The sequence below is a fragment of the Accipiter gentilis genome, chromosome 28 (genome assembly GCF_929443795.1).
Source record: "Accipiter gentilis chromosome 28, bAccGen1.1, whole genome shotgun sequence".
NCBI lineage: Eukaryota > Metazoa > Chordata > Aves > Accipitriformes > Accipitridae > Astur > Astur gentilis.
The window spans coordinates 2,513,726-2,572,718 of NC_064907.1; the positions used below are offsets into that span (position 1 = coordinate 2,513,726).

Consider the following 58,993-nt stretch of genomic DNA (forward strand, 5'->3'; position numbering starts at 1 on the left):
TAGTGTGTCATACATGAAAACACCACCAACAATTACAAAATCTCACAGTAATATCTAGGGCTGAGCAAGAGAGACAGAAGGAGCCTACGTACCAGAATTTCTATGCCAAAGGGAGGATGATCTGAATATTTTTCCCCTACCTCATGACAAGAGACCATTTGGATACTAGCAATAGTTATGAGATCTCATTTGTGCAGTCTGGCACTAATCCATTCAATACAAAACACATTGAAAAAGGCCCCTGTAGAGGTAGTGGAAGAACCAGGTCCTATCAGCAAGCCCACGCTACCTGCCTGCTGTGTACCTTCACAAAAAGTGAAGAGGCAGCACTAGGATGATATGGCCTATCTTGTGGAGATACGACATCTGGCCCTGCTTTTGGCACACCCATCAGCTTTTTGCATTACAAAAAAATGTAAAAATATAGTGTTTCTAAAGAGAAAGCATTGGGAACGGGTAGTCCTTTGCTTCGTCAAGGTGAGTGGGACCACCCTTGTAAGACTGTCTCAGACGGAGAGCGTTCAAAGCTGCTGTTTCCCAGGAAAGCATCCTTGTCACCAGAATATCAGTCAGGACAACAGCCTTCTCACACCTCTGCTGCTAAAACTCATCCAATGTAAAAGCAAATCCAAGGTTGTGGGGAGCAGCAAGGTTATGTGGAGGAGTAATTTGACTTCAGGGTTGTCTATGCTGTTTGTGCTGTAATTCATTCTTGCTAAGCAAAAAGCATAAAACCCCATCATCCCCCTTCAGCATATCTATCCTTGCTGACTGTCTCAAGCACCTGAGCTCTTTGCTCTTCCCTGACCAGCAGCGTGGGCTTGGCAGGCAGAGGACCCCATCTGTGGAGGCAGCCACAGGGGCCAGCCTTGGCCAAGCACATGTGGGACCAGACGCAAGGGAAGGAAATGCAGGAAACAGGCAAAGTGTTTTACAAATTGATTTGTGTTGATTCACACGTTTGAGATGCTGAAGCGCATTCCCTTACCTGCACTGTAGCGGTAATGGATTCTGGACCCTTTTTCTGCATTCAGCCACTTGCTGGTGTCTTGGGTACAGCTACAGGGCACTGGTGCTTTAGGGCTGGATGCTTTTTAACCTGATTAACTTCAGTGATGACGTCCTCCTGCTGTGACTGGATCTGGAGCACAGGTTGGTTTCTGCAGAGGCATCCATCCTATTTTTCCCTGTGTAACCTGCAGACCCAGATATTTTGCTCTACAGTTATGCAGGCCCAAGGTATGACCGTGTATCCACAAAGTACTGTAGCCATAGGCCTTGCAGGAGGGAGGTCTGCTGCGGTCCCGTCAAGGCTTTTTCTGTGTTGGCTCTTTCTAGTTGTCTTTCAGCAGGTATGCATCCTTTGGCTCCTGGCCCCCTGTTATCTGGTTCTCCCCCTCTTATATTTTTACTCTCCTCCTATTCTGGCTCATTTTTACTACTTGCACCTCTTCCCCCAGTCTAACCTCACTGTACATGCTCAACGGCATACAACTAGTAGAGATTTCAGCTGGAGTTTGGGGGCTCTCTTGGAAATGGCCTTGTTGCTCTGCCTTCCCCCTGGGCCTTTTCACATCTTTCTATGTCAGAGCATGAATCCTGCAGATTAACAGCATTGCTACAACACAGCAGGGTGAGAATTTTCCCCAGTTATCCATAAATTAGCAGAAATACAGATTAAAAGCTAGCCTGGCATCTATTGCCATGGAGGCTCTATGGGCAGGTGTCTGGCTGCAGGTACCTCCAAGAACTGCGTCCGATGGGGAAGCATGGCACTCCTCTTTCTTTGGAGGAAAACCCAAGCGCTTTCAGCAGTGAGAAGGTCCAGTCTCAGCAGGGTTACCAAGGTGGATTTTGTGCCACACTTAGAAGCTGTCAAAACTGCATGCTAGCTTTGGCTAGCCCAGCCTGACTTCATCCAGCTGTGACAGGATTTTGCCCTAAATGATTTCATCTGTTTCTGAAGCTACAGCATGCACTTTTATCTGGAAGCAAGCTGTTTACTTATTTGCTTTTAATTATTTATGGTAATGAAATAGCACCCATATCTCAAAATTTTCCACAAAAATGAATACTCTTGTAGTTCAGATCTGTAGCCATGGAAGAAAACACAGTTCCCCACTGTTGCTTATAATGTTTATTTGTTTTTAACTTCAAAACACAGGTGATTTTTCTCAAAACAAATAAAGTAATGGGGGAAATGAAGGCAGGCTCTCTTTGTAACTTTCCCAAGAAACACATCTGAAAAAGCATACTTTTGCAAAACAACTACATTTTAGCAAACCCAGACAGTGAGATTCCAAAAAGTCATAAATAGCAGGGAGGCTAGCAACCAATGTTGTTGTTTGTTTGGGTTTTTTCCTTTTTTTTCCCCCTTGTTTAACTTGCAGACGGCACTAAATGAACCCATAATTTCCACAGCTAATATAGAGATATATTTACAGAAGTCTCTGAGTATGCAGTTAATTTCCAAGGTCAGGAATTATGAAGATATACCTCCTCACTTTGATTCTGTAAAATAAGCTTGGTGGAATCATTGGATATTATAACATCTGATAGTCTTGCTACTGATTTAAGCCTACAGTTTAGCTATTAAATCACTATCCTTAATTGCTACTTAGTTACATTTACCTAAAAGTCATTTTTTACCCACAGGCAGGTACAAAAACTTTCTTTAGAAGCAGCAGTGAAGCGTTGGATTATATTCTGTAAATAGCTCTGATGCCACACTTCATCAGTACTCTTAAAACCTTAGTGTCATTTCTGGTTTCAGTGCCTGTGCAACAGCTCTTGCTCCACCAATAGTCAGGTAGAAAAACAAGCAGTTTGGAGACAGATCGGTAAAATTGAAGGCCAGCTTTCCTGAATCTGAATGCTGCAGCCAGGCCCTGCTCACTGGGAAGGTCAAGGAGGGTGGAAATAATTCTGCAGACCGAGGAAAAGTACGAAGCCACTGTTCAGACTACAGTGACTAGAAAATGCCAAGACCTACAACATCTAGCACTTGCACAGACACACACAGAGTCAGGCACAGGAGACCAGACGTGCACCCATGCACACACAGGGCCTGGGAGACCCACGGTGAGTGTGCCTCTGTGCCCCCGATTGCTCCACACCAATCTCAGCAGGGCCCATCTTTTCCTACAGCATGGGCTGTGCAGCACCGCAGAGCTGAAATGATCCTCTATGGCTGGGGCTGTTGAAGAGCAAAAGACATATTTGGAAATGTAATGTCCTAATTAATAAAATCTGGATAGGAACATATTAGTTATTTTAGCTAGCTAATGCCTGCTCTTCACAAGTCAGTCTTCCTTTTCCTGCATGGATGTGAAAATCAAATGTTTCTCACGCTGGGTGTGCTGCCCACATTGTAACGTGCTTTGTACCTACATAGAAGGAAAATATCACTTCACCATCTGATTTGCTTGAGTTGTATAATCATCAGTGCTATAGCAAGAAACAGATGGATTGGGAATGAGGAAATCACTCAAGCGCTGATCTGAAGAGGGTCTTCCTGAACACAAAATGGGTGCATGTGTTAAGTGGCTGCAAAAATTACAGTCTATCACATTCAATATCAGGATTATTAGACGGTGTATCGAGAATACCAAAATACACTTCCCTGTTTGCTGGAGGTGGGGTGTTGGTTGGACTTCCCACCCCAGAATCAGGGCTTGGTGCAGGGTGCATTTCTCCTGCGTACTTCTCTTCTTTCTGAGACGGCTCTTGCTGTTTTTGCTTGAGGTTTTTGAAACGTTTGAGCTTCACAGGGTCTTTGACTTCCTTGGCACAATGGAACAAGATGAAAATGTCCCTCCGAAATTTGGAGCTCATTCCAAAGTAGATAATGGGATTGTAGAAGCTGGCAGACTTTGCAAACAAACTGGCAAGGATGCTGGTAAGGTTGGGCACAGGGTGACCATAGGCAGACCATATAGAGATGACAGCATACGGTGACCATGCAATAATGAAGGCTGTGCAGATGACAATAGAAACCTAAAAGACAAAAGGAGAATAGTCTTAAATCTACTCTGGAAGACTACTTCAGGGAAGCAATACACTGGGAATAGTAGCTTGGGCACTTGGCTGGAAGGGGAACATTCAGATTGTCCTGAGGGTATGTCTCACAGGAGAATACAGGCAAGCAAAAGATTTGCTTTGATGGAGCCAAGCAGACCTAGAAGCTATATATTGAATTTTGGCATGGTAGTATGCTTGAGCAATGCCTTATCTAGTGGAATGAAAATAGCTACAGTCCCCTATATGTTTATATGAAATCAGAAGGTTTTGGGTAGACTTAAGTCAACCATAGGTAAATTGAAAGTTCCACTGTAACTTCTGTGTATGCTCAGAAGTAGTGTAACTTCTGAAAGAAAAGAGCGTATGCCAAACCAAACTTTTGTTTTTGTGCTGTATAACCCACTCCAACTATATTTAGATTATTTTGCACATGTGATGTAGCACCAGTATTAGCCAACTGACAGGGTACAAGTTTTAAACAAACCTCATTTTCTTCACTGAGTTCAGACTCTGTCACTAGAGATTATAGAGAAATGAAATGTGACTGATTGGTTTTGTTCTCTTCTGTTCTAGTTTAAACCGGTTTTTGGAAAGACAGATTTCACTGAGATAAATACCACCCAACATGAAACCCAAACTCACCCTGGTGACATCCCGCTCTATTCTCCTCTGTCTGTCTGTGGGATCACCCAGTCCTGTTAATGCATGGCTTAGCTTGACAGTATTAATAATTGACACATATGAGAAGACCATGACTGTGACAGGTAGGAAGAAACAGCAGATAAAAATGGAGACAATGTAGGACTTGTAGATTGTAGAGAAGTTGGCTTTTGCCCAGTCTATCTCACATGTACCATACATGCGATCTGGAAAGCAAAAAATAAGTTGGTTAGCAGTTTTAGAACACTTATCTGCTTTTGAGTGATTAATTTATCAGTTCAAATGCTGTATTTTTCTTCTTTTAAGCACTAAAAAATGGATTGATCTTTCTAATTTAATGAGCCGTGATGTAATTTCCTACATAAACAATTTTTCAAGACCAGCTAGACCATAACAAGTTTTTAATGTGTATTATCATTCTGTCCAGTTTAGATTTCCAGTGTAAATCCATAATGCACAAACTGTTGTTTCAGGATAGGAAATTGTGATACGTTATTAGAAAAAAAAAAAGATAGTAATCATTCAGTAGGTTTGATATTCCTGAGTGTTATCTACTCTTATTTGTCATAATTTTCCACATAGTAACTTCCTAAGATGAGCACTTTAACAGCATAACAACCAATTGTAAAGAGACAATATGCCAAATGTAAAAAGTCACTACTGATATAGCAAAGCAGGAATTAAAAATATTGAGAGGTTTTTCAATAGAAACAAGAAAGTCAATGAAATTTTTACTGTTGCAAGAGCCATGAAGGCAAATTGATAGAGCTAATGATAAAGATTATGGGAAGATGAAACACATAAATACTCAGAAAGGTATGAGACCTTTTGCTAAACGGAAAGCATACAGTTCTGCAACTACAAAGGAGCTGCAGGCTCTTAAAAATGAAGTCAGGCAGATTGCAGGATCTGCAGCTAGTGGGATCTACAAAAGGACACTAGCTGATTAGGTACTTAAGGGAAAGGCAGTGGGAATAAGGTGCATTCTCTGCTTAAATACTTTTATGAATAACAGTTGACTTCTGTAGACCTCTGGTATGTTTGCAAAGGTGTCCTGATAGAAAACCTGAGTTTGGTAGCATTAGAGTTTTTCTGTAGATTGTGAATTGTTGATTTTTCTTTTTAAGTGGAAAAAGCTGTTTTTTCCAACAGGTATGGAAGCAAATTTAATTACAAATAAATGAAGCATGAACCAAAATTATGTAAGTCAAGTATCAACAGGTCCTGGAGATACAATACAGGTGAAGCCTGCATGATTTAGCAACAGATCCCTCCCTGACATACAGTGATAATTCTGAAGGGAAAAAAAAAAATCCCTTAATTCCTCACAGATGATAGGAGGTTTAGACAGGATAAATTAAAGGAGCAGAAGATTAAAATCTCTTTTATGATTCTTATCAAAAAGAGCTCAGTATTTTTATCACCAAAAGCTCTAGGTGTTGCTGTCTGGATGTGTTCAGTGATAGAAGTAGATTTTAGTCTCCTTTACCTTTTTCATCAGTAGACCTCAAGATTCAGAAAGATAACCGTAAAATCTGGCTTAATTCCAGGTTTCTGGTTTGTGAAAACTTTTGACTGAAAACTGAAAGCAGCCTCCAGATGACATGAAAAGAAAACCCTGCAGATTTGCTGCAACTCAGAATTCAGAGCTGTGTTTCCCCTCTCCACCAGGACACTGGCAAGTGGCATTTCCAAAAATCAGCAGGGTCCTGGGGACCCCTGCAGCTGCTGTGTAGAAATGAGAGGTCCAAGGCAGCCAAGTGTAATGTGCTGCTGTCTGCCAGCACCCACTGCCTGCTGCTGGACTTGCCATTGCTGGGGTCCCACATGTCCATGGGTGCCCTCAATGGAAACGTGTTTAGAGACAGATAGCCCAGGAACCTGAAACTGCTGTGATTCTCAGAAGGGAACAGTGCTCCTAGAAGTGGTCTTGAAGACCACTGTCAAGGAATTGAATCCGCAGTATGAACAGGCTCCATGGGGGCTTTCACTGATCCTGTGAGAGGGAGCGCCTGGGGTGAGTGTGGTGATGTAAAGAGGCATAAAGGGAAAGGGGTAGATGATGGCACGCTTATATAGACTTGCTGATGAGGGCTTCACAGGGCAGGAAATGTGTAAAGGATTTCAGACCAGATTTGTACAGTGGGACACTCATAGGCCTTTACAGAGGCATTTATACCAGAGGTTAATAAAAAAGTGAAATTAAAAAAACCCTGGATGCCCTGACAAGGCCAAAAAGGGTCATCAGAAATCCTTCTGCAAATGAAGAGCTATTAAGATTAATGTAAAAATAAAAGAGATCGCCAGAAGATACACAGAAAATGACCAGTCCCAATCCCCCAAGTTTATGACATATCCAGAGTGCAAAAACATGACATAAAATTAGAACAGTCTACTAAACAGTTTGGTTTTGTCTCAAACAAAAGATCTATTGAGCCTAATATCCTGGTAACATTTTGGTTTGGGAAGATTTAACCAATCATAGAAATGGATGCTTTTTTTCACACCCATACTTCAAGGGTCCAGAGATACCTCAAAGCTTATGCATTTAATAAGTAAGAGGATATATTCACATAGCTGCTTTAATAAGTCTTCACAGATTTCATGACTTTTCAAAGGATGCAGATGCCTGCAGGATCCAGGCAGATAACTGCTGGACAGTTTCAGTCACATGGTTTCAGTTGTTAGGACTCCTGTATCATTACCATTTGTTCCTAGAGATTTGTTGTGTTGAATTTTTAGAGACTTAATTTGAGACAATTCCTCCAACTTTTCCCCACGAAGAAGTTTTGTGGGTGGGAATATCCCCTAGCCATTGAATCACCGCAGCATTCACTATTCAAAATTTTTCCTTTTCTCCCCCTCCGTTTTTCCTATGGCATTATCTTGCACCCTAATCGCTTCTTGGACTGACAAACTTTCTGACATCTTTTTCTTCTTCTGTTATGTTAGTTTTCATATTTTCGACAAACTGTTTGACCAGATCTTTCTGGCTTGTCTTATTATAGTTTCAAGTTTAACTTCCTGGAACGTGTTCTTTTCTAGCTTCTCAATCTTGACAGTTTTTGAAGGATGTCTTTTGATAGTTTCCTTTATCTCATTGCTTAACCATGCCAAATATTTCTGGCCCCTCTTTTTTCATAGGTAATATGCACTAGGTCCAAGTCTTTCCTGTGATATCTTCAAAAAATCTCTTTATAGCTGATACTAAAGCAGGCAACGCTCTGTGCATACATCATGCACGATGAGTGATTTTCTCAGTTCTACTGATAATCGGTCTGGTTTATCACAAACAGCAAGAAAGAAAGGGAAGTATCTTTGTTCAGTTAAGCGGAGAGGTGCCAAATAAGTACAACTGAAAGATACCTGTTACCTGTATAACTGCCCCAGCCAAGTAATGGAGCTGCTGACCAGAAGAAAGCTGCTATCCAAATGAGAACCAGAGCCACCGTCATACTGCTGTTGCTGATGCAGTGACCTGCAATGGCATGGTTTAATCAGAAAATAATATCTAGAAAGGCAAACATATCTCTGAAATCTAAATGTGCTCCTATACCAACAGCTAATAAGGAAAATACAACTATTTAAAAAAATTAAGACAAAAAAGCATATTTATAAGAAAAGCTTAAATTTGTCAGCTTTGTGTTCAAGACCATTTGTGAACAGTGGAAATGAATGGCTTTTAAGCAGGAGACAATATGTTTGTTGAGCACTGCAGAATTAGAAAATTTTATGTTAGACTTATGTCTTGCAATTTTGTAAAAAGCAGGAAACAGTTAGTTGTATGTTAAGTTTTCCACAGAAACAAACAAGGTAAGTTGAAATTCAGAGGATTTTCTTATTCAGTTCAAGGTTTTCCCTGTTAGAAAGGAGAAAATACATTAGATGCTCAAACTAAATTAGCCATTGAATACAAATTATTTAATCTGTCCTGCTGTTGTTGTACATTGTGGTTATTTCTTCGTTTACATGGGAAATATTTATGCATCCACCAATCTCTGTTCCTCAACATTTCTGTAAAGCTACACTGGGTACTTGCTCAGATTTCCTCAGGAGGCAAACATAAATTGTGCACACCCTCAGATGAACATGTGATAGAGCTCTGCAAAAGAGAAACGTGGGTTTTAAATACAATTTCATAATATGTAGTGAATATAAGATGTAGAATACATCACAAATTCTAGCAGCTCTAACAGCCATTTGTTTTGAAAATTAACTTCAACAAGTCTATCATTACAACAAACTGCAGAAGAACTTCCTGTGAAAAAAAGACCTTCCTTCAGAAGTTCTTTTCACAACTAATACTACTCAAGATATTATAAAGAAGACCTCATAGGATACATCCAGTGAATTTACACATGCTTTAGCTGTGGACATTAATAGGTTCCTGCCTGAAAGATGGTGCAAGCCAGTCATAACAAAGGCATGAAAATTGATGATACATTATCTAAGGATGGGTGAAAGGAAGACTAGGGAGAATTTATGGAAGGTGTGGGTATAATGAAGAGAGCTTACATAAGGCTCTCAGTGGAAGTCAAACTTTTCAGCAGGCAGGAGGTCCAGGATGAATGGTAAGGAAATGTTTCTACTGATCCTGTGAAAGGAAGTGCCTGGGGTGAGTGTGGTGATGTAAAGAGGCATAAAGGGAAAGGGGTGGATGATGGCATGCTTATATAGACTTGCTGATGAGGGCTTCACAGGGCAGGAAATGTGTAAAGGATTTCAGACCAGATTTGTACAGTGGGACACTCATAGACCTTTACAGAGGCATTTATACCAGAGGTTAATAAAAAAGTGAAATTAAAAAAAAAAACAACAGAAAGAGAGTGGTTAGTAAAAGGTTTCTAGCACTGGAGACAGTAATGAACAGTGGTTGTCTGAGATATTCAGGTTACAGATCAACAGGGCACTAGACAAAAAGCATGGGTGCGAGGCTGTGTTGATGGTGCTTTGCAGATCTGGGAGACAGGGACCATCTGGGAAGAGTCAGATCATGGTCAGTTCTGGGGATGGTAGGTGTAATTTTCATCTCCCGTAGTGTGAAACTGTCCACTGAGGGGAGGCCGGAGAGGCACGTGGGGATGGCAGGCTGTGCAGTGCTACGAAAGCTGGAGGCAAGATGTGCAGACTGAATGTTCCTAGCACCATCTAAAGCAGTCCATGATGCCTGGTGTGTGCACACCCTGGCAAAACACCCTGAAAAATGAAAATGTTTGTATGTAGGGCAGGCTTCCGAACCAAAGATATTATCAGTCACTGGAAACTTCCCAAACATCATCTCATAGCAGATGAAATTCGTTGCTTACAGTGAGATCGAGACAACAAGGTATGCATCACTTAGTCGTCATTTAAGTTGCATTTTGAAGAATACAGAGGGTCAGCAGGACCTGTGGTATCTTTGGCACAAGGGTGAATTTAACCCATGGTAACCAAGGTGTACAAGTAATCCTTTGCCTCTTATTGGGGTTAACCCTGAACGATTCTATGCAAACGCATTTGTAATGTAAATGATTGCATTATGTTCTGGTTTCCAATGCATCTAATTTATATTTTATATAGCCTGTCACTGGAATAAATACAGATTTGCATAGGTTCAATGAAGGCAGAACTGGACTTGCCTTTATTCCTTACCTCTCTCAGGATGGCAGCCCTTGATGTAGCGAGTCACGCTGATTACTGTAAGGGTATTAATGCTAGCCAGGCCAAAGAGGAGTGTCAGGAAGCCATCAACCTGAAAAACAAAGCAGTGCAGGATGTTCTTTTACTGCAGAGAGCTGAAGGGGAAAACAACCACAGGGGTTGCTCCTGTCGTTTTCATGTTAATGCTCTTGAAAGTTTTTCCAGAAACCCAGCTATCAGGGAAATATAAAATGTCAGGTGCAGTTATCTTCTATAGGATCAGTGAGCAAGTAAATGTTCAAAAACTATGTAAGTGCTCTGTCATGCCTGACTGGGAGTGAGTGGCAAAAGCACCCCATTGTGATGGGCCCAGAAGCTCTGTACATCCTTGGCATAGACTACCTCAAGAGAGGGTATTGCAAGCACCCAAAAGCGTACCAGTGTGCTTCAGGTATAGCTGCCTTGAAGATGGAGGAAATTACACAGCTCTCTGCCCTGCCTGGTCTCTCAGAGGACCCTTCTGTTGTGGGGTTGCTGAGGGTTGAAGAACACCAGGTGCCAATCACTACCACAACAGTGCACTGGCAGCAATATTGCACTGAGACTCCCCGATTCCCATCCATAAGTTGATTTGTCAACCGCAGAACCAAGGAGTGATCAGCAAGACTCGCTCACCCTTTAACAGTCCCATGTGGCCAGTGCAAAAGTCTAATGGAGAGTAGAGGCTAACAGTAGGCTATCGTGGCCTCTATGAAGTCGCACCGCTGCTGAGTGCTGCTGTGCCAGACATGCTAGAAATTCAATACAAATTGGAGTCAAAGGCAGCCAAGTGGTACGCCACAATTGATATCGCTAATGCATTTATCTCAATCCTTTTGGCAGCAGACTGCAGGCCACAGTTTGCTTTCACTTGGAGGGCCATCCAGTACAGTCGCAATCGGCTGCCCCAGGGGTGGAAACACAGCCCCACCATTTGCCATGGACTGATCCAGGCTGCACTGGAGAAGGGTGGAACTCCAGAACACCTGCAGTTCATTGATGACATCATTGTACGGGGTGACACAGCAGAAGAATTTTTTGAGAAAGGGAAAAAAATAGTCCAAATCCTTCTGAAAGCTGGTTTTGCCATGAAACAAAGTAAGGTCAAGGGACCTGCGCAGGAGATCGAGTTTTTAGGAATAAAATGGCAAGATGGGCAACGCCAGACCCCAATGGTTGCGATCAACAAAATAACAGCTTTGTCTCCACCAAAGAGTAAAAAGGAAACACAGACTTGCTTAGGCATTGTGGGTTTTTGGAGAATGCATATTCCAAATTACAGTCCGATTGTAAGCCCTCTCTATCAAGTGACCTGGAAGAAGAACAATTTTAAATGGGGCCCTGAGCAACAACAAGCCTTTGAACAAATTAAATGGGAAATTGTTCATGCAGTAGCCCTTGGGCCAGTCCGGCCAGGACAAGATGTTAAAAATGTGCTGTATACCACAGCCAGGGAGAATGGCCCTACCTGGAGCCTCTGGCAGAAAGCACCTGGGGAGACCCGAGGCCGACCCCTGGGGTTTTGGAGTCGGGGATACAGAGGATCTGAGGCTCGCTATGCTCCAACTGAAAAAGAGATCTTGGCAGCATATGAAGGAGTTGGAGCTGCCTCAGAAGTGGTTGGTACTGAGACACAGCTCCTCTTAGCACCCCGACTGCCAGTGCTGGGCTGGATGTTCAAAGGGAGGGTGTCCTCTACACATCACGCGACTGACGGCACGTGGAGTAAGTGGATCGCACTGATCACACAGCGGGCTCGCAGAGGAAGCCCCAGTCGCCCAGGAATTTTAGAAGTGATCACGGAGTGGCCAGAAGGCAAAGATTTTGGAATACCGCCAGAGGAGGAGGTAATGCGTGCTGAAGAGGCCCCACTGTATAATAAACAACTGTCAGAAAATGAGAGACAAAATGTCCTGTTCCGTGAGGGGTCCTGGCATATAGTGGTATAGTGGTGTGTTTTAGATTTAGTATGAGAATAATGTTGATAACACACTGATTTTTTAGTTGTTGCTAAGTAATGTTTACACTCAGTCAAGGACTTTTCAGCTTCTCATGCCCAGCCAGCAAGAAGGCTGGAGGGGCACAAGAAGCTGGAGGGGGACACAGCCAGGGCAGCTGACCCAAACTGGCCAAAAGGAATATTCCATACCCTGGGACATCATGCTCATCATATAAACAGGGCGCAGTTGGCAGGGGGCTGGCAATCACTGCTGGGGGACAGCCTGGGCACCTTTCAGTGGATGGTGAGCAATTGCATCATGGATCACTTGTTTTGTATATTCTATTATTATTATTTTCTCTTCCTTTGCTGTCCTATTAAACTGTCTTTATCTCAACCCATGAGATTTACTTTTTCCCCCCCGCCCTGATTCTCTTCCCCATCCCATGGCAGGTGGGGAGGAGTGAGCAAGCAGCTGTGTGTTGCTTAGTTGCCAGCTGGGCTTAAACCATGACACTTGTACATAAAATAAACAAGCAAACACACCTTTACATCTATGCTTCCTGTCCTGGTTTCAGCTGGGATAGAGTTAACTGTCTTCCTAGTAGCTGGTACAGTGCTATGTTTTGAGTTCAGTATGCGAAGAATGTTGATAACACTGATGTTTTCAGTTGCTGCTCAGTAGGGTTTAGACTAAAGTCACGGATTTTTCAGCTTCTCATCCCCAGCCAGTGAGAAAGCTGGAGGGGCACAAGAAGTTGGCACAGGACACAGCCAGGGCACCTGACCCAAACTGGCCAAAGGGGTATTCCATACCATGGGACGTCCCATCCAGCATAGGAACTGGGAAGTGGGGTCAGGGAATTGCCGCTCGGGGACTAGGTGGGTGTTGGTCGGTGGGTGGTGAGCAATTGCACTGCGCATCATTTGTACATTCCAATCCTTTCATTATTGCTGTTGTCATTTTATTAGTGTTATCATTATTAGTTTCTTCTTTTCTGTTCTATTAAACTGTTCTTATCTCAACCCGCAGGTTTTGCTGCTTCTTTTTTCCCAATTTTCTCCCCCATCCCAATGGGTGGGGGGGGAGTGAGTGAGCGGGTGGCGTCGTGCTTAGTTGCTGGCTGGTGTTAAACCTCAACACTTCCCCAAAATGACTTGCCAAATGAAGGGGAAAAAGGTTGAACTGAAAAGAAGAAAGGCCATGACTAGGCAAAAATGCACTGGATGCAGCTGCCCTGCTTAGAACAAACATGCAAACTGAACTCATGAAATTTAGGCCAAAGAGCGAAGAACGTAGGATGTAATGGACTTGGCTGAGTGAGAAAAGCTTTTTGAAAAATTAAATAAAACCATCCATCATTCCAACAGGTTGAGTCTCAATGGTGGTGCTACTGATTGCCTGCTATTTTTTAAGCCCTGATCCTCACCACCTCTGACTGATGCACGCAGAGCTGTACGGTTGTGTAGGCTCCCACTGATGTCAATGTCTCAGCAATACACGCACAGGACGGTTACAACTCTGCTAAGCTTCACTTCTGCTAAGCTTCACTTATGAGTATAGGAAGGAAGTTGCTGCTGACTGTAGCGGAGATGGATGTAGCCATCTGCTAGGGAGCACTATATGTCTGGGAAATGATCCAGGCAAAATGCTGAAGGCAGTCCTTTTTTTGAAAGCTTGCAATGATATACCAAACTGGCCAGCGCAGAGGAGCTCTTGGAGGTGCCAGTTTTACACTGAGTGAAGCAGGAATATTAAGCAAGTGTCTCTGGACTGTAACTTGGCATTCAAGTGGTAGAATTATCGGCGGAAAGGCACGTCATTATTCTACGGGAACAAACTCTGTCTTTGTGTGAATGGGCACAACTCCCGTGGAATTCAGTTTATCCCAGAACTGAATCTGGGGCTTTAATCCAGGCTTAAAGCTGAGACCACAGCAGATTGTATAAATTAAATTGGGTGAAGGGTTAGGAAAGGGCTGCTTCGTCATTTCTTTCACTGGTGGCATTTCTTGCTACCAACATCCTTATATTGACTCTATCTACTTCTTAATGCCAACTTTTACAGACCCACCACATTTTAAATGCATGCAAGACTTGCTACTACAACATTCTACATCCACCTGTGCTCCACTTAAAATCAGCTCATGCTTGGTGTATAAATGCAACCATGTTTACACCAGAAAAGAGACTTCCTTGGATGTCTCAGCTACTTGCTAGAAGCTGCACTTGGCTGAATTTGTCCCATTGTATGCAGTGGAGATTGGTGAAGCACCAGGATACACAAATCTGCTCTGCATTTCATTAGCCTTACTGGTGCAAACAGCTGCCACTTCTCCATTTGCTCTAGCAATGCTTCATAGATGCAGAAAACAGCACGGCCAAGGACTATTGAGAAACCAGGCTGCATAAGCTTAAGCGATTGCATTAGTTATTAAATTACAAAGGAAGCAGTATTTCAGCAATGATGTAAATAAACACTTTGAAATTAAGTCTAAAGAGCTATGAGATTGAATACTGAAGTAGCAGGACAAGCTTTTTAGTGTGCATCACAGTTAGCCCTCCTATGCTGAAACTGGTTGAGTTTTTCTGAAATATATCATTCTATGTTTTATCATCTGCAGATGTGACCATTATTCTCCCCCCTTCCCTTCCCTGACATCAGACCAAAGAGAGACAATTGTATTAAGTGATCAGTTCAAACAGCCCTTGAGCACACTTACAAGGGAGGCAAATGGGTTTAAAAATACACTCTTGCCCTTTACTGTTTAAGATGAAACTCTGTCACCATAAGAAAGAACAAGCCAAAATGCTTTCTTTAGAGTGGTGCCTTGCTAAAAAAAATAAATAATAAAATAAAAATGAAGTTTTACCAAAATGAACGTAGCTCATAGGACCAAGCCATTGCCAGCACCATTCTCATTTTCATACTATTTATAAGAGCATTTCAGCAGATCAAAATACTGTTGCTTCTGCTGGTGTGTGGGCTATCATCAAAGATTTGACCAGGGCCATATGATTAGCAAGTGGCTAAAGTGGCAGCAGTCTCCTGGGGAGGCTGTACTAACTGCCCTCCTGCTAGTCACAGGTTCAGCAGTTTAGGAACAGATGACAGGGTGAAATGCCAAGGAGTGAGAGCTCTGGGGATGACAGGAGTGCTGGGATGAAAGGAATAAAGGATGTAAAAAATGAGGTGGCTCTGAAGCTGCAGAACTGCCCATACAGAGGCCACGGCATCTGGAACATTAAAACACAAGAGAGCATCCAGAGGCATTAGGGCTGCTTTGGGAGTAGGATCCTCAAACCAGTATTGTCCCTGCCAAACATCTATCAGAAATGAGTTAGCTCTTGAGCCTTGCTATGTATACGCCATTTCCCAGCAAGTCTATCAATTCTGCAATACTTTTATATTGGTGTCACTTAGACATACATCTTCAGAAGAAAAAGAGGGATCTTACTCTAGCTGTAGCCAACCTACTTCAAGCATACACCTACTGGATATGGAAGAAAGATCTCTGCTACTTTTTCAGTTCCTGAACAGGCAACTTTGCCTGTAGGTAGCAGCCAAAGAAACTGCTTGGAACCCAAAGTAGTTAGCAACAGAAAAACTGCTTTAGCATAGTCCCAATTTCTATAGGCAGAGAGATTAATGTATGTAGGTAACAAAAATATATTATATTCTCAGTTTTCTGCATCTTTAAAGATATACAGAATGACAGCCAAGGCAATACTAGAATAGTAGATAACATTTAAGTACTCTGGAAGACTGATGCTCTTACCCATCCCCAGTTCTGGTTTTTCTTTTCTTTTATCCTCCCCGCCCAGCCATCTCCTTCCTTCCACAGTCATAATATTTCCTCCATTTTTGCGTAATGCAAATCTGTCCTTCCTATCATTAATTATGATCAAATAGCACCAGTGTTAATAGGCAATAGTGAATTCAGCCATAAACACGAAGTTGATTGTATGGTAATTTTGATCCACCAGCATTTCCTTTTACCCATTAAGAAACAGGAGTAGATTAGTTGTTTTAAAAGCTTTTCTCTCAGTGTTATACCAGGATTACTCCCTTTGCTATATAGATACTCACAGAACTAGCTCATTATCTTTATGTTGCCTGGAAGCTAAGACACAACTGAAGAAAAGGCTGTGTTTTTTCTGCTTTGTACTTGTGCCTGATTTTAAATCTCACTAATGTTCTTGGTGTACTATTTACAACCCATAATACATAAAGCTCCTACTGCATGCAAATTCATTTCTTAAGCTTTGCTTCAACACAGAGAGAGTCAGGAATCCCCAGTGCACTATCCAATTTTTAGCTATGAGCTTGTCTGTGCCCTACTTTTACTACCTTTAATACTTATGCATCCCTACTGAATTCATAAGGGTTGTCTTCATTTAAAGCAGACAGAGTAAAATATAACCTATTGTTCTTATTATTGGATTAATCAAGGTTTAATGGCACAAAAGCAGATTGCCAAAATAGCTACTGCATTTCAATTTAGGCTGAAACATTATCTCACCAGCCAGAAAGGCTGCATCGCTCCCTCCTCTGGCCAGCTGGTGAATCTGTCGCAATTTCCCGAAGTCCATTTTTCTCCCTTCAGAACTCTTGTCTTTCTCTTCTATTAAATATGAGATAATGAGTATGTAAAGAAAAAGATAAACTTTAACAGGGGTTATTTTCTGTTGCATATGTTTAAAGACACCACAATATTTTTTTTTGAATACAGATCAGATTATTCCAAGATCATACTGTAAACAGATAATGGCAATAAACCTCCTTCAACCTCAAGAGACAAAAAAAGCACCTAAATCAATCTTTAAGAAATACATTTTTTTAAAAAAAATTGTAGGTACCTTTGACTATAGTACATTTTAAAATTTAACAAGTTCTTAAAGTTTGCAGTAAGTGAGAAAATATTCAATAGTATATGGTGTTGCATAGTGTTCCTAAAGCACTCAAAAGGTTTCTTTAAGATTTGCTACAATACAGGAAGTGAAAGAGACATCACAGTTTTCACAATGCCTTTTGCTCATGCAACATTGCTCTACTATGGTTGCATTCTGCCTTTTAAAATGTCTCAGCAGGCTTCAGGGGTAGCTCTTCTTACAGGTGACTGCATTAACCCAAGCCATTATAGGTCTCTGACACAAATGGCACTTCATTTACTAATAAACAATGAGAACTGATAAGCTACAGGATTAGATAGTTTAAACCATTAAGTGAGAGCATCAGACATTCAGTATTTTGCAATCACCAAGTGATGAAACCTTTCTGTTGATGGCATATATTTTAAAGATAGGAAAATTATGAATGCAATATTTAAGCTATACAATTATGTATACAGATATGTAATTATACTAACTATACTATATAGTTAAATGTTAAAGGTACATTTAGTGCCAAATATTAATATATGCAGTTCAGGTTTTGGCTTTGGTAATATTAGGGAATCCAAAATAAATCTACTCATTTGCTTGTAGTTATTTTAGGTTTATATACTGGGTTAGTTAAAGGAGATACAACATATACTTACTTTGGTCTGACTTTTAGCTATTGGAGTTGTAGCCCTCTCAGGTCACAACTTATATTCAAAGTAGTACATGTCTCTATCAATCAGCACAGTTATGAATTTAACAACCCACCAAGTGCACATCATTTAACAAATAGATAGATTTTCAGAATTTCCTTACACAACCTCGTCAGATTATAATCTTACTTCAAGTACCCCATCTCCACATGCTTGGGACCACCCGCTTTCTAGCTCTGGGTTGGTGCCGTGGGACCATGGCAAGTTTTATGTCTCCCATCCACCCATGAAGAATGAATGGGGAGGAAGCAACCAAGCACGTAGCTCATACCCTCAATGATCCAGATACAGTGGAAAGGTTCCCATCTTCAGGTTAAATGCTATATTGCCATTATCTTTCTGTGAATTACTGTACAGGGAAATTAAGAAGCACTGGATGGGAAACTCTATCATTGCCCTCTGAGAACATCCTTCTTACACTGTGTAAAACTCCTTTCAGTGGGCCTGAGCCAAAACTCCTCTCCACTTCAGTGATGTTAATTCAGAGCCTGCTTGTTTATTGCTAGCAGCACCATTAATATAAGCAAACAAATACACAGACAGATAAAAGAAGAAAACCACCTCATGAGTCACCTGTCTCATCTTTAAATTTCCACAGAAAGCAAGGCTTGGCTTTGTGACCTGTGGTGATCCTACCCCTAGAACTAAGATCCATTAACACCAGATTAAACTCATGCTTTTATTTTCTAAGTAAAGAAGTACTATCCTTGCCTTTTCAGAATATCATGGTAAATGTTTCTGGAGGCTTAGACATGTCTGAAGGGAAGCAGAGGTCCCACAGACTGTTCACGGGCTCTGCCGGGACAGCCCAGAGATTATAAGTGACCCTCCATGTTCTCCAAAGTACAATTGTGTGTGCTGTTTCCCAGCAAGAAGGAATCTGCTTACGTAGCCACCATCAGGTTAACACAAGGTCATCTCTGATTGCTGGCTGAACGCCCACCAGTGAACTTGTTCTTCTGCTCATAAAGCTCCTAGGCACAAGGCAGGACAGGTTAGTGATGGTACCAGCTCACCCATTAAGTGACCAAGACAAGAACATGCTACAACCCTGAAAGCCTGAAAAAGCTGCATGGCTACGAGGAAGGAGATCTCCTCTTAGCTGATACTCTTGCTCCTCTGGATCCTGTACTGGAATAACCAGAGAAACAGAAGATAACCAATTTACCCCCCCAAAATGCTTATGGTCCTAAAATGGGTATGGGCTGTAAGGGTCTTCACATCTGTTGTGGTTTAACCCCAGCCAGCAACTAAGCACCACGCACCCGCTCACTCACTCCCCCCCACCCATTGGGATGGGGAAAAAAGAAGCAGCAAAACCCGCGGGTTAAGAACGGTTTAACAGAACAGAAAAGAAGAAACTAATAATGATAACACTAATAAAATGACAACAGCAATAATGAAAGGATTGGAATGTACAAATGATACGCAGTGCAATTGCTTACCACCCACCGACCAACACCCACCTAGTCCCGGAGCAACGATTCCCAGCCCCCTTCCCAGTTCCCATACTAGATTGGGCGTCCCATGGTATGGAATACCCCTTTGGCCAGTTTGGGTCAGGTGCCCTGGTTGTGTCCCCTCCCAACTTCTTGTGCCCCTCCAGCTTTCTCGCTGGCTGGGGATGAGAAGCTGAAAAATCCTTGACTTAGTCTAAACATTACTTAGCAACAACTGAAAACATCAGTGTTATCAACATTCTTCTTATACTGAACTCAAAACATAGCACTGTACCAGCTACTAGGAAGACAATTAACTCTATCCCAGCTGAAACCAGGACAACTTCACAACTGTGAATGGTAAGCTGGACCTGACAGCTCCTAACAGGAGAGTCACAGGCATTGTCAAGGAGCCCTAGTAGCCCAAGGACAGCGTGGAAGGAAGTGTACAGGATACAGGTTATTCTTGGCCTTAAACAGCTATCTGGAAAGCCACCAGGTGCAATGTCATCCCTTCTGCAGGGACAGTGGTGTGGAAATACTGGGTATCGTGTCACATACAGCTCATTGCAAGCAATAGTCATGAAGGCATTGATTCAGTCAGTACAGGATCGGGGTCAGGACAAAAACTGCTTCCTACACACTAGTGCTGTACTGACAGTGGAATATACAGTTGTGAAATAGAAGGTGAATAAATGTGAGGTAGGACTATTTAAGATACTTACAGATATTATCAGAGTGATTTTTAAGTTTCATATGAAGTTTTCCTTAGAAGTCAGTAAGAGGATGTTGCACACAGGGAGGAGCCAGAAAAACACAAATTGTTCAGCCCTGTGGTGAGATCTTGAATGATGAAGGTAAGTGATGGACAGCATTTTTTTGAGAGAAGACATTTAACCTCTTAGAAACACACATCAGCACAGTAGAATGAGGAAGGCTACTGTTTTCCACATAAGGAAATAAGAAAAGGGTCTTTCAAAGCCCTCTGAGAGAAAAAGCTAGTGCAGGAATCGAAGTTTAGGCTTTGGAAATTCCTGCTTCAGTAGGAGCTTTATTAGGCAACGAATGCCCTTTCCAGGCAGCAGTGTGTGGTTTGATGCAGTGCCTGGGTGGCATGGGAGGGGCTGCGTCAGACTTGTTTAACAAGGAAACAGAGAGTTTGAGCATTCATAATTTTTCAAGTACCAAATATATAACTTCCCTAATTTGTTGCAATTGGCTGCAGAAATAATAATTTACAGGAAAATGAGGGAGAATTCATGGCTAATGAAAACTGGCGTAACTTCCCTGCAGTCACATTAGTTACACTGAAATGATCTTCTATGTTGCTAATGATTCTGTTTGAGCAAAGGCAGTTCCCCCCCCCCCCCCCCCCCTTCCCTGCAGACAAAGTTTTTTTCTCATTAAAATTTAGCTCACAGATGTCTACATGAGTTGGTTTTACCTCTTCGACTGCAACGTGCACACTTTTCAGATTATATCAAGGCAGACCAGAAATAAAGAAATAGGGAAGACTAATATCTCTGCAGCTTCCCCCCCCCCCCCCCAGTATTTAAATCTCAGTTATGCAAGGAAACAAGAATGAGGATTCACTCTAGTGTTTATATTTGAGATATACATTTTTTTCAGAAAACTATATCTGGGAGAGGAAGATTTTTATAGCACAGCCCAGGCAAAGTAAGGGCACTCTTTTTATGAATTTGCTTTATAGATCATTCCCCACATCCTACCTTTCACAGTGAATCAGCATGCTAAGGTGAGCTGAATATACAGAGTTAATGTTACACAAGTTTTCTTCAGCACCTTTAACACCTGTTTTATCTGTTAATGCTCTTAGTGCCAGTTCCATGATTTGACTTGGGGTTATTTTCATCTTACTGAAATGTCAGGAATAATAAGCTATATATAAGTAAAATCCCAGCAATATCACACCACAGTACTGTGCTAGGATAGTCAATAACTATTTTTCACTCCCTTTTCACATTTGGTTTAATTTCTTTTAACATCTTTTAAGTAGATAGCTCAACATTTTTCAGCTAAGCAGACAATCCTGTGCTATTGCAATTTGAGAAAAAAAATCTGGTTTCTTCTGGCCCAGCCTCAATCTTAGAGCTACATGCTTGGACACTGGGATATACAGTGATATTGCAAGATTTTTTACACCAAGCAAGGCTGAGCTAGCTAGGTATTTACAGTTGCATAAAATCACAAACTGAGTCAAGAGAGGCAATAGTCTAGCTAAGTCAACAATTGGTTGGTTTTATCAGTTATATTGAATGGACAGAAATCAATCTCCTTCAAACCTACTCTATTTACAAAAGAACATAAATGCCTTTAGGGTTTTTTGTTTATTAGCCAATTTACAGAACATTTTTTTTAAATAAGAAGGTATTAATCTTCCACTTCCTCCTCAGACAAGATTTAGTTATGCTTTACAATCTGTGTATAGGAAAAGAGATAAATGCATGTTCTGAATAGCAAACACCATCAATAAAATATAAAAGAATTTATTCAAGATTACAAGTCCTCTCCTCAGAACTTCTGAAAAGAGCCCATAAGAGCCCATATATTTTCATCTTACTGATCTCAAAATGTCCTAGCATTGCAATTTTCTTTTTGGTGTTTCAGATCCCCACCTCTAATTTTTTACAAAAGATGGACATTATTTGTTTTCAGAAATGTCAAACTAGACCTCTAAACATTAGTAGCACCAAAAATGCTGGATTTTTTAAGTGCTAGCAAGAGGCAGGGACTGGAAGCTGAATCTACAAAAGGGGGTAAGGGCCACCATGCTCAGCTTTGCAGGCTCTGGTCATTTGCCTGGTGCAAGGAGGGTCACGGCTCCAAGCTTGGCTCCTAGATTGGATGTGGCAAAAGGTGGTGAGCAAACGAGGCTCCTAAAGTAGCCAACAGAACAAGGTGAGTGGCATATCTCACCTCCCTTTTGATTTTTAATGACTTACTCCAGACCACAAAAGATTGGAATTTCTTAGTATTCACAGCCATATCCTCCCCTTAACTGCGGAAGGCCTTTCAAAAATTAAGCAGTGACACTGTGAAAAGAGGGATTGCAGATCCATCCTCCCTTTTCCCCCATGCAAGGTACAGGAGAGCGGGATTCGCTTTTCTCCATCCAAAGATGCTCAGATCTACATCCCTTACTAGGAGCATAAACCCCAAGACTATTCATCATATGGGGATGCTCCACTGTCCTTAGAGCAAACAAATACTGGGACCAGAGACAAGGAGAAACTCCTTACGTGAGTGGTCAGACACTCACGGGAAGGAGGGGAACTCTCCCTGTCCAACAGCAGCATTGTTAAAGCAGGGCTATTGCACATCTAATCTAGCTTTTTTTAGAGATCCCCATTTATCTGGGATTTCAGCTGGCAACTCAATCAGGTAAGTCACCCCAATTTGGAAAAGTCTGCTAAAATGCAAGAAATCCCAGACATTTACATGGGTCATGTACTCCTCAGTGCACGCACACTAAGTCTGGCAGTTCTAGAAAATTTTGGAACTCCCAGCCACACTGTGCCCTTTCAGAATGCACATATGCCACAGGTTTGGTGCTGTCAGGTACACTGTGCACAAATTAATTAGGGATAACAGACTCAAACAGTACACACATGCAATGCAGGGCTTACTGCTGCTCACTACATTCATTCCCAGTTGTTTCTGTCCAGGGTATGCCAGACAGAAATACAGAAACACTGTATAAAGAATCAAAGCATTAAGCAGTGCAGGATTCAGAACCAGGTTTCCTCACTGCTATGCAGTAAACCCAACCACAGGGTGAGACAGTCATTTCTCTCTCCCTCCTGCTCCCCTCAGTGGCTTTATTATCCTGCACAACACAAAGCAGCTTCAGCCAAACAGGGTGAAGGCAGGTCTTTCCAGGCTGGCCCTTGGTGGAACGAGGGCAGGCTGCAGGGACAGAGGCGGTGTGGGCTGAATCCTGTCAGGCAGGCTACTGTGGTGCTCACTAATACCTCAAAGCTGAACGTATTTTTTTTTGGTTCCTCCTGAGGCTGTTCCTGTGCAGAGCTGGATCTGCTGGGGATGCTCTGGCACCATCTGGCTGGCCAGATGGACCAGGGACACTGAGACTGATAGTGAGGTGAGCGCATCTGCAATAATAGCGTCAGTCAGCACGTCGGTGGCAGTGGGTACGTCTGTGATGCTACCATGACCTGGCGATAACTACATTGCGCTCTGTTGCACACAGCTGAGATACATAAGAAACAGTCAGAAATAAGTAACATTTTTTTAAAGAAGCCTGTACCAGCAGAGTGAGCATGTAAGAGCAGTCAATTTCTTGACCCTTAAGTATTTATAAAATTAGTGTGAAAATAACCAAACTGTATTCTCAAAAAAAAAATAAAAAAAATTAGAAGAGTGAATTAGTGGAAACAAGTTCAAACTGAAGTACCAGGATTATAAAGGAATTCAAATTCTAAGGCATCCCACAGCCCATCCTTTGTTTCTGACATGACTGTGAGCACCTATGGAGATCAGATAAGTTATAATCCTTCCTCTATATTTAGAGGCTTCCTGAAGGCTGCATCTTTTGCATTCACCACATGATTAACAGATACAAGAAAAACTTTCTATGAACTAGTTTACTTACTGATAATATTACCAGAGGCTAAAAAATGAATGTGCTAGAGACCGTCCTCCCTCTCTCAACATCAGGACTAAGACACAGTGGCAGAGCAGGGAAGGGATAAATAAGAAGTGAAAGCAGAGTCCAAAAGCCACCCTGGAAAACCATATCTGTACACAGCATTCAGCAGGGGCAGCATTTGGTTACAGACCTACCATGCAACCTCATTCCTGAGAGGAGACCTCTGTCAGACCTCCAAAAAGAAAAATGATGTTCGGCATGGGGAAGAATAGCGGTGTTTGTTCCATACAGAGGAGGAGAACAGGACCACACGTATCTGTCCCATTCAGCAGGTATGCTGCAAGAAGGTCATTTTAGCTGGAGATGCATCTTTTGTTACAGAGAGTTTTCACAGACTAGGTTGTTTTGAAAGAGAAGTAGTATCTGTCTGAGTTCTCCCCACTCTCTCTAACTGGGGCAGGCAAGAATGGTGAACTTTAATTTTGAAAAATATTACCTGAGGGCATAGAAGGAGGCTCAAGTCAGAGGAAAGGAAAATAGGTGGATTAAGTGAGGCAAGCTCATGAAATTTCTTCATAAACAGAAATGACAGGGACCCTGGGAAAATAAAGTTTCCCTAAGCATACCTGACAGCAGAAGCTGATCAAACAGCAGCAATGTGTAGTGAAACGGACAATGACAGAAAGCCAAGTAAGGCCATCCTCTGGACTTAGAAAAATAAACCAAGTCAGGGAAAACACACAGGCCATGCTAAGGAAAGAGCCATGTTCATACGTGCAACAGCCCAAATTCTCATCCCAGCTACTTGCAGAGGAGCTTGAGAGGGGTGAGGGGACCAAGAGATATCGAATTCAGAGAGCTGTGACAGAAAGCATGGGCTTTACCTGGCACCAAGCTCCTCACACCTCATGTTCCAGATGTGAGGCCCATTCTGTTTGGACTATGAATGTATCACATTTTATAAATACCAAACCCCAAGCAATTGAAATGCTACTGCTGTTCAATATTGAGCATTTTTAGAACAACCTTTGTGTTGGCTGTCTGCACACAGAGAGAAACATTAATACCTTTTTCATGCACAGAAGCTTCTCGCTATTTCTGCACAATATTTTTCCCCAAAAAACAGCCACTCTACTTCCATAAGTTACTTTTTCATCACTGGCTTCTGTTTTGTCAAGCTTAATAATCAAGAAGGTGGATGTCAGGATTTAAATGTGTTTTTGAGACCCCCCTTACACAGAACAAAATCTTGATGGAAATAGAAATCCTACATGGTTTTCTCTCAGCAAGCCACAACCAGCTCAACCACTCAACAAGTCACAACCAATTCAAACCATTCAGAGTATAAATTGAGTTTTCTAGATTACCATGAATTGTTAGTTAGCATTAATACAGTATCAGTTCCTATTTGAAATGATAAATGTTAACTTTTAGAGTCTACAGAGGATTACCAAAGCAGAAACTTAAATATTTTGCAAATCAGAGTGTTTAGAAAAGCCAGTGCATTATTAATGTCTTGAACAAAATCTTTGGATCCCAATACCTTAAAAGTTTGCTTGATATCCATATTTTACAAGTGAATGCAGTTCAAAACCAGGAGATCCAAATAAGATTACTTAACACACCCTGACCAACAAACTATCTGGGTACCCCAAAAATTTTAGGGACCGCTTCTCTCCTTGTAAAGGCAGCTCAAGCACAGGAAGATTAAGCACACCTCCATCTCAGTCTTTTTACATCTAAAAAAAAAAAAAAAAAAAAAAGCCAGATCATTGTAATGAGACTCTAAATAGCTCAAAGTCAGCAAGTCAGCCAAAGAGGGACTCCCAGGCAGAGGCATTGTGGAATAAAGCTGTAAGGCTGCTGACAGAAGACTCCTGTGCAAATCAAGAGGTACAGGCACAATGTGCCCGTGCTATGTCGATTCCTGTGTGTGCTGGTTTATCACAGCCCAAAACAGGAGTCACAGAATAGATGGGGCTCTGGAAGAGCTTGGACTGGGAAGGCAGAGGGGCCATTTAATGTTACCTCTTTCAACCTGCTGGGTTGTAAAGGTTAAGTCATGGCACAGATCTTGGTTCAGGATTTCACACTGAACGGCTTACCCTGTCTCACACAGAAAGTCTGCAGCAAAGCTAGAACTGAACCCGGAGATCCAGATTTCACCTTTCCTTTCTTAATCATAGCTCCAACCTTCCTTGAAGCATGGAAAACATGAATCTGTTTAATTCTGAGTGTGGGTGTGAATTTTACAACTTGCAGGTATGTCTTTGTTTATCTGATGACTTCAGGGGTTTCTATCAATAAAAAAAATTAGAGGTGCCCTTGAAGTTTGTCCTCAACAGATCTTAGATTGCAACTGTAGTAGAGAAATAGTGGATTTTGCTGAGGAAATAATTAGCTTCATTTTGATAAATCCTTTTCTGCAAAATGGCTATAGACATACCTTTTAAACAAGAAAATAATTGGGGTTTAGATCAAGCTACATCTCCTAGATTAATCAGAGGCTTCTGTGGGAAATCTTCCTCTCTGGGTAAACTAAATCTTTGTATTGAACAGGAGAGGACATGAGCTGTAAAAGTTTTTTCATCTGTTACCCAATAGTTCAACTTCCTCTTTTAAAAAAAGTAAATAAATAAAAAAACCCAACAGCCCAAAACCCACAACTATAAAAAAAACACCCAAGAAAAGAGGATTATTTCTTTCTCCCTCTTCCTTCATCACAATCTTTCTTACACCTTGCCGTAGGCTATCCTGTCACTTTCAGATTTTTGATTCCCTCATGAAACAGGCACACTAAGTATAATCTTTCTCACAGATGTTACTGAGAGCACCAGGGAGACAGGCTTGTGCCTATCTATCCATGGGATGTATTTATATTCTGTCTATGCAGCTGTGTTTCAGAATTAACAGTAATAATATTTTCTAAGCTCTCCAACAAAAAGCTGCCTCAAAGTTCAGGGATGACTCTGCCATAAAGTTAAGTCACTCATCCTACCACATGAAGCGAACCAACCAAGAATTTAGGGGTAAGACTGAAGAGTTAGAACTGATTTAGTACAAGAAGTTGTATGCTAAAATATATGGTATACTCAAGCGCTGTGTGGAGGCTTTGCTCTACATGCCTGTTGTCAAGTAGGAGTCTACATTGCTTTAAGTCAAATGTTGAAGCGCCAACAACCAGGTTGACATCAGGGGAGCTGAAGACAAGCACAGCCTACACCTTAGCATTCCAACATGAGTGGGAGCTATGACAAGAAGTAAAAAACCCAAACTAGTAGGAACTATTGCAAATAGATAGAAAAAAAAATCACTGAAAATTGGTCAAACACTGATCAAATGCATAGATTTATGGGTGTAACAAAAGAGAACACTGTCATTTTGGAAGGTCAGTCAGTATTTCTTTTCTCTCTTTTGGGCCTGCCTAGTTATTTATATCAAGAATATACACAGAAATAGCTGCACCAATTTTGTCTGATTAAGGGTAATCCAGTCTTACCTGGCAAGTCCATATCGATGTGATAATGAATCCGTCATCTCTGAAGACATTGAAGATTTCAATGATCCCCCGTGAATAACCAAACACAGAGATACTAGCATCTGATACTGCCAAGTTAAATGTGAGGTAGTCGGTGGGCTGCAGAAGATGCCTTTGCTTATACAGGACAAAAATCACAATGCTGTTTCCAAACCAAGACAGCCAACCTGGAAAAAAAAATAAAAATTAAATCCATGAAATCAAAAAGCAAATAAGGCAGGAAACAGTTCAGTATGTAAATGTGCAACATCACTTATAAAATTACACTTTTGTTCCATTAGAAACAAATTAAACTAGATTATCCATTGGAAAACCTATGCACGAAGCCATTTTAAGTAGCTGGGTACATTTCAGAGGCAGGAAGAAGTGAATAACTCCAGCAATAAAACAGAACAAACATAAAGAGCTACTGCTGCATCTGCCAAAGATCCACCATTTAAGGGCCTAGAGAAGTTTTTTTTTCCTAAGTGGACAGGTGAAACTCATGAAACATAACACCTGGGGAAAAAAAGGAAGAAGGAAAGATTGGTAGAGTGGAGCAGAGACTACAAACAATCTGCCAAAAGCCGCAGCTGTTTAGGTATGTTGTATACAATAACGGATACTGAAAGTTCATGCACATAGCCAGAGAGCCGCTTTACCAGTCCTGTCTTGAGAAGTGCAGCTAATATGATTATGTTCTTCACTTAGAACAGCCTAGGATCTCCTTGCAGTGAAGCCTGTCCCAGATGGGAATATTTTACAGTAATACACCTGAATCTATATGAAGAGAACATTTATAACAGACCTTTAGGGAGCTTTAAAGTCTTTTAAAATTTATTTTTAAAGAAAGCTATGTGCTCTCTTACCCTCCAGGAACAGAGAGAGATGCCTGACTTGTACATGTTTAGTTACGTGAGGAAAACTTAAGGGACGTGACTGTAAATCTGGTGAAAGTCAGCCACTTACTCAGTTGGAGAGATCTAGAGTTTCCAAATGTGCATGACTATTTCTCCACCCATCAGTGCAAGACCTTGATAGCTTGCATCCTCCGTTTTGGAACAATGTAGACGTGTACAAATGAATGACTTTTAATAAAATGTTTACTCATAAACTTCAGGCTCAGTGTTGAAAATGGGGGTTAGCCAGTGAAGGGGATGGCTCCAGGGCAGCTGCTGGAGAGGGGCTGAGCAGCAGGTCAGGCAGCACCCAGCTCCCTGTTGGCTCCCGTTTGCACGCCCCAACCAGCCCTGCTGCTGCCGACATAGGTGGCCTCACTTCACCTTGGTAACATGGAGCAAAACACCACCTCTTTTGAGCGCCTGCAGCCTTGGCCTGAACCCGGGAGCTGGTGGTTTTGTTCCCCACAGTTGATGCCAGGGTACAGCATTAATTACCAGGTGAGGGAGAAAAGAGTTGATCCGAAGCCCTCTATCCAGACACAAGCAGTAGATATCCCGGAGTAAGGGTGCTGTACATTGACACGGCAAGAGGTGAATATATGCACTGGAAAGGGACACGACACGATGGCATTGCACAGCATCCCTGGATATTCAAAGAGTTAACAAGATGAAAGATGGCCGATAAGTTTAATGTTGTAGCAAGAGGGCAGCGGCAGGAAGCTTTCCTTCAGGAAGCACCAACAACCCTGTATGTCAGGAGCTCAGCACTTCGCTGCTGGGCTGCCTCGGCTAGGAAGGGAGGGGAGGAAATTGCCTCCAAATCTCCAGGCCAGCTGGGAGTATCACGAGCTGAAATGCCAAAGAGTAAGGTGCTTGTTCTCCAAGCAGAGAGGTTAGGAACTTACCGGCTGGTGAGGTGCTCTGGGTAGTCTGGAGTGGGAGGGGAGGTGGTTGATAGGACAGTTACAGCACTATGAACTATTTTTTCTGTGGAGCAATTTCCTTTTAGTAACTTCTCTTTGCAGAATTGCCAAGCTGCTGCTGCTCTGGCTTGCTTAGCAAATGCACGTGGTTTGCTAAAGAGCTTTTGAACTGGGAAGAGCTGACATGTCGGCATATGGTATTAATCAGAAATAGTCACTGGTGCAATGATACACTGAGATACGTACATATATTTTATACATATCTCATTATAAGGATAAGATCAACAATAATAAATACATCTTATTCTGGCCACTAGGTGACAATGTTTCTTAATAGAGTCTCATTTCCAGCGGCTGCATGCACTTTAAGTCAGGAATTGTTTCTGGCTTTTGTCTGAGTCTAGGTATTATAAATAGCACAGCAGGGCACTGGAGGAAGACAGCTCTGGGAGTGCATCAAGATAGTCTGCAATGCAAACATGGTAAATGTGGTGTTTGTGTATGTCAGCTCTATCTTCTGTAAGGTAAGATTATTTTCAAGGCAGTAGCCATGGAAATATATTCCCTGGCAGTATGAAGACATAGTGCTAAAATGGCAGACAAAATAAAATGGCACCTCCTTTCTAAATAGCAAAATTTTGTCAATGCAGTGTAACGGATAGGAAGGCTACCCTTGAAGTGTCATACCTGTGGTCTTCCTGGGAATATACAGAGCAAATTCCCCCAGCCTGGAAGGTAAGGGAGTTTTCAGTTAAAGTTTCTTAAGGAAGAACTTGAGCAAAACGTCACGTAAAACAACAATACCCGTTTTAGATAGAGGTGACAGAGATGCAGTATTTCTGTTCATTTTTTGGAACTACATTCACACGCTGAGGGTGAGGATGAGGGAAGCATTGAAGGAGATAACGTTACAGAGCAAACATGACTTCTGCAGGTAGGCACAATCCTTTTAACTAAAGCAGGTGGAGAACCTGCACTGTCATATCCAGTCCCTAAAATGTCTGATCTGTCTGGGTTGTCGACTGTATTAACACTGTGATAAAAAGACTGGAGGAACTCAATTCTCAGTAAACCGTGGAGAAACAAAAGCAGTGGTCACATAAAAGTGCTATCAGCTGGAGTAGTGACTATGGGACACTGGATCTCTGCACCATCAGATAGATTCGCTGGTCTGGGGTTGCTGACTGTATTGACTGACAGATTTAAAAAAAAAAACAAAACAAAAACAAACAAAACCCAAACCCCCAACCAACCAACCCCTCATGTCAAACCAAACGATCTCCCTCCCTCTCTCCCCCAACCCCTGACAGCACAACAGGGAAAAAGGTTGAAAATGCAATGTGGAGGAAGCACAGCGATAGCTCTGACCCGCTCAGTGAGAGCCGGGACCTCCTCAGCTGCTTTGCAGGCGGTGTGTGCCTCAGGGCAGACCACCAGCAGATCAAGAGCCCAGAAAGAAACCTCTGAACTTCAAGTGCTATAAGGACTTGGTGTCACCAGGTGGCATCTCAATAAACAGAGGATAGAAAAGAAACAACCGAGAGAACTAGTTTCATTTTTTGCAAGGTGCCAGCAATATTCACTCACAAAAGTATACGTGGAAAAAACCCCCGACAAAACCAAAACCCAAATCCAAACCCAGCATCCTAAAGTAATCCTGGTGAGAAAGGACAGGTTCCAACTGAGATCAAAACGTGGCTGAGAGAGAAAAAACCCAGCAGATAGGAAGACACTGAGCACTTCCACCCGTCGTGGTTTAACCCCAGCCAGCAACTAAGCACCACGCAGCCGCTCACTCACTCCCCCCCCCAACCCAGGGGGATGGGGGAGAGAATCAGAAAAAAAAGGTAAAACTCATGGGTTGAGATAAGAACAGTTTAACAGAACAGAAAGGAGGAAACTAATAATAATAATAACGATTACAATAATAAAATGACAATAATAATGAAAGGAATGGAATGTACAAAACAAGTGATGCACAATGCAATTGCTCACCACTCACCCAGTTAGGGTGATGCCCAGTTAGGTCCCGAGCAGTGATCTGCCACAGCCCCCCACTGCCAACTCCCCCCAGTTTATATACTAGGCATGCTGTCCAATGGTATGGAATACCCCTTTGGCCAGTTGGGGTCAGCTGCCCTGGCTGTGTCCTGTGCCAACTTCTTGTGCCCCTCCAGCCTTCTTGCTGGCTGAGCATGAGAAGCTGAAAAATCCTTGACTTAGTCTAAACACTACTGGGCAACAACTGAAAACATCAGTGAGTTATCAACATTCTTCTCATACTTAATTGAAAACACAGCACTATACCAGCTACCAGAAAGAAAATTAACTCTATCCCAGCAGAAACCAGGACAGCCCCTAACAGAGCACAGATGTCAAAAGCGCTCCACAAAGGAGGCTGGTCCTGTTACCCATGATTTCTGGGGGAGGCACAAGAAGGCTGCCAAGCAAGCTGGTGGTAGTCAGGAACCGAAACCCTATTGACAAAGTCCTGGTGCTGTCCACCAGCCCATGCAAACAAAGGACTGAAAAAGTAGCCAGCAAGAGTGACTAAGGACATTGAAAATCTCTCTGCTGACAGTGACTGAGAACAGTGAGATTGTTTAACTCTGGGAATAGCTACGAGGGAACAGAACACTTTTACAAAGATTTCTGCCAGATCACCCAAGCCTGAGCATGCAGACATACCCTATTTTTCTCTCATGTACCTGAGATGGTCTTTGACCAAGCAATAAACACCTTAGGCTCCATGCAATTTCATTATTAACATTCAAGTTACATTTTTGCAGAGTTAAATTTGGTACAAGGGGACTGATAGCTCCACGCTTGTCATCCATGTTTCCAATAGATGACTGCATCTGTGCCCAGCTAAGATAGGTTATTATGCTTTGTGCTTAGACTTGTTCTTATTAGACATTGTTGCATGGCCTTTACTTGTAAAATCTGATAAGAATGAATTAGAAAAATGGGTGTTACAACTCACCCATCTGCAGTTTAAAATGTGCAGGGAGCCTGAAGTGGAAGAATTGAAGAAATGAGAGCAAAAGGTGAAGGCTCAGCATCACAAGACAAGCTACGCTTTTCCCTCAGCAAATAACCTTATCTCTAGGACAGAAACTGGACTGAGCACCTAGGTATAGAGCAGGCATTAATGAAGCCAATTACTGATTCAGCTACCTATACACAAACATAAATGTCTATCTGAAGACGTTTGGTGTAAAAGATTTTCAGACTAGAAAACTTTACTTAAAACAGTGATAAAATCTAGAGAATTTGCAAAGCTGTCATTAACTATTGCAACTGTGAAGTGACCCTGCTCTGCTTTTATTCTTCACTGCTAATTATACATACACAGTATCCTATCCAGGGCACACTGCCAATTGTGGCAGGAAGGAGAAGAGTCATCATGCTTTAGACTTGACAAAGTGTAGAGAGATTATTTGCTCAATAAATGCGATCAACTTGTGGATGAATGTTTTCTGAATAGCTTCTTTCCTTTCCCACCTCCTCAGATTTATCTGTCAAACAATGTCCCCAAAAAACACTCATTCTGCCACTTGTCAAATAACAGTTTACTATTACCATTCGGAAACATGTGCCATTTAAAGGCACATTTGGGTCTTGTGGTCTGTTCCAGTTTTCTGATGGGATTGGTAATGCCCTCAGCATGCCGTACTGATATAAACACTCACAAAAAGTCAGAATTTGTTCTCCAACAAATATTCTCTCCCAGTGACTTAAAATTTCTTTTTATGCCAAGCATTCACTCTAGCAGTCCCAGTTAACTGTGAAACCAGGAAAATGAGCGCAGAACAAATTGTGTATAAATGCAGAAAAGAACAATTTACTTAAGAATTCCAATTAATAATTATGAAGAAAAAAATGCTTCATTTTTTTTCACCCAGGTCTAACTTTGACTTAGCTAGCAGCTGTGGACAGTACTTTTAAATTGCACCTAATATTTTAAACTATGCAAGGATTGTCCACAGTACTATACCACCTAGGACCTGGGCAAAAAGGGGTCAGATATAATGCTAGCAACAGGACAAGGTCCCAGCTGTCTGTCAAAGACAGTTCTGAGCTCATGGAAGGGAAGGATGGAAACAAAACGCTGCCTCCAGAAAGTGGATGCTGACACAGCTGACCTAATGAAGGGTAACACAGTGGCTGCTATCACCTGCAGATAGTCCCTTTAAGCATGCTATGATGGCTCACCGCTATGGGATTGGCATTGCATTTTCCCCCCACTTTGCTGGTTTCCTGGCCAAAGCATTAGCAAGGAGAATGATGGAAGAGTGACTTGGATGCCAAGAAGCAGTACAGTGATCTCAAAGTCCATTGGCATTTGCAAAATGCACTCGTGCACTTTGATGCTGGTCTGCTTGTGATGTTAGTGTGTGATACCCATTCCAGCGTGGGCTTTGAGCTCAAATTTCCGTGCGGTATGCTGAGGACCCCTCTGCCTGGATGTGATACAGCCTGGCTCATGTATGATGTACGACACAGACATCAGTGTCCTCCCTGTTACATATGACATTGTGAGAGACTGAAAGAGTTAGTGTCTCAAACATTGTGGTGGGGCAAGTTCTGCTTAAAGACAAACCCTGCACAGCAAGGAACCAAGGTGAAAAGCCCATCAGCTCAGACATCAGCAACAGGAGGGGGAGGGCGTGCTGGGGGGGGGGGCGCAGCTCCCTGTTCCGATACAAAGATCAAACAATGGCCACATCTGCAGGGAAGGAGAAGTTACTCCACAAACCACCCCCAGGCCCCAAAGGCCCACAAACCGCTCATTCGCCTGACGAGTTCGGGTGCCGGCCCGAAGGAGGAGCAAGGATGATAAAAGGACACAAACTGAAGCCCCAGGTGCACCAGAACTGGACCCCTTGGCTGACTGAACCAACGCTGGACCCAGGACCGGTGAAATCTTTCTCTCTTCCTTCTCTCTGCCTTCTTCTCTCATTCCTTTTCCTTTTCCACAATCCCTACACCTCATCCCTTCAGGACATAAAACCATTGACCAAGTCTGGGACTAAGAGTGGATCCAGCCACCCCAGGCCCTTCTCTGAGGAAGAGTCTAGAAAGCAAGGGGGTCTGCTGTGAACCAACAGGAGGGATCTCCTTATTACCTGAATTGATGTATATGGTTACCCTGGGCTACGCAGTTTACGGAAGTAGTCTTATGCCAATTCCTGTTGTGAGAAACCCTGCCACCTACTACCACGCCTCCCCAGTTCCGTTTGCTTCTGTCACAAATAAAATCTTTAACTGATCGTTTGGTGTCATTTCACCTTAATTTAGCCCGAGAGAATTTCGAATTAAACATGACTCCCTGGTCTGTCCAGTCTGGGTTGTGACAGACATCCATGCCACCTGTGACATGAGAATTTCCAGAAGGGGACATGCAAAGAGGCCTCATCTCAGCAAAAGTTGTTAGATCATGATTCACATCCTCTGCCAAGATGTGTGACTGTGGGAAGACTTGGCCAAAGATAGTTAGGTTTTTTGGATGTTATCCTGCTAAGGTGAAGAGATTCAGAGAACCCCATCTTCTGGGTAAGTGATAACATCAGTCATATACATCCCTTTAGTGTTGGAAATGTACATCAGAATTTGCAAAAAGCTGCACTGGTGTACTTAGATTCAAAAGAGCAGTTACAGAAGTGTAATCACCGAAGCTATTTTCCAAGGCATCAAAAACCCCAAGAGTATGAAATATGAACATATTTGGGACTTTGTGTAAGGAAGTACCCATGGACTTCTACAAAAGCAGGTTGTCTTTCCAGACCCCTAAAGAAATGCAAGTACGTGAATGTAACACACGGACTGGCCTTTGTCCTTGGCTGCCAGAAGGGCAAGAGGGCGGCTGCATTACAGAGTATTTTGTTCTGCCACATCACTGCTCCCCAGACAGACTGAGTTATTGGTGTACATAAAAGTAATAGCTGTATATTGTTACGGTTGGTGCTTGCAGAAGTGTGGCAGTAGACCTTTGAGGAGAAAGACATGAGGACTTTTCTGATTTACGTATTGCTAAGATATTTTTCAAAAGTTCTTATTGCAAAAAGGTATACCTACCTCCATCACTTTTTAACCGGATCCACACTACACTTAACTTGGAGTAGTGCTATTACTGGTTACATATACTCTGCAAGAAATGTGACTTGAGTTTTGAATCTGGAGGTAAGTTTCAAGAATAGCAGCAGTGACATGCCACGCACTTGTAAGCTTGGCAGAAGGAACTGGAGCAAGCGAAACCCAATAGATACACAACCTAAAAGCTCGGGCACCTAGGTACTTTGAAAAGTATTTGCTAGAAGATGTGGGGTCACCATTAGGAAGCAGCAGAGGAAAACACCTCTGTTGTTGGTTGACTGATGGAAGAAGTTTGAACTACCAGTGTGATGCAGAGGCAACACTAGGAGGGATCTGTAGAGCTGGGGAATTGCAAATATTAATGTAAATGGTGATGGCAAGACCTTGCTTGGATGCTGTATTCAGTCCTGGCTGCAAGTTAAAAAAAAAAAAAACAAAAACCCAAGAGAGTCCAGGCTGGAAAACACAGCGTAAAAGTCTGCTAGGATGATACGCTGGGATGACAGGGGGAAAGGTATTATGACAGGAAAGAAATAAATTATAACTAAAAAAAACCCCCCAAATCAACCAAACAAAAAAACCACCCCACTTGCTTAATAGAGGTATACAAAGGTTGACTACAGGGTATGATTTTTCCTTCAGGAACACAGACTGGCTGTAGGATGTTAATTGCAGGCAAAAAAATTATTTCAATTAAAGGGAACAACAAAAAAGGTATAAAGTAAGTGTGATCACTTCAGCTAAGAATTAGTGAAAGGCTCCTACCCAACAGAGAAATAAAACTAGGAACAGCCTGTCAACTGGAAGTGTGGTAGCAACACCAAAAAACCCCTAGCCAATTATATGAGGGAGCATGGTAGCTTTGTAAATGAGATTATACATTGTCACAGCAAGCGACTGGCCTTGCTGACCTAAGATGTTCTTTCCAGACTTAAGTGCAACTGATTAATTCATTAGCTGATGGTGCAGCCATTTCCCAGCCATTTGTGAAGTGATACGCAGATGTGAACAGATTGGGGATAAATTGGAACAACTCTGATTTATCTTATGGCCACTCTTCTAATTAAATCTCCTAAGATAGAAGCCACACAGTTTTCTACTAAAATCTCTGTTTTTCTACTAGAATCTCTGTTTTTATTCTAAACGCAACTTCTTCCTCCCTAGTTCCTATAGGTAAAAAAAGAAAGTCTCATGTAAACGTATTAAAATAACCTAGCATTTTACATTATAACTTCCATAGAACTTTCTCAAGCATAAGCTGAGGGCTAGTAAGCTACTTGCAAGATGTGATAAGCTTAGAAAAAGAAAAAATCTGTTTAGATCAATCATTTAAAAACAGAAACATTTTTGTATGTGCTGTTTAGAAGAATAGATTTAATAGAATTTACATTTTCTTGTATTTTCCTGTGAGGTTTTATGGTTGGAAGTTTTGATTACCTAGCAAACTTGCATTCTCTGAAATTTCATAAAGTTTCCTTGTATCCTGCAATGGGTCTGCCCCAAATAGACAGTATTTAAACAAACAAACCAAAATTGCACCGGGATCAAAGTGAGTTCATATTGGGTGCCATTTTCAAATCCTTATTATACACTTACAATAGCTGTCTGGCAGTAGAACCAAAATAAACACACGGTACTGTGACTGCTAACACATGATAATGTTCTAGTACTTAGATCTTTCATAGATCTAACATAGAAGTTTGTTTTTATGTGCATCAAATGTTTAACGCAAGAGCAGTACAAATAGTTAAAAAAAGTTTAAAACTACAGAACCGTATTTTCTGTCTCACCAGAAGGTAAATGTAGGATGCCAACTGACTGCCAGCAGTCAAAACTCCAGAAATTGCAGAACATTAATTCAGTGCTATGGAGGCACAAGAAGACACAGAAGTGTCATGTACTTCTGATAAGGTACTTTTTCATCTTCCCACATACTAAGTTTACTGAACATTAGTTAAAAGTTTACAGGCTTGACAATTTTTTTTCCTTAAGATTTCTGCATTGATTATGAATCTCTTTTTAAAAAAAGAAAGCTGTACCTCTTTGAACTTGTAATAGCTGAAGAAAAAAGTTGCTTTTTTTTAACATCCTGTTCTATTAGGGATGAAACCCAAACAAATCACTTTGAACTTTATACCAAACTCTACTCAGGAGCTTCCCTTCACATCCAAGCTGAGTACATACCTAAAGCCAGTAGGTAGAAACCTATGATAGTCTCTCCTTGCTCTGTTACAGCTGCCTCTCTGCTCAGAAAACTGATGTTGTTGTTTCTCCAGGGTGCCTGTGGAGAAAACTGGACAGACATTTTCAGTGGAGCTTATGAGCCAGAAACTGCCCTTTCCTCAGCACGTCCCGGCAAAATAAAACGGTTCAAGCCTTTTCCTCAGTTGCTGCTCCCTGCATTTGAGGGAGCTCTTCAATGAGACTAATGATCTAAAGAAGGATATCTCAAGGGGCAGGAGCTTTGCAGCTTTCTGACCTGTTCCTCTTCACTAATCCTATCTATTAATACAGCCTGTGAATCTGTGGCCAGCCCAAGACAGCAGATTTCCTCATATCCTTATTACTGCTACGTGCAGAAATTTTTAATGAAGAGCGTGTATCTGACAAAAAGACAACTTCCTTTAAAATAGGGGAGACACCACATAACCTGACCTACAGGCTCACAGGCACACCCACAAACATAATGCATATTGGTATGTTGCTAAAATAGCAGTACTTTTGTCTTTTTGTCTTCACTGAAGACCAGTAGACTTTTAGTTCAAATGAAATTGAGGAAAAATCTCACACAGATTAAAAAAAAAAAAGGTACAGTAAAAAACAATGGGGAGTTGTCACCGCCTGAGAATGTGACTTTAACATAGCAGAATAAATCAGCTATGAAGTTACTTTACCAGCAGGATAGTTGCTAATTTCAAAAGAAGGAAGATAATTTCCAGTACAGGTTGAAAAAAATTTTTTTAAGTCATTTGAATCATATTTTTAGACTGCTAAGCACCCTCCAATCTAGTACACTGCAAGTATAGTTGGATTTTCCCACACAGTTGAAAAATGAGATCTTGTCTTGTTGAAGAGTCACATTACATGTGATTTAAGTGAGTCAGTCTGGAGCATTTTTGGTCTTTACTGAGGTATCGATGATTGCATTTTAGGTATGGCCTCTCTTACCAATCAGGTTGTAGTCATAATTTAAGAAGTTGAGTCTGAATTAATTCATCTGGAGCAGCAAAGCTTCCCTGTCGAGCAACACACTCTTACTGCACTGAAATCCCTGCGGCCCTCTCAGTGTCCTCACCGGCTTGTCTCTTCCCACCCATGTCAGCAAATTGGCCCCGGTGGTGGCACCTGCCTGAAGGAAGCAAAGCACCTCACTGGGAACCTCCAATGTCCACAGCTGCTTTTGCCCCTCCTGAGGCAGATTAATCCCTCCCATCAAGCCTTCCCTATGTTTGTTATGATGGCCTCACGGTGAGAGGGGGGAATAAAGGCAATGTGACAAGAGTAAAAGGGGAGAGCAATCCTTTACGGTGAGAAGAAGGGGGAAGTAACTCTGTTGTGGTGAAAGACAGAAGCCTCTAGCCTTCCTGCTAATGGTGAGGACAGTGACCCACACACTCGCTTCACTGAAGTCCCTTGCAAGGATGCTAGGTGTGACTTGTCCCCAGCCATCTTGCTCTTGTACCAGTCACTGGAGCGCTGCCCTCTCTTTCTCCAACCTAACGTCTGCCGCATGGGCCTGGCAGCTCCTGCAGATCCCATTTAAGCAGCCAAGTGGCCTGATTTTCCCCAACTGCTAGTCACAGCCCACCTCCTGCTGACTTTCTGCAGAGACCATTTCCTAAGTCCATCTATAGACAGCTGGAGTTTAACCCTGACAAACCTCCTAAAACATGCTGCTTAGCAGACTGTGACAGAGTGACCTGGGACTTACCAGCTCGGTGATTAGAAATGGCCCTAGCAGTGCTCTCAAGGCCAAAGTCCTTCATTGCTGTGCTCCTGCAGCAGTCCCAGGTCACCCCCAATATTCCCACCACCACCCCAGCTTTGGACATCGCTTGACCATGAGCACATCCCTCACAAGGCTCTCTGGTATGCCCAGCACGTGCAGCCTTTTCTCTGCTGTGGTGCTGCTCTCTGAGGTTGCCATTTATGTGTTCTGTGGTCCCCAGCAAAGCCCTGGACATGCATCAGCTTTCTCAGGGAATATGTGAACAATCACAGCTTTTTGACATTGAGCTACAGCAGCCATTTCTAGCCGGTTATCTTCCTGTCTGTAAGTGGATTGCTGTTCAGGTGGAAGGTTGGGATAAAGTTGTGCCTGAAGGCAGTGCTCAGGGACATTCACAAATGCTCAAGAAGGCCCACAACAAAGCCCAGCAATATCACCTGCTCTTCAGGACAAGGAACCTGCATCCATGAAGAGGTCCTCAGCTGAGACCCCACCACAAAGCCTCTGTCCATGGATGCTCCTGTCTTCATTGGAGTGTATTTCATCACCTACCAAGAGAAAGATGTGGAAAACAATGACACTTAGCACTGGACAAAAACTGTCTACCTGGTCCATGCTCCCTCTACTCGCACTGAAAATGAATCAGTCACACAACAGCCCGCTTGTGGGACAAGTCCAAGGCCTCTGGGCAAGATCCCTCAGCCTTGTGAGAGGGAACAGAACAGCTCCTCGATGAGTTTCCTCCTGCGATGAGGTGAGGCTCGTCCTACCCCATGCAGGTCACTCCTGCTGTGCAGCCAGGACCTGGTGTCCTGGAGGTGGGTGCTGGTCCCCACCTCGCAGGAGGGGCTACGCTCATGGCAAGTATAGGGAGTTGTGGTGGGTTGACCCTGGTTGGATGCCAGGTGCCCACCAAAGCCGCTCTATCACTCCCCCTTGTCAGCTGGACGGGGAAGAGAAAATATAACAAAAGGCTCATGGGTCAAGATAAGGACAGTTTAATAAAGTGATAGCAAAGGTCGTGCGCGAAAGCAAAGAAAACGAAATGATGCTACTCTCTACTTCCCATCAGCAGGCGATGCCTAGCTGCTTCTCGGGAAGCAGGGTGTAGTGGTTGCTCCGGAAGACAAAAATGCCCCCCCTTCCATCTCCCTTCACTTAGCTTTTATATCTGAGCTGACGTCATATGGTATGGAATATCTGTTTGGTTAGTTTAGGTCAGCTGTCCTGGTTATGTCCCCCCGCAAGATCTTGCCCTGCCCCAGCCTGCCATTGAGGGGAGGGCAAAAATGTTGGAGAGCCAGCCTTGATGCTGTGCCAGCACTGCTCAGCAGTACCCAAAACACTGGTGTGCTACCAGCACCTTTCTAGCTACTGATGCAGAGCACAGTGCTATGAGGGCTGCTATGGGGAGTATTAACTCCATCTCAGCCAGACCCAATACAGGAGTGCTGATTTCCTACCCCACAGGCCCTGCTGAGGTGGCAGGGCACGCTTGCTAACCACTTCTCTTTATGCACAAGCAGTTTCTCTATGGCATTTGGCACAGGCCTAGACGTCCAAGTCCGAGTTTGGCATCTGTTGTCACACAAATGCCAGTGCCCGTGACTTTTATTAAATAGGGACAGGGACAACCAGCAGAGAGTACTTTTCATGTAAGCAGTTCAAGGAAACTGTTTGATATACATACATCTGACCTCTTTAGGCATAAACACTTTAAACGGTAAAAGAAACAATGATCATCATTTCCCTTTTGCTACAATAAAAGGCAAATTGTATTATTTGCCCTGATAAACTGAACTTGAATCTTGACTTTTCCCAGCTGCAAGTTCCTTTTGGTTTCATATAAATACCGCAGCTCCATGGACACTTCAACTTTCCATTTCAGTAAGAAAGTCTTCTGCTAAGCCTTGCAATAATAATGAGATTTTAAAAAAACCAACAACCCCCCCCGCCTTTTGATATCAAGGAGAAAAAAAAAAAAAAATCAGAATGAACTGTTCTCCATGGTCAAGCATCTCTTTTGATGTTTTTTTCCCCCTGGTCTTCACACACTACGCTGAGTGGCTAATATCTTGGCCTGCCTGCAGTTTTCTCCTTACTCCCTCCGGTGGCATCCTTCAACAAAGGACAGAGGCTTTGCAAACTCCTGTGGTTTGTTTCATGTGTCTGCAGGTCACTGTACTTCCAAACGAGAGGAAGGCTCCCTCTGCAGATTACAGTCACCTCGTTTCATGTCCCTCAGTGCTTCGGTGGTGGCCAATTTACTGGCCTCACAGAGATTATCCCAGAGTGCCTCTACTATCTTTGCAAAGTGCTTAAAAAAGATTAGAGCAGTATATGCTACGGGCAGTAAGATTAGAGCAGTATATGCTACGGGCAGTTCTATAAAAAGGAGAAGAAAACTAAAATGCTGTGGTGGTACGGAGAAATTGCTGTGTCTGGCATAGCTATGACTGCGGGAAGGCATGTGAAAAATCCTGATTTGGACATGAAAGGACCCTCAAGTGCCCCTTTCCCAAATACGTAGGAGCTACAGGCTGGCTCCTCAGAAGGGACACGAGCCATGCGAATGTGCCTTGGGAAACGGGTGCCGCAGCTCCTGCTACACACTCCCGCTGCTCACCCAAACCTCTCACGCGTGCGGTTCTCCCCGCTGCCACCTGCCCGCCAGGTAGAGCCGAGCCGTGCGACCCGTCTCCTGCCAGCTGCGGGAAGACAGGCTGCGGCGGTACCGGCGACCTGGTCGGAAGGGCCTTCTCTCGGCAGATGGCAGAAGACCTTACCCCCCCGCCAAGCCAGGCGGGGAGCAGGCACGCACCCACCCCATGGTGCGGCTGGTGCGCGGGCCCGGGAGCGGGAGGAGCGAGGGAGCGAGCCCCGTCCGTGCGCAGCAACGCCCGTCTGAGCCCGACGTTCCCGTCCTCCGGCCAACGGCCCTCGGCGCGCCGTCGAGGAAGGGACCGCGCAACCGGCACTGGCAGGCTAGGGTCAACCCTGCTCACCACCCTGCCGGCTGAGATCTAATGACCTCACTGGTGCAAGTAAAACAGAATTTGGATTTCAAGACCATCGGTAAGCCACGGTTTCAAGTCCAGCAGAAGCTGAAACTTCTATGCTATGTATAAAAGAATATGAGAAATTAATACTCATGGCTGCACTTGAGGGTTTAATGCAGCTGTTGCTGGAAGGTTAATGAAGGAATAAACCCTCCAAAACCACGGATACCTCAGGACACCTGACTAAAGCGAGTGATGAAACGACTGCGTTATGACACGGCAGGTTAATAAAGCCCATTTTATGGACGCTCTGAACCAACCAATGGTCTCTGAGGTGGCAGGCAAAGCCAATTTAGAGCGGATATAAGCCAGCAGGTAGCCCCTCTTTGGGCTGCTAAAAATGTGCAACAGCCTTTTAATCCCTGTCCACCTCTCTAAAGGCTTTCAAAGTGACATATATACCAGCACAATAAGGCAAGTATCACAGCAGCATTAACTGGCCTGAGATGCTCAGGATAGTTACATTAGAGTTCGGTTCACTGACTGTTTCCATTACATCGTAACAGAAAAGTCCTAAGAATTAAAATTGGTGTGTGACAGAATACATATGATGTATGTTTCTAACAAGCATCTGTTTTCCCCGAGGAGCACCAAGAATCTGGCAGTTGCCAAAGCATCGTAGTTTAACGCCAGCCGGCAACCAAGCACGACGCAGCTGCTCACTCACAATGATTTTGTCAGAAAGCTAGCATAAGTTTTCACAGCACTATTTGTGCATGATACCTGTTACACATGGATTAAAGAAAGGGACAAAAGAGGGAGGAGGCAAAAGGAAAAATAGGCAGAAGGGATGGGTTAAAATAAACCAAAAGCAGATAGAAACTGACTCTGTGGAATAAAAATACAGTTTTGTCTCTAGAAGGCATAAAACTTTGTGAAATTTTACAGAAATATGTATTGGGAGATTTCAAGGCAACTCCAGTGCTATATCACTAGGAACATCTCTACATAGATTTTTTTTTTAATAAATTATTTTCATTTCTACTTCACATTTTTCATGAGAGTATTCACTATAAAATGAGAAAAACTGTCAATATCCAACAAGACATCACTCAGTCTTGCAAAGAATAATCATGCAATGATCAGTTATGCATACAGATTTCACTGAGGTAGTCAGAAAATGCATTTCGTATCAGTAATAGATGATTTTTCCAAAATCAGATCACGTACTTGTTCACTGCGTCCAAGAAAATACATGTGTTGAAATGATTTGCACAGAGTCTTTTCTAATGCCCACTGAATTAAAAGAAAAAATTCCTATAAACAGATCAGGTCAGTGATGCTTAAAACATGTCAATGGATGAATGGGAATGACTGTGCTAGCTAGCTGCATGCCACTTAGAATACCTTACCTGTAAGAAAGCAGATCTGAATCTGCTCTTTTGTTGCTGAGGTTCAACTAGTGGTAACATAGCAACCTCCAATTTTATAGCCGGCAAATGTATCTGAAATATTTAAATTAAAGAGTGACCATAATATGAAAAATGCTCGACCATCTATGTTTTAAAACATGCCCATTTAACCCTAGACTGTTCCCTTGCTGAGACATGAAAACAAATGCACTCAATGCATTTTCCCGTTGAATGTCCAAACCACATTTCAGCTCCTGTGTTAGGTTACTTACCAAATTCAGTTAAGAAAATGATCACATCATATAATTAATATATTGTAAAATCCACACTTCTGCCATGATTTTAATGGAGCTTAGCCTACCCTGCTTCATACTTTACTCTTATTCTCATCAATCTGGAAAGCTAATGTTTCTCTGAGGAATTTTGTTCTGTAGCTTGTGACAGATCTAGAAAATTACCTGTCAGAAAAAATGCTTGGTAGCGCTTATTACTGCAAGATACAGTTTGAAATTAACTATTTCTCAGGGGACACTGTGTTTAGATTGATGCTAATATGAAAGCAGACTATCTTGCAGTTTCAAATATACGCTACTTTCATATTGAGAGTTGATTCAGAAGAAGGGGAAACTGCTTTGTGCAGATTAGGTGGCTGAGACTTTTTATTATTTAAACTCCCTGCTCTGAGCTGAACTTACACTGAGTAGGTTAGGTGATGCTAAGGAAAACTAAAAATCCTCTGGGCAGCTCAATCAGTTCATGAGAGACTGCAGTGAAGGGTTGGAAGTCCTGCTTCTGAGATGACAGAAGGAGTTTCCTAAGGAAGAGAGAGGACCGGGAACTCTTGGCAACCACTGAGAAAGAGTGGAAATTTGGCTGGAAGGCAGGACCCTCTCTGTGGCACGGGGGAGTTCAAGATTTAAGCACTTTTCTTTCCAACCTGTCTTCATGAGTTGCACTGATTTTTTTTGTATTAAAAAATGTTATTGTAATTCCTGGTCTAGCTCTGGCAAAACTTGTCTTTTTAGCTTTAAAAGCCTTCCAGTCATCCTTGGCAAGCTCATTATAGTAGCAGGTTTAGACAAACCTACTTCAAAGCAGTAGATGACTTGGTGTTCTGTCAGTGGGACACTTCTACTGTCTGTGTTGCAGCAGCACTTCAGTGCTCCAGTTGAAAGGGGAGCCCATCTAGGGTATAATTTTTCCCCAAATATGGGCTTGCATTGTATCATATGCCCACAATCTCAGGGTTTATGGACATTGTAAATATTGTGAACCCTGAAAACTGAAGAAGATGCTACCACTTACAAACAGAATCAAAACCCAAGCTACCCTTCACAGTCAGGGTATGTTTGCTGGTTGCTAATAGTAAATGACATTTTATTACAAATTACTGTGAACAAACTATTTTTTTTTTTTTGAGGACCTGAAATTAATTCCTTAGGTGTTGGTTCAAAAAGGCAAAATATACTGGGTTTTTTTTCTGCTTACCAAACTCTGCAGTACACTATAAGAGGCAAGTGCACTGAACGAACTGTCACTGACTCATGAAGAAATCACTCTCTGCAGAAAAGCCAGAACAAACCCCCCCAGCATTTCATGTATCAGCAGGACTTTAATGTCAGGAGAATCTTAAAGTTGCATTCTAGGGACTAAGCAAGCTATTGCAAATTCAACAAATTAGGGAACTATGCAGGAAAAAAAGTGGGAAACATAAGGCAACTCAAACTGTATTTCATTTATGACAAAAGGAAAGAAATAAAGAATACTAACATGGGGAAAAGTCTCAATAATAACTCAATAAAACACACGCTTCCTAGGATCTACCCTTCTCCCTGGTGTTATACTTAGTTTTCCACTCTTTCTCTTGAAGTCTTCAGGTTGTTGGCTTCAGGGAGAGGGAATGGTTACAAGGAGTCATCAGTTTTCCTAGTTTTTTGCTGGGACGAGTATGATGGTGGTGGTAGAGGTTTCTCCCTCTTCTTTGCCAGGAGGAGGATGATGTTGAAGCTGCTGATTTCTTCCTTCCCTTTCTAAGATCCACTCGGGGCTATTTTTGTACATTTTCTTTCATACTTTACACCTTACTTTTTTTATTTGGTCTGCAACTCCACATTATGTCTGAATGTCTGTTGTGGTTTAACCCCAGCTGGCAACTAAGGACTGCACAGCCACTCCCTCCCTCCCTCCACGTCAGGATGGGGGAGAGAATTGGAAGAGTAAAAGTGAGAAAACTCATGGGTTGAGATAAAGACAGTTTAATAGGTAAAGCAAAAGCCACGCACACAAGCAAAGCGAAACATGGAATTCATTCCCCACTTCCCATGGGCAGGCAGGTGTTCAGCCATCTCCAGGGAAGCAGGGCTCCATCACGCATAATGGTTACTTGGGAAGACAAATGCCATCACTCCGAGCATCCTCCCCTTCCTTCTTCTTCACTCAGCTTTACATGTTGGACATGATGTGCTATGGTCTGGGATATCCCTTGGGTCAGTTGGGGTCAGCTGTCCCAACTTCTTGTCACCTCCCATCTTCTTGTGCCCCCCCAGCCGACTCGCTGGTGGGGTGGGGTGAGAAGCAGAAAAGGCTCTGTGTGAGCACTGCTCAGCAATAACAAAAACATTTTGGCATTATCAACACTGTTTTCAGCACAAATCCAAAACATATCCCCATACTAGCTACTGTGAAGAAAATTAACTCTATCCCAGCCAAAACCAGCGCAATGTCCTATATAAAAAGTATCTTACATATGTTGTATACTTCTTACCTATTTTCTTTGCTACCAATAAAGCAGTTTTGCCCCACTCCCAGTTTTATATTTAACTGTTTGCTGCCAAGCTGTTCATAGCCCTGAACTGATATCCTATGCCTTCTTTTCTTATTCCCCTATGTCTGCACCCCTCTCCCCTGCACCCTGGGTTGTCATGGGCAAGCCCTCCACTGCCAGGCCAGGCCTATATTCTCCTCCATGGCAACATTAAGACAGTGTCATAGATATTTCTTTCTGCACAGAATAACTACTTGCTACTCCTGACTGTACAAAATTTGTGGTTATATCCCCTGATTATAAAAAAAAACAAGTAAAACAAATCAGGAAATAGTCACTTGATAATTAAAAAAAAATTGCTGTCACAGCTAAGCCAGCTAAAACAAATTTCCAGGCAGGCCAAGGCAATTTGAGGCAAAGCAAGCTTGACATGCCTTAATACTGCAACGTTAGTAATTAGCCTGTGGCATGTAACTAGCAATAGCAATAACTGTCTCTGTGGGGCTACAGGTTACACAGATCAGGCAGTAGCTGGATAGAGCTGCATCGGCTTCAGTGAAGTTCTGTTCATTCATACAAAAATTATAAAACAAAGCAAACTTCCTGCTTAACTCTGTCTATTCTTCTCCTGTGTCAAATTATGCACAGATTGATTCTGACCACTTTGAAAAAAGTGTGGGTTTCTTTTTTGACGATACTTTTGCTTTACATGCTCAGGTCCAACATCCAAACTAACAAAACAACATAGACTTTTATCTTAGTGTGTTCATATGAGATTGTGTGCAGGCAGCATAAATGAGAGCAAAACCCAAGGCCCTGTGCTTTCATTCCATTGCCTTTGCCCTCATGTCTGAGAACAGAGCCTGCAAGGATTCTCTTCATTCCTTTTATTTAATTTGTGCTTGCCTTGCATGAAACATCCAGAAATTACAAGGTAGTAAGGTTCACATCCTAAAACCTTCCATTCAAACCTCAGATATGTTGGCTTCCTAAAACTTCCATTCAAATTGATGAGCTTTCCAAGGATTTAGCCACAATTAGAATTTAATCCTGGATTAAGAGAATACAACACAGGAGGAGGAAATCACTGAAAACATAAATAATCTTAACCTGGTATTATGCTTCCATCAGGTGAATCACTTAATTGTTTTCCGGTGCTGATTGCTATTATAAACTGTATACCATAGACTTCTATGAAGTCTTTAGTATGAGCATTCCAGCAGGTGTGGGAGCAGGTAATAGAAGTGTGTCATAACAATGACCAGTCTAGGAGACTGCTATAGCAGAGGAATCCTAGACACGCTGGTTTCTTCTGCTCTTACCCTTTCTGGACTTCCTGTAATACACTTACTGTTTTTCTGTTGGAAATCAGAAAGAACGCATCCTCTCAGGACGCTGAAAAGGAAAAACACTTTTTCTTCTGATATCTCGTTCATGCTCCTGCACGTCCCATGGACTAACAGGACTAATGGACATTCCCAGAGTACCAGGAATGTCACTCCCCCAAATGAGATTAGAGCTTGGAAAGCATCTAACGTATTAGCAGATCACTTGAAAACAGTTCTAAGTGGTCAGAGAATCACTTGCAAGCTATGTAACAATACGTAATCAAGTCAGGAGGATAAAGTTTTTATGGAGAACCAGACACTTTTCCTTACTTCCTATGCATTGTTCCTTACTATCAAATATTACCCTTTTATTTTTCTCCTATGCTAGGTTTTGATTCATACATTAAAATATCAGGACTCACAAGCCTTTATGTCTAAGCTCCTAAGAAAGAGGAAAATAGACATCTCCTTCCCATTACAGGAATTAGTTTACTTCAGGATAGTACTTTTCTATACATCAAAAAAGAATTAGAAAAGACCCAAACATTGTACTCATACAATGGTAAAGGTCCCTTGTTGAACAGGATATATTAATACAAGATTAATGTCCATATTCTGGAAAGTTAGCAGGACCACTATTTTTGGACAAGCCTCTTCAGTTTCTCTTCCAAACTTGGGGAAGAAATCAGGACTGCAATTTCTGGAAAAGGAAACTGAGGTTTGGATTACTACTAGGTACCTACTGGCTCTTTTGTGTGACTGCCAAAGGAATTCTGTATATATCCCAGGTATCTGGGCCATGTGGTAAAGAACATGAGTTTTACCACAGACATTATTTCCTCACGCGAACGGTTTTAACAGAAGCATTGTTATGTCACAGAATACAAGTGTTTTGTGCAGGAACTCCATTCTGGCTCAGAATTTAAGTTGGCATTTTACAGCAAACAGCTTTCTGCCAATATACTGTATATACAATATTTTATAATCAAATTAAAGCATACTCACTCTATTAGAGAGGAAAGAATTGCACATCTATGTAAGCAGTGGAATTTTATAGAAGAAACTTTGACCCCCCTTTTATTTACTAAAGACAAGACTCACGGTCATTTGATACAAGACAGGCGAAAGAAAGAGAAAAATGTCACAATCTCTGTATATTTTGTAATGCCAGAAAGCTCTGTCAAATGTTAGGGTTTAGGCTTCCCTATCTCTGCCTAAGAATATGTCGGAAACACTATAGACACTTTATAGGTTACCCTACGGATAAAACACAACCAGCTGATGATTTCAAACCAGAGCACCTCAGAGTTATGTCATCTCTGGAGGACCTCCCCTTCTTCGGGGTCAGGGTGCTCTCAAGCAATCCTGTAACTGCACTGCATGTAATTTCAAGACATCAGGCAGTCTCCTTATAAAAGGATGCAGCCTCTCGGGGTCTGCCACATATTGCATGGGGGACAGCTGTTGTGGAACCAGGAATCAATCATGCATCAACTGGAGACACACGGCTTTTTGTATACTTCCTAAAATGTGATGCGCCCTAGGCACTTTAATCGAGAAAGGGTCTCCCCTTTCCATAGGAACCAGTCCACCCGCCCAGTATGCTACTCTTTGGGTCAGGGACCAGGGCTCTCTATCGTCATTTGTAGTTAGAAAAACCCCTGGTCCCCAAGATCCTCTTGCCTCATCCTCACTTAGCAGGATATGGTCATCCCCCATAGGGGATATTCTCCACACATATTTAGTTTCTGTTTCTTGGGGTCCCCAGGAATATTTTTCCTGAATTCTAGCCAAATCAGTGGGGGAACAGGGGATGATGTACGTGGTAACTTGTTGGGCTCCTGCTTGACCACCATCCACGGTCTCGGTCTTAATCAAAGGTCACATTGTGGCTTTCCCTGTCCCATGAGAAAATATTTCCCTTACACGTCCTAAGTCTTCAAAAGGGTATGATTTTGACTCTTTTTCCCCGTCAGAGTCTGCATCCACATTTTCTACACCGATCTGGGAGCAGGTTTAATCTAATTGCTCCCTTAATACCCTTTTCCACTCCAAACCCTCCGTCAAAGCAGTATGTAATCTCTGGTTAGTCACTCACTTGGTGGTGAGTTCATTGGAGAGACTTCATATGTCTCATTTTCCAATTGATCCTGCAAAGCCTTCACTAAATCTTGAAGGGATTTTAGCATCTCCCCTTCTGTTTGTCAGACCATGCATTTGTCCTGTTGTGCTGCCACCAGAGCAGCTCCTACAACCACACAAACCAAAGTCATACCAAGGGGAAGAGGGCCAGGTGTTGTAGCCCTTTAATCTCTCCAGGAGAGGGGTACAGTCTACGGTCATACCTCCCAGGGGGGCCATAATGAGCACACAATTATAGGGATCAGATTCCTTTATTAGTCCTCTGATGACTATCTCCCCTTGTGTATGACTCCTCTTAGAGAGGGGCCACAGCAGAGACCTGGTCCCAATGATCGCTTTAGCAACACCAAGGGAATCCTGCCGACTATGTAAAAAAAAAGTCACAACCTGTGCTGGAAAGAGCAGGAAGGGGTTGTGGTGAGTTCAGAATTCCCTCAGGCTAAATTAAGGTGAAGTGACACCAAACGATCAGTTGAACGTTTTATTTATTGCAGAAACAACCTTAACTTGGAAGGCATAACAGCAGGTGGCAGGGTTTCTCACAACAAGAACTGGCAAGGAACTACCTCAGTAAAATGTGTAACACCCGCTAACCACATGTATCAGTTCAGGGAAGAAAATAAGGAGAGGTCTCCCACTGAGTCACGAGGTTCAGAGCAGACCCCCTTGCTTTCTAGACTCCTTCTCAGAGAGGAGCCTGGGGGCAGCTGGATCCGCTCCTATTCCCAGACTTGGTCAATGGTTTTGCGTCTAAAGGGATGAGGTGTAGGGGCTATGGGGGAAAAAAAAGAGACAGAGAAAGAGAAAAGAAAGATTTCACCAGCCCTGGGTCCAGCATTGGTCCCACCAGTCTAGAGGTCCAGTTCTGGAGGGCATGTGCACGTGGGGCTTCAATTCCTGTCCTTTTATCATCTCCTTGCCCCTCCTTCAGGCGGGCACTTGAACTCATTAGGCTACTTAGGTGTCATGCAGGGTTTGTGCTTTAACTGGCTTCTTACCTGTGGTTCGTTGTTATGCAGAACTTGCCCTGCCACAATGTTTGAGGCATTAACTCTGTCAGTCCTGCACACGTGGTGTTGCTATGCAGATCTTGTTGCAGTGCCTTGCGAGCAAATTCAGTTCATTCCCTCAACCGCAAAAGCCAGGCCCCGGCCTCTGTCCAACACAATGGGTGTTTGAGGCATTAACTCCATCCAGTCTCTCACAATTCTTTTTTTTTTTATTATTTTTCAAACTTTCAAGCATCTCACATTTCTAAGTTGATCTACTTAACAAAATGATACTGACCCTGCAACTTCAAAGCAAAAGGCTGGGGATAGGTAACAGGTATCAGTAGCTTCCACTGAAGAACCATATGGGGCTACAAACAGCTTTTCTATGTGACTGAATGTAGCATTCCTCCAAGAGAAAAAGACTCAGCACAACACAAGCCCTACAGAAGAGAAAAAATCATCTCTTCTTGCCCTGGAAACTGAAAAAAAAAGTACTGTTTGCAGGAACTCTGCTCTGAGAGCACTTTAGGAAAAGGATGGAAGCAGATGACTTCTCAGAGAAGAAACAGGAACAAACAACTCCAGTAGGGATTTCAGAGTAGCTTGCCTGAAAAATACAGCCTCTCTGATCTTACAAATGAATGGCAAAATTCTTCAGCACTTCAAAAGGAGCAGTATCAGCTTTTCAGGGCTGTTTGCTTGGTGTATAAGTAAACGGGCTGCTTATTTGGGCAAAAGCACATGCTAGCAAGTGAGGTCAGAAGAGGTGAGGAGTTACTCATATCACAACTGTGCAGCTTGACAGCACGGCCAAGGATTCGGGCACTGCAACATGTTGCCCACTTTTGCTTGTAATCCTTCAAGCAGGTCAGCCAGGGCTGCATCTGCTGAGGGGAAAACAGAGACCATCACTGTTCATAGACACACAAAAAGTGAGCTTTCAAAATGCTGTCAGCAAGTCCTCGGGTCACTTTACCAATGCAAACTGGAAAAATAAAGCCTAAAATTTGAACAGTACTTTTCACCAGTAGGGTGCCAAGGCTTTCCACAAAGGACATGTTATTTGCCCAGGCAAACCCAACAGATCCCTGCCAAGCTCAGGGCTTCATCACACATCAGCTGAGTGATATGAGCCTTGTTTGCACCTACACTGAGTTTTAGGGATCTTTTCTATTATGAGGTCAGAGATCAAATGTATTTGCTTTTTGTAATGTTTTCAATCATATTATGTCACTTGAGAAGGAGAATTGTAAAGCTCAAGGCTATTGAGAGTTTTCTCTAAAGGCTACAAGAACTGATCCTTTAACAGCCTGGCTGAAAAGAGGAGCTGGTAGAGCTACCCATATTATGGCAGTACTACTACTGAATGTTCACCTCCACTTGGGGCTGGATAAAGTCACACTGAAAGTCATCCAGGTTATCCCGAGTGACAAACTCACAAAAACAATAGCCATCAATCATAGACAGAAGGTCATAACTCCATTCTCTAAGAGGTTCTTTCTCTCCCTGCAGCAAAACAGCTGGGCAAGTCACTTTTAGCATGGCAGCTGAGACGGCTCTCTGCAGAGACGCTAGATTTTTCACCATGTTTGGGATTTCTGGGAAGAAAAGCCGCTACCAGGGGGAGACTGAGAATGGATGAATACAAAGATTGCAACCAGCTGTTAGCCAACAATGAAAATCTTCTGACCTGTGTGAACAGCAGAGGGAAATGACCTTTCAGACGCTTTCTCAATGCCATTCCCATGACACAGTACACAGCTCAGGAGCCTGCACAGGCACTGCGGGAATGACAAGTGGAGAGCTCTGACTGAAGACATCTAATTCAGAATTATAGTCCTAAATCTTTAAATCTATAACCTAAATCTGTGTCCCATATGAGATCATACAGATCTTGCCAATGGCTCAGTTGTTCCCTCTCCTTACGTACACTTGCTAAAATCTCCGGGGTAAGCAGGAGGTATGCTGTGTTAAATGGGTCCTTGATTCTGCCTCTGGTCTGACACCTTCAATGATGGTAGATCTGGGCTGTGCCTCTTCTACCCCCTGGTTTTCTTTTCTGATGCCAAGCACGTCCACACCAGTCACCAGAGAGTACGTTTTCTCTCACTTTAGCTGTGGATGTGCCCCAACCCATCCCCATCACATGCAGCCGATGCTGGGAAGGAGCCTGTCTCCCACACCATGGGAAAAAGGGTTCTGCAGTAAAGAGGAGCAGAAGTGCTTCTTCTCTCAGTACTATTTCTGGCACAGTGTCAGATTATCCACCTCTGTGATATAAAAATGTGTCATCCCAGTATTATACTACCTCAGGATGTTTTCCTTCAAATACTGAAAATGACTTCTCAGACTCCAAAGGGACTTGACGTCAAACAGCTGGGCAAAGACACTCAGGACACTTTCCATCATCTGTGCAGGGAAAACAATGGACAAAACCAAGCATATTTTTGATAGACTGCTCCAGAACAGCAATTAATACATTGCTACGTGGGCTGGCAGAGGCAGCCAGGAAAGCCTACCTGCCAGAGTGCTATTAAAAGCTTTGAAAGAGTCTCATGTCTTGTCTGGTACTAGGCTCTCCATACTGAGTCATATGAGCTTATTATTTTAGCAAGACACTTGAAATGCATAGCACCCTGGTTTTGCTCATTCTGAGGCTGAGATCTTCCTTCATGTTACTCTTTTACTTTGCTACCTCTGTCATTGTGAAGCTGACCACCCCAGCTACAAGTCGCCTGAAGGAGCCCAAGTCTGTTCTCCTGAAGTCCAGGGCTTTCTCTCTGCCATGTGCCTTCCTTACACCTCCTTTCACATCAGCCACTATGCTGAGCGCCTCACCCCTGGTTCTATGCCTTGTTGGGAGAGTTTCTGGTCTCTGGTGCTCCCTAAGCATCAGGTAGCCTCCTTCCCCCCAGAGGACAGTCTCCCACTGTTTTGCGGTTCCCAGGTGTGGCTGCCTCACCTCAGGCATCCCACCGCCCGTGCTACACACTCCTGCCTCCTACGCTCTGGCCCACCGACATGCGTCCTGCCTTTCTGACCCCACGCGGAGGGGCAGCACCTGAGGCACCTGCCAAATATTCCAAGTTAAAGACAAAAAAAAAAAGAAAAAAGTGAAAGAGGGAGACTGATGAACACACCCCCCAACCAAAAGAGAGGAGACCGAGGTAACCTGTGCCTCGCAGTGCAGATACCCAAGCTGGTAAGAAGAGAGGCTGAAGCTCTGGCCGTTTCCCCCACTGGTTCTGTGAGCAGCCGAAACACCTCTTCAGCAGCACCATCCCAATTAGTGCGACTCACACGTTCGTAAACCTCGTTAGTCTTGGGGGAAGAGAGACTGGCCCCACACTCCAGTGCTGGGGCACGCACCTGCAGTGGAGACGGACATGCAGATCCCTGGCTGGAGGCAGCAGGACATGCTGTCTGCAAGGGCAGAGAGCTCACTGGCTACAGACACTGTTTTATCCCTGCTCTTTTTGATTTTTAAAACTGTATTTTCTAATAAAAAAAGGCTCAGCTCTCACAAAGTAAGACTTTCAAAAAACAATTTAATTTCACAAAATCCTTTACGTGGTAAAGCCTATAAATCCCCTTCAGCTTTCACATAGAGTCATACTGAATACAGTGCTTTTACCAGTCAGTGCTGGGGCAGGTCACTGATCACAGCTGATGACACTGACCACAGAACCAACCAGGGACCACTACAAGTGACTTAAAAGAAGCCTGGATGTAAAAATTAATTTATTGTTTCAGATGAGATGACAGCAAACTAGCGGTAAGTAAATGTACATTAACATTAAAATGCTAATGACTGGCTCCAGAGCACTAAATGCCTTCGAACAGGCACTGAATTCCAGTGAAACTGAAGGTATACCATGGCTGGGCATCTGTCCTGAATTCAGCTGGGATAGAGTTAACTGTCTTCCTAGTAGCTGGTACAGTGCTATGTCTTGGATTCAGTATGAGAAGAATGTTGATAACACTGATGTTTTCAGTTGATGCTAAGTAGGGTTTAGACTAAAATCAAGGATTTTTCAGCTTCTCATCCCCAGCCAGCAGGAAAGCTGGAGGGGCACAAGAAGTTGGCACAGGACACAGCCAGGGCACCTGACCCAAAGTGGCCAACGGTGTATTCCACACCGTGTGATGTCATGCCCGGTATATAAACTGGGGGGAGTTGGCCTGGGGGGGGCAGTGGATCACTGTTCAGGAACCAAGGGGGCCTCAGTCAGTGAGTGGTGAGCAATTGTATAGTGCATCACTTGTTTTGTATATTCCATTTCTTTTATTAGTGTTGTCATTTTATTATTGTTACTATTATTATTAGTTTCTTCCTTTCTGTTCTGTTAAACTGTTCTTATCTCAACCCACAAGTTTTACCTTTTTTTCCAATTGTCTCCCCCATCCCACTGTGTGGGACGGGAAGTGAGTGAGCAGCTGCGTGGTGCTTAGTTGCTGGCTGGGGTTAAATCACAATAGTCCTTTTTGGCACCCAACACGGCGCTCAAAGGCTTGAGATAATGACAGATCTGACCAGAGCATGTTAAAAGAAATTTGTTACAAACATTCATTATATTAGTTTAATACTTGCTGGTCACAATGTCGATTTATGGGCTCTTAAGAGTTGTGATGCTTGTTTTTAGAGTTCTGTTATGTATCACCTTACTTGCTGTATAGTCCCTGTGCTGCTGCTTATCAGCCATGGGAGGTGGATTAAGGTTTTTGCTTTGATGTACTGTGTAATACTGGCTTATGGTATGATAAAATTGTCAGTCACAGGACTAATCCGGTATTTGCACTCAGCACCGTCGTCACCTCTATACTTTGGGAGCCATCTGTGGGAAACTATTAATAATTACACCCTTTACCTTTCCTTCTCGGAGAGCCAATCTATAGGCGAGACACATTTCCTCCCCTTTCCCTTCTCCTCCAGTCTAATTACAATAGTGTCTGAGAATTGTTAAAAATTTGAATAGCCTTGGGATTTTAAAACCAGCATGGTCCTATGGCTAGGAACTTGCATGTTCCTGAATGTGGTTCAGGTCTTGTTTAAGGTTAAACAACTATTTAAGAAGATCACCCAGAGATCTGCCCTGAGGCGGGATAATTATGAGTGGCAGGGTGTGTGGGGTAGTATGGGCAAATGCCTAGGGCAGTGGTCACCTCCGGTGTTTTGGAACTTCACCCCTGAACAAGTGCAGAATCCGGAAGAACTAGTAAAATATTTGGAAAAAGTATGCTGTCACCCTGGCATTTCCAGAGACACAAATCACTGCAACGTGCTGGGGCCTGGCCCATGCCTATCGAGCCCTGTTCAACACCACTCAGTACCCTCAAGGGGAAGAGAAGGTCTCTGGCTGTGACAACAAAGCAGCTGGCACCACAGCCATTCCAACGCCTGCGACAGGCACCGCGGCCACCCAAACCCTGGTGACAGGCACCATGGCCATGCCAACCCCTCTGGCAGCAGAGTGCTGGCCACAGTTTGCTTTCACTTGGAGGGGCATCCAGTACAGTCGCAATCGGCTGCCCCAGGGGTGGAAACACAGCCCCACCATTTGCCATGGACTGATCCAGGCTGCACTGGAGAAGGGTGGAACTCCAGAACACCTGCAGTTCATTGATGACATCATTGTACGGGGCGACACAGCAGAAGAATTTTTTGAGAAAGGGAAAAAAATAGTCCAAATCCTTCTGAAAGCTGGTTTTGCCATGAAACAAAGTAAGGTCAAGGGACCTGCGCAGGAGATCGAGTTTTTAGGAATAAAATGGCAAGATGGGCAACGCCAGACCCCAATGGTTGCGATCAACAAAATAACAGCTTTGTCTCCACCAAAGAGTAAAAAGGAAACACAGACTTGCTTAGGCATTGTGGGTTTTTGGAGAATGCATATTCCAAATTACAGTCCGATTGTAAGCCCTCTCTATCAAGTGACCTGGAAGAAGAACAATTTTAAATGGGGCCCTGAGCAACAACAAGCCTTTGAACAAATTAAATGGGAAATTGTTCATGCAGTAGCCCTTGGGCCAGTCCGGCCAGGACAAGATGTTAAAAATGTGCTGTATACCACAGCCAGGGAGAATGGCCCTACCTGGAGCCTCTGGCAGAAAGCACCTGGGGAGACCCGAGGCCGACCCCTGGGGTTTTGGAGTCGGGGATACAGAGGATCTGAGGCTCGCTATGCTCCAACTGAAAAAGAGATCTTGGCAGCATATGAAGGAGTTGGAGCTGCCTCAGAAGTGGTTGGTACTGAGACACAGCTCCTCTTAGCACCCCGACTGCCAGTGCTGGGCTGGATGTTCAAAGGGAGGGTGTCCTCTACACATCACGCGACTGACGGCACGTGGAGTAAGTGGATCGCACTGATCACACAGCGGGCTCGCAGAGGAAGCCCCAGTCGCCCAGGAATTTTAGAAGTGATCACGGAGTGGCCAGAAGGCAAAGATTTTGGAATACCGCCAGAGGAGGAGGTAATGCGTGCTGAAGAGGCCCCACTGTATAATAAACTGTCAGAAAATGAGAGACAAAATGCCCTGTTCTCTGATGGGTTGCATTGTGGGACAACATTGGAGGTGGAAGGCTGCTGTATGGAGTCATAGAATCATAGAATCATTTAGGTTGGAAAAGACCTTCAACATCATCGAGTCCAACCATCATCCATGCTCACTAAACCATGTCCTGAAGTACCCCATCTACTCGCTTTTTTGAAGTCCTATAGGACAAGTCACAGAAAATGCTAAAGGAGAAGATGAATCTTGTCAGACAATGGGACTCATTTCCAAAACAACCTCATAGATACCTGAGCCAAAGAGTGTGGCACCGAGTGGGTATACCACATTCCCTATCATGTACCAGCCTCCAGGAAAATCGAATGATACAATGGACTGTTAAAGTCTACATTGAGAGCAATGGGGGGTGGAACCTTCAAACATTGGGATACACATTTAGCAAAAGCCACCTGGTTAGTCAACACCAGAGGATCTGCCAATTGGTGTGACCCTGCCCAGTCAGAACTTGTACGTACTGTAGAAGTGGATAAAGTCCCTGTAGCGCACATAAAAAATATGTTGGGGAAGACAGTCTGGGTTACTCCTGCCTCAGGCAAAGGCAGACCCATTCATAGGATTGGTTTTGCTCAAGGATCTGGGTGCACGTGGTGGGTGATGCAAAAGGATGGGGAAGTCTTATGCGTGCCTCAAGGGGATTTGATTTTAGGTGAGAATAGCCAATGAATTAAATTGTATGATGTTAGTTGGTATATAGCCCTGCCACTGTATGTTATCATTACTATAATTGTTATATGCTATATCCATAGTATTACAGTAAGAATCACTTAGATCAAGCAAGAATGAACTTTGATAAAAATGAGCGAAGCGCAGTAGCGATGGAACCAGAACTGACTCCAGCATGCAACAATCCAACATTGCACACCATCCTCCTGCTGCGCCCAATGTCACCCACTTGCCGTGCTGCACTGAAGCCTGATCCTGCTCTGCTGACTTCACAGACTTCACACCATCCCCCCTTCCCAGAAAGACTGGTATGACAGATGGAGCCTGAAGTCAGGGACTAAACAAACTCAACGAACATTTTATAGAGATGGCCCATAGTCTAAGGGAATGATTTCTCTGTGTGTGTGTGTGTGTGTGTGTGTGTGTGTATATATCTATCTATATCTGTCTCAAAGGACAGAAAAGGTGATGGTGATTGATTAGGATGCACTGGAAAGTATGGGACCTGAGCATAACGTAAACAGTGTAGAATAAGTGGTGGATACTGTCCTGAATTCGGCTGGGATAGAGTTAATTTTCTTTCTAGTAGCTGGTATGGTGTTATGTTTTGGGTTCAGTATGAGAAGAATGTTGATAACACACTGATGTTTTCAGTTGTTGCTAAGTAGGGTTTAGACTAAAGTCAAGGATTTTTCAGCTTCTCATGCCCAGCCAGCGAGAAAGCTGGAGGGGCACAAGAAGTTGGCACAGGACACAGCCAGGGCACCTGACCCAAACTGGCCAAAGGGGTATTCCATAC

At 43.0% G+C, this 58,993-nt stretch overlaps 1 protein-coding gene across 1 annotated transcript; it reads right to left on the bottom strand.

The window, feature by feature from the left end:
* Positions 1-2,124: 2,124 nt before the first annotated feature.
* On the bottom strand, positions 2,125-37,821 carry LOC126051692 (opsin-5-like). The gene is made up of 6 exons (XM_049831251.1): positions 37,560-37,821; positions 27,437-27,642; positions 10,312-10,411; positions 8,054-8,158; positions 4,663-4,886; positions 2,125-3,996 (listed from the first exon to the last, which is right to left on the bottom strand). Exons 1-6 carry the CDS (start codon positions 37,678-37,680, stop codon positions 3,556-3,558), a joined length of 1,197 nt encoding a protein of 398 aa, XP_049687208.1. The 5' UTR covers positions 37,681-37,821; the 3' UTR covers positions 2,125-3,555.
* Between the last annotated feature and the right edge of the window lie 21,172 nt (positions 37,822-58,993).

Excerpts from the sequence above, each read along its gene's own strand:
- LOC126051692 (XM_049831251.1), bottom strand. The coding sequence starts at position 37,680 with ATGTCTGTCCAGTTTTCTCCACAGGCACCCTGGAGAAACAACAACATC. Across the intron at positions 10,412-27,436 it reads CATCGATATGGACTTGCCAG|GTTGATGGCTTCCTGACACT; the intron begins GTAAGACTGGAT and ends TTTGTTTTTCAG. Across the intron at positions 3,997-4,662 it reads TAGAGCGGGATGTCACCAGG|GTTTCTATTGTCATCTGCAC; the intron begins GTGAGTTTGGGT and ends TTTGTCTTTTAG.